The sequence below is a fragment of the Antechinus flavipes genome, chromosome 1 (assembly GCF_016432865.1).
Source record: "Antechinus flavipes isolate AdamAnt ecotype Samford, QLD, Australia chromosome 1, AdamAnt_v2, whole genome shotgun sequence".
NCBI lineage: Eukaryota > Metazoa > Chordata > Mammalia > Dasyuromorphia > Dasyuridae > Antechinus > Antechinus flavipes.
This window is the reverse complement of record NC_067398.1, coordinates 716837572-716908332: the sequence shown is the minus strand read 5'-3', so window position 1 is coordinate 716908332 and position 70761 is coordinate 716837572. Positions and strand designations below refer to the sequence as shown.

The 70761-nt window shown below is 44.8% G+C and overlaps 1 protein-coding gene and 2 long non-coding RNA genes across 4 annotated transcripts in view; 1 reads left to right on the top strand and 2 right to left on the bottom strand.

Moving 5' to 3' along the window:
* Positions 1-3477, bottom strand: part of LOC127545714 (uncharacterized) — a 4348-nt gene extending 871 nt beyond the window's left edge. The window contains exons 1-4 of one of the 2 annotated variants that reach the window (XR_007949797.1): positions 2977-3477; positions 2798-2886; positions 2529-2617; positions 1-2443 (exon numbers count right to left, since the gene is read on the bottom strand). The exon at positions 1-2443 is cut by the window's left edge and continues 871 nt beyond it. This is a non-coding gene — a long non-coding RNA (uncharacterized LOC127545714). The other variant, XR_007949798.1, reaches the window with a different exon arrangement.
* Positions 3478-5678: 2201 nt separating this feature from the next.
* On the bottom strand, positions 5679-10634 carry LOC127545715 (uncharacterized). The gene is made up of 4 exons (XR_007949799.1): positions 10183-10634; positions 9982-10044; positions 6248-6294; positions 5679-5946 (listed from the first exon to the last, which is right to left on the bottom strand). It is a non-coding gene; the product is annotated as an uncharacterized LOC127545715 (long non-coding RNA).
* An 8528-nt stretch (positions 10635-19162) lies between these two features.
* On the top strand, positions 19163-70327 carry PRR14L (proline rich 14 like). Its single transcript, XM_051976285.1, has 9 exons — positions 19163-19177; positions 19489-20016; positions 39755-39836; positions 53532-58569; positions 61965-62039; positions 63168-63336; positions 64158-64264; positions 65762-65833; positions 66488-70327. The coding sequence occupies exons 1-9, from the start codon at positions 19163-19165 to the stop codon at positions 66762-66764; spliced, it is 6363 nt and encodes a 2120-aa protein (XP_051832245.1). The 3' UTR covers positions 66765-70327.
* The last annotated feature ends 434 nt before the right edge of the window (positions 70328-70761 follow it).

Genomic DNA, 70761 nt, shown 5'->3' with positions numbered 1-70761 from the left:
CCAGGGTAATTTTTTTTACAACATTATCCCTTGCACTCGCTTCTGTTCCGATTTTTTCCCCTCCCTCCCTCCATTCCTTCCCCTAGATGGCAAGCAGTCCTATATATGTTAGATATGTTGCAGTATATCCTAGATACAAGATATGTTTGCAGAACCGAACAGTTCTCTTGTTGCACAGGGAGAATTGAACCAAATCAATTCTAATGGAGCAGTAATGAACTGAACCAGCTACACCCTGGGAAAGAACTCTGGGAAATGACTAAGAACCACTACATCGAATTCCCAATCCCTCTATTTTTGTCCACCTGCATTTTGGATTTCCTTCACAGGCTAAGTGTACAATATTTTGGAGTCTGATTCTTTTTGTACAGCAAAGTAATGGTTTGGACACGTATACTTATTTTGTATTTAATTTATACTCTAATATATTTAACATGTATTGGTCATCCTGCCATCTAGGGGAGGAGGTGGGGGGAAGGAGGGGAAAAATTGGAACAAAAGGTTTGGCAATTGTCAATGCTTTAAAAATTACCCATGCATAGAACTTGTAAATAAAAAGCTATTAAAATTTTAAAAATAAATAAATAATAAAAAAGGAAAAAAATATTGTGGCTGGTGGGACAGTGAATGGATTAGGGAGGTGTGGTTGACTCCCTTTTGTTTTTGGACTTTGCAGGGTTGGAACCCATAGGTGCTTCAGGAATTGTCATGTCATTGAAAGCATAGGTGGGAATGGAACCCATAGATTATCCCATCCATTTAAAAGGAACTTTTTTTTTAATACAATTTTTTATTTTCAAATGATTTGATAACATTGACCCTTGCCTAGCCTTGTATTTCAGATCTTCTCTTCCTTCCTCCCACCCCTTCCTCTAGACGTCAGGCAATTCAATAGATCTTAAACATGTGAAAATATATGTTAAATTCAATATGTATAAACATATTGATACAATTCTCTTGCTGTACAAGAGAAATCAGATCAAAAAAAAAGAAAGAAAATGAGTAAGAAAACAAAATGCAAGCGAACAACAACAAAAAAGTGAGAATGTTAGGTTGTGATCCGCACTCACTTTTTTGTAAGAACTCTTTTGGTAGAGCCAAATAAACCAAATCCCTTTAGGGGAGCCATCTGTTTGCCCTGTGGCACATTTTGTATCTTGTAATAAGGCAGTGAGTGGAATGGATTCAAGTCCTGCCTTGGACACTTATTTATTAACTGTGACCCCATCATTTCATCTCTCCAAGCCTGAGTTTTTTCCCATTAAAGGGGAAGATGGGACTCCCATGCCTCTCAGGGCCCTTCCAGCTCCAGGGCTAGAACTCTGATCTGCACCGGGATGTGAAAATGTTTAGAATTTGATTCAATTTGTCCCTAGAAGAAAAAATATATATATATTTTAACCTCTGGAGGAAAAGTCCTGATCTTTATTATACTTGAGTTTTGAAGTTCCAAGTCATCGAAGTTGTTTATTATGATAATTCTTGTCCCAGAGCTGGTGTTTGTAAGGCCCAGTTTTCAATCTTGGGCCTTGGAACATCCCTGAGAGAAGCAGATAGGCAGGGCAGGGCAGGCTATCTCTGTCCTACAGAGGCCCAGAACTGGACGTTGAGAAGCCGGGTCTCGAGGCTAGGAAGGAGGAGGGAAGCAGCAGGTGGCCTTCCAGTCTGGCCATCGGGAGGGTCCCAAGAACCTCAGGACCTCGGAACCTGGCCATTGAGTGGGTCCCAAGAACCCCGGGACCTCGGAACCTGGCCATTGGGTGAGTCCCAAGAACCTCAGGACCTCGGAACCTGGCCATCGGGAGGGTCCCAAGGACCTCAGGACCTCGGAACCTGGCCATCGGGAGGGTCCCAAGGACCTCGGACTTGGAATTCTTCTGCTTGGAAAGACGAGCATCAGTCCTGAGTTCAGGATGTCAAAGATGAAGTCCAGACCCTCCTCCCCTCTGGTCCCTTATAATTCTTCCAGTTCTTCAAGCGCTCCCTCCGACAGCAAGCTCCCCGCCCCCGCCCCCAAGTCGGTGAGGTGCTCTCCGTCTTCCGATGATCTTGCACAGATTTACCCACAAGCTGCTAGAGGATGCCGCCTGGGTGACCTGCCCGAGTCACCAACCTCCCGGGCCATCAGGTGAGTAGCAGAGAAGGTGCGGCCCGCATTGATGAAGGGACTTTCCTCATCTGGGAATTCTCTGTACCTGTAAGATCACACGCCAGTCCTTGTACGTCAGTACAGTCAGGTCGCAGCGGACCTGGTGGAGATGCCGCAGAGGAGATGCGGAAAGAGCCTTGGGATGAGTCAGAGGAGAGCTGGAGAAGGCAGGGTCAGGAAAGCCCACAAACGTTTGTTAAGCACCTACTACGTGCCCGCACTTTGCTGGGCACCAGAGACGGCGTCCAGGAGAGGTTGGGGAGAGTGGGGAAGGAGACAGCATTGATTAAGCACCTACTATGTGCCCGCATTTTGCTGGGCTCGGAGAGGGCATCCAGGAGAGGTTGGGGAGAGTGGGGAAGGAGACAGCATTAAGCACTTACTACGTGCTCGCATTTTGCTGGGCACGGAGGGGGCGTCCAGGAGAGGTTGGGGAGAGTGGGGAAGGAGACAGCATTGATTAAGCTCCTACTACGTGCCCGCACTTTGCTGGGCACCAGAGACGGCGTCCGGGAGAGGTTGGGGAGAGTGGGGAAGGAGACAGCATTGATTAAGCACCTACTACGTGCCCGCACTTTGCTGGGCTCGGTGAGGGTGTCCAGGAGAGGTTGGGGGAGAGTGGGGAAGGAGACAGCATTGATTAAGCACCTACTACGTGCCCGCACTTTGCTGGGCACGGAGAGGGCGTCCAGGAGAGGTTGGGGAGAGTGGGGAAGGAGACAGCATTGATTAAGCACCTACTACGTGCCCGCACTTTGCTGGGCTCGGTGAGGGTGTCCAGGAGAGGTTGGGGGAGAGTGGGGAAGGAGACAGCATTGATTAAGCACCTACTACGTGCCCGCATTTTGCTGGGCTCGGAGGGGGCGTCCAGGAGAGGTTGGGGAGAGTGGGGAAGGAGACAGCATTGATTAAGCACCTACTACGTGCCAGGGACTGCTAAGTACGCTTTGCCACTTGATGACTTTGTGAGGATGTTAGTCAGAGTGCAACGGCTGAAGAAGCAGAAATGAGGTGAAGTGAAGTGAATTGGGCGGAGTGGCAACGCAAGGAGGGGGCGGGGTTGCGCTGCGAATCGCGGGAGCTTCGGAGGGAGGACGCCCATCTCCGGGAACGGTCGGGGGCGGAGCTGCCCAGGCCCGGAGGGCGGAGCGGCGGAACTCGGAAGAGCCCGCGTGGTTGGCGCGGGGCAGGGCGAGTGCGCGTGCGCGGCCAGTCAGCCAGCTGCGGGTCCCGGATGGGGAAGTGCGGGCGACCATAGAGAAGCAGCGACGGCGGCGGCAGCGGCGGCGAGAGCGGCCCGGCCCTCCCTCGCTCCCTCCCTCGCTCGGCTCAGGTAGTAGCTGCAGCCGCGGTAGCGGCGGCTCCGGGATAGGGGAGGGGCCGGGCAGGCGACGGCGGCGGAATGGGGACAAACGCCGTGGGCAGCGCGGGTAGCTCGGGCCCGGGGAGGGGCCCGGCCATGTCGCGATAGGCGCCACCGTGTCGCGACAGGCGGGTGGGAACCTTCCCGCGCGCGCCCTGTTTTGGTGCGCGCGGCCTTTTGCGCCCTCCGCCATCTCCCGATAGAGGCCACTCATGTCGCGACAGACTCCATTCTCTCCTCTTCCCCTTTCGAACGGCCTTTCTAGGACCTGGAGTGAATTGGGTTTGGGAGAAGCCGCCCGGACCCTGGCCTTGGAGCTGGCCGAGGGGATGGGGGGAGCAGGGAGCATTTCAGCGCCCTTCCCCCACAGAGTTGCCCTCTGCCCCCCAAGTGAAGAGGGAGCTTTCCATCCCCATCTCTGGGCCGTCTCCTAGAGACCTCCTAACTCACACCCAGAGCCCCCATCTTCCCTTCGGACCCCCCGATTCTCCTCGCAGCCCGCCCCCCCCCCCCATCGGTGAGGGCTATATTTCCCCACCCCCGTGGAGAGCTGCTCCATGCACACTCCTGGCACCTTCCTAAATCTCCCCAGGGAGGAGTGCCCTCCCCACCCCCTTCTAAATCCCACAAAGAGCTTTCCTCTCCTGCCTCTGAGCTCATTCGTGGACCCCCAAGTGGAGGGAGAGAACCCTTCCGAGATCCCCTCCCCCAAGTTCCCCAGGTGGGGGGAGCTTGCTCACCTCCCACAAAGAGAACCCCCCCCCCCGGCTCTAGATCTCCCCCCAAATCCCAAGCAGAGAAAGCCCCCCTCCCCACTTGGATGGAGACGCCACCTCTTCCCAAAGTTCTCACTTCTCCCAGTCCTCTCAAGTAGACGCAGCCCCTTCTCCTGACCTCCCTGTGGTGTGAAGTGTTCCATCTGGGATAGAATCCTGCTCCCCTGTCCCCAAGTTCTCTTCCCAACCCCTCCAAGGGGAAGGAGCTCTTGTAACTGTTCCCAGCCCCCAACCTAGGGCCCTTAGTGTGTGGGAGGGTGGGGGGTTCCTGTCTTACTGGATGAAGGGAAGGCTGCATTTTCCTCCCTCGCTCCCTGATCCCCCATTCTGAGAGGGGCGAGATCTCGGCAGGCTCCCCTAAAGAGGAAGGAACTGCCTCCTTTTCTTCCCCTGTGGAGACCTCATTCTTTCTTGTCCTTCCCTCCTCGGAGGGAGCTGCCTTCTTTCCCCTCAGCCATACTCGGCCAGAGGAGGTGGTTCCATCCTCGTGTTCCATCGACTTTTCCCTGGGAGGAGGGCTGGATTGGGAGGCAGGGGTGACCTTGGGCATATACCACTTTTTGGGCCTGTTACCTCTTGTGTAAGGTGAGGGGCTTGGCCTAGATAAGCCTCTTCGGCTCAAGTGCAGAATCCTGTGATTCTTTGGATTGAAAAGGCCCCGATTTTTTTAGGCAGCCAAGAAAAAGAGACCTCCCTAAAGGCCTGGGAGAAGGGCCTTATGGCCCATCTCCTGGAGCACAAAACCTCTCTTTTATCTGCTCCAGGGAAGATGGAGCTGTCTCCATGGGGGAAGCTGAAACAAAGCTACCTCCCACCATGTTCCCACTGTGTCCCTACTAGTCCAGTTGCATCCCTTGCACGCCACTACCCTCCCACCCCTGCCTTTTCATTCTTTAGCTCCCCTCCTTCCTGGGGTAAAACAGCGAGGGGGAGATGGCCCATCTCCTTTGGAGATTCCTAGAATATTTCTGGTTGAGAACTTGGCCCTTGTGTCCCCAGCTCCCCTCAGTTGGAGTTTTCCTTCCCAGAGCCGAGAAAGGGGGCTCTTCTCCCAGTTGTTTGAAGCTTTGGGGAATAAAGCCCCTTTCTGGGAGGGGAGATGGCGTGTGAGTCTCTGAGGACATCTAACTCTGAGCGTGCTGCTCAAACTGAGCATGGCAGCCAGTGTTTTTTGGATAACTTCAGAAAACAACCTGAAATGAATGGGATTAGGCCTTTAAAAGACAAACATCCTGGAGTCATTACTCTGTATTGTGTTTTGTGTTGCTTTTTGTCCCCAACTCTCATGTTTTGATGATTTGCGGGAGGATCTCGAGCGCTGACTTTTTTTTAGACGGGTTCCATACTTAAAGACATGCAGTAAAAGCGGATGACGTCTTTATTTTTGGTTTTCCAAGCTTTTAATAGTAACCATCAAAGGGGCTGCTTGTGTTTAAGTAGTCATTATTGATTTTTTTTTTTTACTTCTTCCTCCTACAAACTTATTATCCATGGACTTGTTTTGTGAAAATTTAACATGGGTACATTTTTCCGATACCCACAGAAGGCTTCTTACCCTCCCATTCTTGATCCTGAGTGGGTTGGGGTTCTTAGCTTATTTTACTTAGTATGCTTCTGCAAACCTGGAAATCCTGGTTCTGGCTTTGTCCTATCCTCCCCTAGTAGGAAAGACTTGCCTTTAGAACTTAGGGCCCTTGGATTCTACTCTGATACCTCCTCCCCCCTTCCCCCCCCCAACTGGTAGCAGGAAGTGAAAATCTATATTGACTTGCTCCTGACTGACCCATAGGTCTATACTCTTGATCTCATTTTAGAAAGCCTCCACATCCAGAGCAAAGTGAAGCAGACTTCTTTTCACCTAAAAAATTGGGAAGGAATCTTGGGAATCACAGCAGTCATTGGGAGGGAACTAAATATCCTGGAAAACTTTGCCCTGGAAGGCCCCGAATTTAAGAATACCTTGAAGGGCTCATGTCCTTTGAAGAGCACATTGTTGATTCTTTTAACTGTAAGGCAAAGAAAATAGAAAATAGGATGGGTTTTTTTATTTCAAAGTAAATTGATATCTATCTGTAATTTTCATTTAGAATGAAAATTTGCATAGATAGGATAAGTTATAGTAAATTTATAAAAAATGGCCTCAATTAATGCATCTAATCCTTCTAGGATTTACTGTAGAATTCCTGTAACTGATCTTTGCTTCCAGGGAGGGTCTTTGGGAGGATCTCCTGATGGGGATCCTTTTGGGTTTGCAGATCAGTACTTCCCACAGGTACTGCAAGACTTGTGATCTGCCTAGACTTCCCTTTGATAGTACAACAGCATTAAGAATCCGAAGCCTACTTGAGCTCACACTTCCATAAGTTGAGCTCATTGCCTCTGGCTCATTTAAAATGCTGGCAGCTTTTTGGGAAGGAATCCATATTAGTTTGGCGTTTGAACTACTGACTGGAGGGAGGGGGAAAAAACATGGAAAGGAGAGGGACAGCAGTTTATTGATGGCTGGTCAGAATAGCACTCAGTAAAATTATAAATTTTTCCCTAGATCTGGTTTTTTTTTTTTTTTTTTTAACTTGGGGCCTATTCACTTGGTCTTTTAAATATTTCAGTGTAACTGATTTTCTTCATAATTCTTTGTTTGATTTTGTGCTTTGAAAAACATTCTGAGGAGTCCTCAATATAAGACATTTACGAACCCCTGTTCCACATGTTTTCATACAAGAAGTTACTTTAAACAGGTTGGTTATGAGTCAGGATTCGAGTTCCCCTTTTCACCTCATTTCCTGCTTTGGACCAGAGAGCCAGGTTCGGGCAGGCAGTCCACAGGGTAAGAGTTGGGAGTTTGCTTCTCAGCTCTAATCTGAATTCTTTAAGCACCTGGTTAAAATGGGGTCCTGCCCACAGAGAGCTCCTGTTCTCATTGAACCCTTTCTCGTAGAGTTCTCAAGACTTTGTTTCTTTGCCCAAGATTCCCCCTATGGAACGTTAATTTGCTGATTGTTTTTCATTGTTATCTTTTAGCTCGTTCACTGTTACAGTAGCTATGGGAGGATGTGAATTCTTGCCAGTATTTTAGGGAACAAAGAAGCACACACTTGTAAAATGGCCTGTGTGAGGCAACATTCTTGGCTTGCCAGCTCATCAGATTTGTAACATTTCTTATTGTAGTTTCCAAAGCTAGCATCTGTAAAATGGGGTGATTGCTGTCCTGCCAATATCATGAGTTTGGTGCTAATCCTGAGCGAGGGTGAGCCAACGCCAGCCCGCTGCTTGTTTATCGGATGTGACCCTTGCGCTCTCAGGTGCTGTCCTCTGACCCTGGAGCGCTGTGTAAATCCAAGCTTTCGGTATTACGCTCTCCTCTGAAGTCCATGAAAAGCACTGGCTTCTCAGAAGGTGTGGTCTTGTTAATAGGCTCTGCCAGGGCCTCCTGAGATGGAAGGGCTTGGAGCTCGGTCATCTAGAGACCGGAGCCTCATTGCCATCACCAGAACCTTGGCTCCAAGAGAGTGATTTGTTAATCAAATCCCAGTGACTCTTGTTATGATCAAATAAAAGTGGAGGGAGCCCCAGGGCGGTGAATGACCAGTCTTTGAAGGGTCATTTCACATCTGAGAAAACAGACAAAGATGCTGATTTTTCCCAGATCACATCTGTTAAATGGCCGACACGGGGAAAGATGCAAAGTTTAGATAGAACATGATTGGTGCTTACCCTCCTGGAGTGTTTTGTCTAATAGACTGCACAGAAAACCAACAGTGAGATTGGATTTGTAAAAGCAGTTGGCATAGTATCTGGTATATAGTGGGTGTTCAATAAGTGCTTATTCCCTTCCCATAATACCGAGTAATGCTGGATAAAGAACTTTAAGAAAAGGGCAGTTGGAATACTATGCTGGGGGAAGACGTTGAGAGAATATTGGCTCTAATATATAATATATAAATATAATAACTGCTCACTGCAAATTGTTTTGTGTACTTTAGCTTATTTGAGTCTTTTGGCAACAACTCTAGAGGGACACCCCAAAGATTGACCCCATTTTACAGAAAAGCCTGAGACTTAGGGAGGTTCCAGACAACAAGGCTTGTGGGGTATACAACCTGAGGTTTCTGACTCCAAGACCAGGTTGTAAGAAGCTGCTTTTCCCTCCCCCTTGCTTGCAGCTTGGTGCTTGGGGTGCCGGCTTCTCCAGAACCTTTTCGGTAACAGGTCAGAATAGAAGCCGAGGCCTCGGCAGACCTTGTCTCTGGGGACGAGGGCCTCTTGGGGGCTTGCAATGCATTGAGTCATGCAGGTGTTTATTAAATGCTGTTTGGGGCCCAGCTCTCACCTCGTGAGGTGCTGAGAGTCCCACAGACTAGGATATGTTCCGGCTGTCGGGAGCTCACTCTAGTTAGTGAGTGGGAGCCCCAGTCACCGAGGGTAGTTGGCTTCATACACGGTGTTTGCTGGGTGATCGGGGAGAGTCACAGTGGAATGTCGTTCACATGGGACTTTATTAAGGAATAAATAGAAAGTAAATAGGAAAAATGGGGGAGGGCCAGTGATTGGAAGCGTCTTTCATCTCTCATTGATCTCGGATCATTTTGTACTCCTTAAATGTGCTAGTTTGTAAAGACGCATTGCCTTTGTGGACATGTCTTTTTTTTTTTTTTTTTTTTTTTTCATAATTATAATTTTTTTATTGACAGAGCCCATGCCTGGGTAATTTTTTTTTACAACATTATCCCTTGCACTCGCTTCTGTTCCGACTTTTCCTCTCCCTCCCTTCACCCCCTCCCCTAGATGGCAAGCAGTCCTATACATGTTAAATATGTCACAGTCTATCCTACATACAATATATGTGTGCAGAACCAAACAGTTCTCTTATTGCACAGGGAGAATTGGATTCAGAAGGTAGAAATAACCCGGGAAGAAAAACAAAAATGCAAACAGTACATTCATTTCCCAGTGTTCTTTCTTTGGGTGTAGCTGCTTCTGTCTATCATTGATCAATTGAAACGGAGTTAGATCTCTTTGTCGAAGAAATTTTGTGGACATGTCTTATCACTCCTGCTACGTAATAGGTTCTTTTTGTTTAGATGTGATTTTATATCGGCTAGTATTTTTATTGTTATTTGGTCATTTCAATCACATCTGACTCTCATCCTGTTTGGGTTTTTTTGACAGACACTGGAGCAGTTTGCCATCTCCTTGAGATCATTTTATAGATGGGGAAACTGAGGCAAACAGGGTCAAATGACTTGCTCAAGATCTCTCAACTAATAAGTGTCTGAGGCTGGATTTGAACTCAGGAATGTGAGTCTTCCTGACTCCAGGTATGGAACTCACTCTATCTACTGAGTCACTTAGCTGCCCATAAAGCGTATATACATTGGTATAAGATAACGGGGGAGTGGGAAGCAGGACACTGTCATCTGGGGAGGGTGGGAAAGCTTCCTGTAGAAAACAGTACCTGAGCACCATTAACTTCTGAAGGGAAAGAGTGATTCCTAGAGGAGGAAAGTATTGGAGGCGAAATGCTGGAACTGAGCTAGAGGGGGGTGGTTAGAAGCAATGACAACATGGAAAAGGGCTGTGGCTCTGAGGAATGCGGCCTTGGTCATGGGTCCTATGGACTGGTGTGGGCCACATCTAACCTGTTCTGGGTCCCAAGCCAGGTCTTTGAGAGAAGAGACTGATTTTATCCTCACCTGTAGGGGGCGGGTTCACAGGAGCGGCTGGACTGCATTTGATTGAATTGGAGATATGATAGACTAATGGGAAGGGAACAAACAAATGGGATTTTACAGGGACTGGAAAGTATACAAGGGTAGTTCAGAAGCTACCTGAACTAGAAGTAGAAAGAACATCCGAGGTCATGTCATCCATAACCTTCCCCCCTTCTCCCTTACCTCCATCCCATGGACTAAGTCACTGGATTTCATTAGTAAGATGGGGGAGGGGGTGGGGACTAGACCATCTCTAAAACCCCTCCCAGCCTTGACATCCTCTGTTCTCAGGCTCTCAGCTCTGACCTTCCATGTTCTCAGCCCCTTCCCGGTTCTGACATCCCCTGTTCTCAGGTTCCTCTCACTTCTGATAGCCCATGTTCTAAATCTCTAGCAGTAATGAATCCCCTGTTCTCAGGCCCCTCCCACTCCTGATAGCTCATGTTCTAAATCTCTAGCAGTAATGAATCCCCTGTTCTCAGGCCCCTCTCAATTCTGAAAGTCTGTTGGGGAAATATTCTCCAATTCTGGCTTGGCCAATCACATTCCTTACATTGGACAGTGCAGATAAAGAAATGATCTTCCCCAAGTCATTTTCATGGCATTTTTATGTCATCCCTAAGTTTTCTTAAGCTGTCCACACCAAAAGGCCTTTGTGGAAGATGACATGGTAATAGTGGCAGACGAGAGCTCCAGGTTCGAGGCTGACTTTGGGTATCATTTAAATTCATGGAGTCTCTGTTTACTTTATATTACATTCCCATCCAGTACTCTATGAGGATGTTGAGGAAAAGGTATTGTGTAAACGTTTTTAATACTTTATAAGTGAGTTAGAAACTCTGCATTTATATACTGTCCTTTTTAGAGCAAATTCATTGTGGCTTCTGGGAGGAGTTTATTGGTTATGAATAGGAAGAGAACTCAGAATGGGGAATAAACTTTGACCAAATAACAATAATTCATCAGGGCCCTGGTTTCCTCACTGTAAAATGGAGAAGGGTGGGGGTTGGGCCAGGTGACTTTAAATCCAACTTGAAAATTCTGATTCTGAAGCCCACTTGTTAGTGTCACAGACCGGGGCAGACTCTTTGTTGGCCGGCCACACCGGTTGTAAAGACTTAAGTTTCAGGCTCAGATGGGCAGTGAGATGACATCATAAAGGATGCGTCTCAGGGGCTCTTGTGGGGTGGGAAGGAGAAGGAACCAGAGATGTCCTTGCTATTTCAGGCATTAAAGGAACAACAGATTTTTCTGATATCATTGGGTGATGAAGTGTGCTCCATTTCAGCCAGTTTTCCAGGTAACTGAAACTGATCCCTTTATGTGCCCAAACTATTTTTATCTTACCCATTTTTAAAAGAGAATTGAAAAGAAGGCATTGTACCCTTTTTAACCCCAGGCTTAACATCAGAAAAAACTTTGGCAGTCATCACAGCGGGCCCACAGTGGAATGGGGCTGTCTGGGGCGGGGGCTCCTCCCCACACTGCAAGACCATGAATCTGGAGCACTGAAGGATTCCTGGTTTGGCCTGGGCTCCACTTGCTTCCCTCTAATTTTCCCTTCCAGTTTTGAATCTGTGGTTACATGATTGAATAGGACCCTTTTTTAGCCGCCATATTGGTCTTAAGAACATGGAGTTAAATGGGCTTGGGAGTTCCTCAGAGACTTGGGACTTTTGATCCGGGAGCCTGATGTCCGTGATCGCCGGCTGTGCAGTTGGGCCGTCACCACAGGTTTCTTTGTGTTTTCCGCTTCTTCTCTCTCCGGATATTATTTGTCATCCGACCTGCCTCCAGCAGGGTTACAGCCTCGTAGCCTGAAGTCAATGATTAATCCGGTTAGGATTGCTTATAGTCGCAGCTTAACGTTTAGGTTGTAATGACCAAAGTGGTCGAAGCCCAGTGGGTTCAGGGCCTCTGAGTCTAGGCCCAGCCAGTGCTCTGCCCACTGCACCGAGCCGCGCCAGAAGGCTCCTGGCTGCGCTCCAGGTGCTGGAAACCTGACCTGGATGAACAGTTTCACCATATAGGGGTTAAAGCTTAGAGGCAGCAAGGGAGCGATCAGATGAAGGAACTTTGTAATACATGAGCAGAAAGAGGAGAGGGCAGGCCAAAGGATCCCACACTTAGAGCTAGAGGGCTCTTAATGAGCCTTCTTGGTTTACAGAGAGGGAAATGGAGGCCCAGAAAGGGACGGGACTGGCCCAGGATAAGACCAGGTAGAAAAGAAGTGAGAGTGGGGACAGGAGCCATGGCCAGGATTAGGGGCCCTGCGGAGTAAAGGCCTTCAAGCAAACTCCCTCCCCCCAATTCCTGGAAAAAACCCCAAAAAGAGCCAGAAGCAGAAGAGGTGAGCTTTACCACCCCCCACCAGAGGAAAGGAAGGGGTCTAGCACAGTACATTGCCCTGGTAGGTGGGCAAGGTTTGGGGACAGTGGAGCACTCGGGAGAAGAGGAGGAAGTGCTTGACTTCTCCCTGGTTTCCCTCCTGAGTACAAAGCAACAGCTCTTTCCTTTCCAGTCCCCTTTTCCCTCATCCTTAAGGTAGACATCCATTTTTGGCTCTCCCCATAGTTGGAGGCCTCTTTGTCCTGGCTTACTGCCACCCCTGCTCAGGGAAGGATCCTGAAGGCTTCACAGAGTTGAGAGAGAAGAAATCATGCAGTTTAACAACAGAGAATGAAGTTAAGCAAGATCATAGATCTTGCAGCCCCCTCTATTTTATTTATGTTTTAATTGTATTTTCTTTTTTATTTTATTTTAATAAAAAAAAGGAAAGAAAAACAAAACAAATCCAAAACACATCGTCATATTCTCAGCAAAACATGGGGAGGATTCAGAATTATAACAATGTTGCCAGTTCAAGAAAATATATAAAATAATAGAAAAAATTATATTCAGAGTGTCCATCTTTTCTTTACTTCCTTGTAGGTTATTCTTTTGTTCTCTGAGTACTTCTTTTACTTTTCTTTTTTTTCCTCTTTTCATCTCCCCACTTCCCCTAAGCAGGCTATAGTTAAGCAAGGCTATATTTACATATACATATATAGATATATACATACAGACACACTCCTCCCCCTCTACCCCCAACATATTTTTCTTATTCCTGCTAACACTGCTTTAATTCTGTTCCTTAACTTGCCTTGTCTTCGCCTACCCTTTGCTTTCCCCGCCACCCATGCCTCCTTCATTATTTCTTTATAGATTTTGGAGAGGGCTGTACCCTTCATGGTATATATGTAGTATTGCCTATTTAATCCTTTCCCAATGGGAGTGGGTTTTCAGAATTACCAGCCCTCCTCTCCCCTCTAGTACCTCTGTGTCTATTCTTCCTCTGTACTTCATTTGTATAACATAATTACTCTTTCTGCCTTAACTCTGCCCCAATCTTTGTTTTGAGCTACCGAATTGCCGATGCCAATCTTAAACATATGGCATACGTTTCCATGTAAAAAATAAAATAAAAACAATTTGTCCATGTTGAGTTCCTTGAAATTGATCTTTGACGTTGGCTCTTATATGTTAGATTTTCTATTAAGTTTGGATTTGGTCCTGAAGATATGCAAATTCTTTGAATGCTCCTTTTTTTCATTCACTATCATGGATCATTTTGCTGGCAATGGTATTTTTGGCCACAGGTCTAGTTCTTTTGATTGCCAGTATATATGATTCTAGATCCTGTGGTCTTTTATTGTAGCTGTTGATAAATCCTGTATAATTCTAATTGTACTTCCAGCATCTTTGAGTTGTTTTTTTCTTGTTTCTTGTAAAATTTTCTCCTTGATCAGGGGTTTTTGAAATTTGGCAATAATATTCCTATGTATTTTCCACAAAGGATCTCTTTGAGGTGGTGATGGGTGGATTTTTTTCTATTTCTTACTTTCCCTTTGTGTTCTATCATACACACATTTTCTTGGTTTATTTTTTGCATTATTGTGTTAAGATTTTTTTTTTTTGGTTACAGTTTTCAGATAGTCCAATTATTCTTATATCCTCCTCTTGATCTGTTTTCCTCTTATTCTATTCTATTTTTCATTCTTTATAATCTGTTTTGTTATTTCTTAGTTTCTTAAAGCTTCACTGGCTTCTCCCTGTTCAGTTCTAATTTTCAAAGAGTTATTTTTGTCTTTAAGACTACTTTGTATCTCCTTTTCTAGTTGGTTAACTTTTTTTTTCATAATCTTATTTTTCTTGAGTGGCATTTGTTTATTTCATATTTTTCGTGGTATTATTTGGTTTTTAAATTCTTTTTTGAGTTCTTCTATAAATTCTCTATGGGTTAGTAATTGTTTAACATTACTTTTTGGAGTAGAAGCTTTTTTTACCTCAGTGTCCTCTGAAGATGAACCCCAGTCTCCTCTATTTCCATAGTAACTTTTTATGGAAGTAGGTTCATTCTTTGTCAATTAATTTTTTTAAATGGGAATGTAGCCTCTAGTTTCACCTCAGCTCTCTCATCTAATTGAACCCTAAACCGAGAACTCCATCCTCTTGTAAGTGCTGGTGTTCCTGTGCCATTGTTTCTGCACTCCTGATGTGCTGGTTCCTTCTCTCCATGTCTCTGCAGCATAGCTGGACCTGACGTTCCTGATCAAAGTTGGACTCTCTTCCCCCTCCTCCTTACTTTCCCCTTTTCCCCCACTTCATACCAGTTCTGGAGGTAAAGTTTCTGTGCTGAGGCTCCAGCCAAGCCAAGCTAGCCTCAGGGCTCCCCAATTGGTGTTTCTCCCAAGCTAGCTTGGAAGTATTTACACATAACATGGATTAATCCTTGGCCCATGATGTTTTTTAGGATTTTTCTTGGTTTATGCCAGGACCTCTGTTCTGCCCCAAGTCTTCTTGATTTTTCACCACTTTCTGTTTGTCCTGAGGTGCAAACTTGTTCTGTTTATGGGGGAAATTTAGAAAACTTGAAACTTACTGACCTATTCCAATACCTTCCCAGAATCCTTCACCAGCCCCCTCGCTTTATAGATGCAGAGGTTTAGGTATAGCTTCTGGCCCAATGTTATGCAGGTTGGAAAAGAAGAGAATGGATGGGAAGCTGGGTACAATCTGTAACAAAAAAATAATTGGGTCTCTGAAGACCAAGACCCCCTTCTGTACTGGATCCTGAGGATCATGTACCATAAAACCTGGATTTTGCTGAAGGGATGGTAGACCCTTGACCTGTCAGGATAGAAGGAAAGCCATTTCTGGGGTCCAGGGGAAGGCGTCACTGAGTCTGGATCACTAGTGGCAAGGTCTATCTAGAAACTAACTTAACTGATTTGTTGCTTTATGGCCTCAGAGGTCTCATGTGCTCTGTTGGTCATTTGCTCAGACTGTTTCACAAGTCGTAGGGAAAGAGATGAGGAATCCAGGCAGACACTGTCTAGCAGACTGTGTGTGTCCTTTTCCAGGTTGTAGTGGGAAGGCTGGAAAGGCCGAGTCTGAAGGTGGCTTCATTCTGCCATGACAAGATCCCAGTTCTGCTTGGAGTTCAAAGGCACTAGTTACTGCCACTGTAGCCACTCCCTGGCATTCAGAGTCCACCCTCTTCCTCCTTTCCTCGTATTCCCGGATCTAGCTTTACTCCTTCTACTTGACACACATTTGTGCTAGCTGTCCCTCCCACGTTTTATCCCTCCTCCCTTTTCACTTTCTTCTTAGGGTTCCTGGGCTTCCTTCAGGATTCAGCTCAGATGCCAACTTCTGCAGGAGGTTGGCTGCCTTTTTTAAATAGTATTTTTTTTTTGCATTTACATGTAAAAAACAACTTTTAACATTCATTAAAATGTTAAAAACTATCTCCTCTTAACCTCCTAAAAAGGCAAGAATTTTACATAGGTATGTATGTGTGTGTGTGTGTATATATATATATATATATATATACAGTCATGTAAAACATTTCCATATTAGTCACGTTGTGAAAGAAGAAACAGCAAAAAGAGAAAACTATGAAAGAGATTAAAAAAGTGAAAACAGCCTGTTTTGCTCTGCATTCAGAATCCATCAGCTCTTTCTGGAGGTGGATAGCATTTTCCATTGTGAGTCCTTTGGAATTATCTTGGATCATTATGTTGTTGAGAAGAGACAAGTGATTCATAATTGATCTGGGATGTTAAAATCATTCTTGTGTAGTTTTTTGATGTATTCTTCTTAATTTCTTTGACTTTTAGAAAATATCCTCTCATTTTGTCTTTTATCTTGCCCATTTTTGTCTGAAACATTCTCTTAACATCTATAATTTTCTTAAAGCTATTTCTTGCCTTTCTCATCCTGTTGTTTTCTTTTATTTCTTTACATTGCTCATTTTAGAAAATCTTAACCTCTTCTGTTCTCTGCAAATCTGTATTCCACAAGGCATATCTTTCCCTTCTCTCCCTTTTGCTTTCCCTGCTTTCCTCAGCTCTTCATAAAGCTTCATCAGGCAGCCATTTGACTTCCTTGCCCTTCTTTTCTTTGGGGTGTTTTGTGTTCTCACCTGCCCAGTGTTGCAAACCTCTGTTTGTGGTTCTTTAGGTAGTCTATCTAGTCTTTGTATTTTTGTATCTTAGTCAGTCCAGTAGCTGACTCACGGTCAACACTTAACGCTTGTTGACTGATCATCTAGTCTGATACCCAGCCTCAAACATGAATCCCCTTTACCACATCTCACGTGGTCATCCATATTGAACTGTGCTTGCAATTCTGCTCAGAATCTTCCTTGCTCGTATTGAGTATGGCATTATTTTGTATCAGTATTCTGGCTAGAGCAACAGTGTTGAGGGGAGGCAGAGGGCCTACTTAGCCTTGAATCCTGCCTGTGACACTACCTGTGTGGCCTTGCCCTGGTCCCTTTTAGCTCAACTCTTTGATGCCCTTTCCACTTTTGGACATTCCAGATGTTGCTTAGAGTTGTACCTGGAAGTCCCCGAAGGAAAGCCCGGTCTCCTTCAGGCCAGGCCTCTGTGTCAAGCCCTGGGGTTGGGTGAAGAGCTCACACACACAGGCAGGAGTGAAACAACCACCTTCCCCTCCTCGGCACAGAGCTGACAGGTGCTGCTCTGCTCTGAGGGAGAGTTTTCCTCCCCAGGAGCAGGAGGAAACACAATAGTGATCTAAAACTGAGAGCATTAGCTTATTTTTTTTTTTTTAAACAACTCCCTCTCGCAAAAAAACCCAGAAAGAAGTTTAATATTTCAAACAAGCCAGTCATTTTTATATAGATTCCTGATAATCGTTTGAAAGAGGTTATCTTAGTATCCAAGATATACAGACAAATAATACAATTATTTAAGTTATTTAAGCCAAAAACCATTTCCCAGTAGATAAGTGGGGTCAATGGATAGACCAAACTGTTCTTAAAGGAGCCTTGCAAACTTTTTTCTTTATGAATTTGTATATCTATTTTTTCTTCCTTTTTTTTTTTTTTAATAATAGCTATTTTTCCAAATACAAGTAAAGGTAGTTTTCAACATTCACCTATGCAAAACTTGGTGTTCCAAATTTTTTTCCCTCCTGTGGATAGCAAACAATCCAATATAGGTTAAATGTATATAATTCTTCCAAACATTTCCTTATTTATCATGCTGCACAAGAAAAATCAGATCAAAAAGGAAAAAAACAAACAAACAAGCAAATAAATAAAAACAAAGGTAAAAATACTAGGCTGTGATCCACATTGAGTCCCTATAGTTATGTGTCTCTGCAGGTGGCTCTTTCCATCATGTCTATTGGAATTGCCTTGAATCCCTTCATTGTTGAAAAGAGCCCTGTCCATCAGAACTGATCATTGTATAAATCTTGTTCTATATAAACATTTTTTGGTTCTGCTCACTTCCCTCAGCATCAGTTCCTGTCAGTCTCTCCAGGCTTCTCTGAAATCATCCTGCTGGTCATTTCCTACAGAACAATAATATTCCATAACATTCATATACCATAACTTATTCAGCCAATCCCCACTGATGGGCATCCACTCAGTTTCCAGTTCTTTGCCACTATAAAAAGGGCCGCCGCAAACATTTTTGCATATCTGGGTCATTTCCCCTTTTTTATGATCTGTTTGGGAAGACACTGCTGGATCAAAGGATATTGATGGCTTAAAATTCTGAAATCGTCAACATCCCCTTTTGGTATGATAGTCCTTGATATAGTCATAGGTGGTTTTCATAGAATCACAGAAAATAAGGGCTTGGCAGGGACCAGGGAAGTGTGGTAGAGTAGAGAGGAGGACCTAGGGACCAGTCCTGCCTGTGGACAAGGCACTTTTCCTCAAAGGGCTGCAAGGCTGCAGGTTGTATTGGTAGAGGAAGTTTCCTCATCTCCATAATCGATGACATCAGTTTGGCCAATCAGTAAATCTGTTAACGTTTGCTTTAAAGTCTGAAATTCACTTCATGGCATCTCACTGGAGCTGTGAGATAGGGACTACAGATGAGTATAATCCCCATTTGGCAATTAAGGAGCTAAAGCTCATAGCCGGGACACATCAAAGGGACGGTTTCCATCCAGGTCTTCTTGGTCCTGATAACTGGTTCTGTCTGTGCTGCAAAAGACTCCTCTCCACCATGACCGTGAGGAAGCAGTCCTCTGTTTGTAGCTGTCCGGGGATGGGAGTCCTCCTGCTCCTGTGGAGGCTCATCTGCCGAACACATGCCCAACATCCAGCTGAAAAAGAGCTCTTGGTCACTCACAGTGTTGTTTCTGTGGGCTCAGGCAGAGGGGCTAATCTCCCCAAGTCTCATTTGGCGTGATCTCGGAGGCTTTCCAGTCCTAGCCTTCCTAGGACACGGTGCAGTGCTTGGTTAGGAGGTTGGGGAGTTTGGGATACCTGGGAGGAGATCCAGTCTCAGATGCTCATTAGCTAAGTGATACTGGGAAACTCACCTCTCCTCTCTGAGTCCCGGTTGGCACCTCTCTAAAACAGGGATAATAAAGCATCTGCTTTAAAAGGAATTGGGAAGGGCAGCTAGATGGCACCAGCCCTGAAGTCAGGAGAACTTGAGTTCAAATCTGACCTCAGACACTTAATGCTTCCTAGCTGGGTGACACTTAGCCCCAGTTTCCACAGCAAAAAAAAAAAAAAAAAAAAAAAAGCTATTGGGAGGGTCAGGTGAGACGATACGTGTAAAATGTTTTGTAAATCTTAAGGTGCCATATAAAAGATGCTGCCACATAGAGCACACCCCTGAGCCCCAAGATGGCAGCAGCTGTGGTGAGGGCTAGAATGTAGTCAGAAGGGGAGAGTTCAAATTTTGTGGCCTATGTGAAGGATTCGTGTAACCTTGAACAGGTGCCTTTCAATGGTGAGCCCCTTTTCTGTGTTTGTTGGCTTCCTATTGAAGAAAAGGAGGCGTTTGGCTTGAGCTCTGCCAGCTGCCTTCCTTCATCTCGGAGCTCATGTGGTGCTTACTCTCAGGAAATTCTAAGGCTTGCTAACGATGGTGGCTGTGATTAATGACAACGTGGGAATTTATTATCTTCATCATTTAACTGTTTGGGTCTTAACTTTTTGGTCTGTGCTAGGGTGAACCGTCCGCATCGATAAACTGGACCCCAGCATTCTCGGCCGCCCTCATGCTGTCATCTGGCGTGGAGACGCAGCCCGTCTCTCTCGATGCCTCCATGTCTGCGGGGGCCCAGGAGTTATACGCGGAACTTCCAGTGAGCGTCTCCCCGGAGCTTCCTGCGGAGTTTGAGCCAGGTGTGACTCCAGATGCGAAACCCGAGGCCTCAAGCTCCTTGCTACGGACTTTGCCTTTAGAGCCACAGAGGAGTCATGTGGAAAATTGCTCTCGAGACGCTGACCCCATGGACGGTGGGGAAGAACCGAGATGTTGTGGTCTGGCTGCAGAGTGCCCAGCCAGAGACGTCGAGGCTGCAGGAGTCCTTGAGAAAGAGAGGGCTGTGGGGAGAGGGAAGCAGAAGTCCTTACGCAACCAGGGGAAGCAGGAGGCGGCGGCGAGCGCTGGGAGAGCCCCCCCGGAGAGATTGGCGGAAGGCCAGGAGCAGCCTTCCTCAGCTGCTGCTGCGGGAGCCTGGGGCTTGTGCCAGGTAAGAGACAGCAGGCGGGATTTCTGAACTCCAGGAGTGAGGGAGTGAATGAATGAAAAGCCATTATGAAACATTTACTATGTGTTAAGCACTGGGGAGTAAGGAGACAAGTCTGCTAGTTCCCTGCTGTCCAGGAGTTCGTGGAGCTGAGCTCAGCTGGCGGGCCATGGGGAGGCCTGGGGGCTTCTGGGAGGTCCTCGGGGCAGCGCGCCTGCAGCAGATGGTCTGCAGCATCCCAGTCATATTGCAAATGTCTCCTGCTTCCCAGGGGCTTGTTTATGTTTTGGAAATGTTCTCACATGCCATGTTTCAGAGGACATCCAATGGCCGATTCTTCTGTCATGAGGATCAAACTTGAAGGAGAGAGGGAGGGGTCCTTCAGGCTTTGGTGAGGGCACTTTTGAGGGTAGGCTGTGAGGTAGGATGGCTCAGAAATAACATAATTGTGGGGTTAGGGGAAGTTTTTCTTATTCTTGGTTGTAAGGGCTGGCTCTAGAAGGCAGTGGAAGTGGTGTTCAGTGGTTTCAGTCATGTCTGACTCAGTGCATTTGGAGTTTTCTTGGCAAAGATACGGGGCTGGTTTGCCTATTTTACAGATGAGGGAACTGAGGCCAACAGGATGAAGTGATTTGCCCAGGATCATAGAGCCAGTAAGGGTCCGAGGATGAATGTTCCTGACTGCAGGCCTGGCATGCTATCCACTGTGCCACCCTGCTGCCCAGAAGTGTTGTAAATGAAACAGAAACAAATCCTAGCAACAAAAATACATACATACATATATATATAATTTTTTTTTAAAAGCCCTTTGCTCACAACAAAGAGGTATAATTAGTACAGAAATAGCATCAGAAGCAGAACCTTCAGTCTGTAAAATGAGGTTGGTGATCCTGTTCATGTTCTCCCTCTCTCCCAAGGGCCCTTGTGCCCATCATTACAGAAATGGGGTGCCCCTGGTCCCTAAATCCCCATCCCAGGCTGTGGAAGTGATGGGCGCTGGCCTCAGATCGTCCTTTCAGGAAGCACTGACAGTCCTCCCCCATCTCCCCACTCGCCAGAGCCACGGGTCCTAAGTGTCTACTGATATGCTGGGAACTTTGCCAGGCTTGAGGATCCAGAGATAAAAAGCAGAGACGCGGGCCCTGCTCCCAACGCATCTGTGTTCTGCAGGAGGCAGGGGTGGGAAAGAACAACACGGACCCAGAGAAGTAGTTTGTCTTAAGTAAGGCTTATTGAGAACTTTCTTTTTTGTTTTGCACTAGCATGGTTTTCCCTCTCATTTATCCCCCTCCCTGGGGAACCATCCCATGTAACAAAAAAATGATTTTTTTTTAAGACAAGAACAACAAAAAGAAGGAATATCACACAGCTGATGAATAAATAGCTTGGAAAAGTCTTGGAAAAGCGCTCAGTAGTTGTCTTCTAGGAAATGTGGGGGTGTTCCGGGAAGATCTTCTCCTGATTCAATATTTTACACATATGCCTAAATGCACACAAAGTCAATGGAACATGATGCTGCAGGGAGGACCATTAACTGCCGGGCAGTCTGGGAGGCCCTGGCCCTTTCCTTGAGTCCTAGAGCTGAGATGTTCTGGAGGACAGCCTGGTCTGAGGATGGCACAGAGCGGAAGCCCCTGGTTGTGACTGTTGCCTCCCTGATTTGCAGCCTCCTTTCCCTGTCTCCTCCTCCTGACTTTCAGTTAGCTTTGTTGCTGTGTTCAGTCTGGGCTACCTAGCACTTTTTGGCTAGAAGAGAACAAAACCCTTAGAGACTGCTTCCTCTTTACCAGACACAAAAGGTTAGAAAGAAGACTTGAGGAAGAACAGATGGGGTCTAGAAGAGGCTACTTAGAAGAGTCTGTGGGCTTTTTGATAGGAGATGAGCCCCTAGTGGGGCCAAAGCGTCAGAGGTAGCTCCTACCCCCTAGACATCCAGTTAGGTCCAAGTAGCCATCTTCCTTTCTGGAGGCCTCATGACCGCAGTTGGTCACAGCCGTTGGTGTGGCCTACACAGCAGCTCCTTATTACAAAGGCCTGTTCTGTACCAATCTACAATCAGACTCCGTAGTTTTTTTTCCTGCCCGTGGATAGCATTTTTCATCATGAGACTCTTGGAATTGTCTTGGATCATTGTACTTCTGAGAAGAGCTATGTCACTTATCGATGATTATCATATGATATTGGTGGTGTTGTGTACGGTGTTATCCTGATTCTGCTCACATATTGAACGTTTCAGTAAATTTCAATGTTTATTTTCTGCCACTGCTACCATACACCAAACAGGCACCTTCCCTCTTGAAAAAAAAGAAAAAGAAAGATAGAGTAAACCTTTTTGACAAATATCTATAATCAAGCTAAAAAATTTTCATATGCTCATGAAGCTCAAAAATGGGTCTCTTATTCTGCAGGCCCATCTTAGTAATTATTAGTTCCTGGGATCACGGATGGTCATTGTACTGATCAGAGTTCTTTGTTTATATGAAAAACATGTAAAACATTTCTTCTAAGTCCAAATGTGAATAAAAAGCCAGGAAGATAAAGTAAAAAAATATGCTTCAATCTCTATTTAGAATTCATCAGTTCTCTCTTTGGAGGTGGATAGCATTGCTCATCTCGAGTCCTTTTGAATTTTGGTATTGACTCTTTTATAGTTAATCATCACTACAAAACTGCTGCTACTGTGTTTTTTCCTAGGATCTGCTCACTTCACTTTGTATCAGTTCATAACAAATCTTCCCAGATTTTTCTGAAATCATTCTCTTCGTCCTTTCTTATAGCACAATAGTATTTTTTTTTTTAAATAACTTTTTATTGATAGAACGCATGGCAGGGTAATTTTTTACAGCATTATCCCTTGCGTTCACTTCTGTTGCGATTTTTCCCCTCCCTCCCTCCACCCCTTCCCCCAGATGGCAAGCAGTTCTTTACATGTTGAATGGGTTACAGTATATCCTAGATACAATATATGTGTGCAGAACCGAACAGTTTTCTTGTTGCACAGGGAGAATTGAATTCAGAAGGTAAAAATAACCCGGGAAGAAAAACAAAAATGCAAGCAGTTTATATTCATTTCCCAGTGCTCTTTCTCTGGGTGTAGCTGCTTCTGTCCATCTTTGATTAATTAAAGCTCTCTTTATCAAAGAGATCCACTTCCATCAGAATACATCCTCAAACAGTATTGTTGTCGATGTATATAATGATCTCCTGGTTCTGCTCATTTCACTCAGCATCAGTTCATGTAAGTCTCGCCAGTCCTCTCTGTATTCATCCTGCTGGTCATTCCTCACAGAACAATAATATTCCATAACATTCATATACCACAATTTACTCAACCATTCTCATCCTTTCATTTTCCAACTTCTAGCCACTACAAACAGGGCTGCCACAAACATTTTGGCACATGCAGATATCCCTTTCCTTTCTTTATGATCTCTTTGGGGTATAAGCCCAGTAGTAACACTGCTGGATCAAAGGGTCTGCACAAGTTTGATAACTTTTTTGAGCATAGTTCCATATTGCTCTCCAGAATGGCTGGATGTGTTCACAATTCCACCAACAATGTATCAGTGTCCCTGTTTTCCCACATCCCCTCCAACATTCCGCATTATCTTTCCCTGTCATTCTAGCCAATCTGACAGGTGTGTAGTGGGATCTCAGAGTTGTCTTAATTTGCATTTCTCTGATTAATAATGATTTGGAGCGTATTTTCATATGTCTATAAATAGTTTCAATTTCTTCATCTGAGAATTGTCTGTTCATATCCTTTGACCATTTATCAACTGGAGAATGGTTTGAGCCACAATAGTATTTTAAAACAATCCTGAAACACAGCTTGTTCAACCATTCCCCTATTTCTCTTGGTTTCTAATTCTTTGCCTCCACAAAAAACTGCTATAAATACGATTACAGTGTGGGTCCTTTTTTCCTTCAATCTCTTTGAAATAAGACCTAGTGATATTTCTGAGTCAAAGGACATGCAGTTTTATTGCCCTTTGGATGTAGTTCCAAAGTGTTCTCCAGATTGATTCGCTCCATCAACAGTGCCTTAGTGTCTGTTTTTTCATATCGCTTCCATTTGTCATTTTCCTTTTCTGTGCTGTTAGCCACTTGGATGTATCTGAGGTGGTACTTCAAAGATGTCTTAATTTGCATTTTTCTAATCAGCAACGATTTAGAACATTTTTCTATTATTGATAGCTTTGTTTTCTTCTGAAAATTGCCTGTTTATATCCTTTCATCATTTGTCAATTGGGGAAAGGCTATTTTTCCCCCAAATAAATTGGACTCGGTTATGATACATTTGAAAAATGAGATCCTTATGAGAAAAACTTGCTGTAAATTTTTTTTTCTTCTAATTTCTTATTTTCTTTCTAATTTAGCTGTATTGATTTTATTTGTGCCTGTGATCAAAATTATCCATTTTACTTAGAATAATACTGTGTACCTTATGTTCCATTATAAACTCTTCCTTTACCCTTTGATCTGATAGATAAGTTTTCCATGTTTCCTATGTTACATTTGTTCCAAGGCTCTTTAGAGTCTTTAATGGAAATAAATGCTATATTTTGTCAAAAGCTTTTTCTACATGATTTTTCTTGTTTTTGTTTTTTAAATGGTCAATTATGCTTATCGTTTTCCTGATGTTCAACTAGTCTTGCATTCATGGTAGAAATCCAACCTTGTCTTAGCATGTGATCTTGATAAATTGCTATAATCTTGTTGGTATTTTAAACTTTTGCATCAGAAGTCATTAGGGAAACTAGCCTATAGTCTTCTTCCTTTGTTTTTGCTTTCTCTGGTTTAAATATCAAAATCATATTGATGTCATAGAAAGGACTCCTTTACCCAACTTTCTTTCCTCCTCCAAATAGTTTAGGTAGTTTTGGAATTAGGTGTTCTTTAAATTTGATAGAAATTCATTTGTAAATTTGTCTGGTCCTGAGTTTTGGTGGTTTTCCTTTTTGTTGTTTTTTAAAGATAGGGTTAAGTATTCTATTTCCTCTTTTAATTATATTTTGAAAAATATTTATCCATTTAATTTAGAATGACAGATTAATCACTTTCAGGATTTTTATTTTGGCGTTTTGAAAGTTTTTAATTTGTCATTTCTCATTTTTTTTAGTTACATCCCAATTCATTAACTTATTATTATTAATATTATAATATTATATTTAATATTATTATCATTATATTAATATATATTGTTTATATGTTATTATTATTATATTTAAGGGTTTAGAGATATTTCCCCCCCTCCAAGTGCCACTTTTGTATTCCATAGATTTTGGAGCATTATGTTGTTTTTGACATTCCCTTTAATGAAATTGATCGTTTCTGTGATTTGTTCTTTGACCCACTCTTTCTTTGGGATTTAGTTTTACAGTTAATTTTTAATCTTTGTTTCAAAGGCCCTGTGTTGAATGTAAATTTTGTTGCTTTGTGATCTGAAAAAGGTACATTAAGTATTTCTTCCACATTTGTAAGGTTTTTATGTCTTAATACATGGTTTGGGGGGTTTTGGGGGTATAAAAATTGAGAAAAAGATAGACTTCTTTCTATTTCCATTCTTTTTATCCCAGAGGTCTGTCGTATCTAACTTCTCTAAAATTCTGGTCATCTTCTTAACTTCCTATTTATTTTGTGGTCAGTTTGTCTGGGTATGAGAGAAGTAAATTAAGAATTCCCCACTAGTAGTATATTAATATCTTTTTCTTATTCTAATTCATTTAACTTTAACTTCAACAATTTAGATGCTATGCTGTTTGAATAATGTTTAGTATTGTGATTTCTTTGCCTTTTTGTATCTTTTAGCAAAATGTAGTTTCTCTGATTATCTTTTTAATTGGGTTTATTTTTGCTTTTGACCTTTGCTGAAGCCTAATAGACTCTGTTCCAGCCTCTTATTTTAATTCTGTGTCTTTCTGTTTCGGTGTCTCATTGTAAATAACACCTCGTTGGATTCTGCTTTCCAATCCATTTTGTTCTTCTCTTGTTTTATTGATGTGTTCATCTCATTCATCATTATGCTTGCCAATTGCCTGTTTCCCATGAATCTTCTTTTTAATCTTCTTTCTTACTCTCTCTTTTAACTTTAACCTCCTTTCTGACTTCTGCCTCGCTTAATAAACCCCTCCCTCTTTTCACTTCCTCCCCAACTTTCTCTTAGCAACTTCCTCTCTTACTTCCCTGTTGGATAAGATGAATTTCTCTATCCCATTTTGTGTGTGTATGTGTGTCTGTATATTATATTCTAACCTTTTTGAATCATTTCAGATGAATCAGTGAGTTACAGTGACTGGTTGTTCCCCTCCATTTTCCCTTCCATTGTGAAAAACTGTTCCTTGTACTCCTCTTTTATAGAAAATCATTTTCCCTTTTTCTCAGTACATCTTTTCCATTTTTCTTTTGTGATCATCCTAACATAATAAACATATAGCCATTCCCTCTTAAGTAAATAAATTTCTCACTCGTGTTTACTTTTTCATTTTCTTTTTGTTCTGTTTAAATGTCAAATTTTCTGTTGAGATTTTGGCTTTCATTGGAAATGCTTAGACATCCTCATTTATTAAATGTGCATTTTTTTTCTCTCGTAGGATCACACTCAGTTTGTTGTGAAGGTTATTCTTAGTTGTTAACCATAGCTCCCTTGCTTTCCAGGACATCCTATTCCTTCTTTGCTCCTTTATGGTAGAAGCAGCTAAATCTTTTGTGATCCTGATTGTGATTGAAAGGTTACTTTCTGGCTTCTTGACCAGGGAGCTATGTGGGACTGGTGCTAGACCCCCTCACCCAAATAGGCTCCTCTGAAGCATCTTCAGATACAAATAGGAAGCATTTATTCAGTCCTTGCAAGGAGAGGCCCAAGTACTCCAGCTGAGCAGATCCAGAGCTTCTCAGCTTCCATCTCCCAGCATTGTGCCTGCCCTAGTGAACCAGAAATAGTGATTTTAATTAAATAGCAAAAAAAAGTTCATTGGATGGATTGAAAAGGAAGTAACCTTTAAGCACTGGTTGACAATGCTTCTACTTCCTGTGGGTCACATAACTTCCTGAAGCTTAGTCCCAGGATCTGATCTTTTCTGTCTTACAGATTTCTGAGAATAGGGTTCAATAGACCTCTTACAGGAGGTGTTTAGGGGAGTCTTTGATTTTCTGTTGTGTCCCCTGGCTTAAAATGAATGGGTAGTTTTCCTTTTTAATTTCTTGAAGCATTCTGTCTGTTGGCTCTTTTTAAAGTAATTTTTTAGGTAATTCAATGATTCTTAAATTATCTCAATCTTTTCAAGGTTGGTTTCATTTTTTTCTTTTTATTATTTTGATTTTGTTTTATGGTTTTTTTGATGTTTCAAAGAGTTGTTAGCTTCTTCTTGACCAATTCTAATTTTTAAGAAGTCATTTTCTTATTGTTTGTGCTCTTATCAAACGATTCTTTTTTCATAATTTTCTCCTATTGCTCTTCTCAATATTTCCTTTACTTTTTAAATCAGATTTCAAAAACAAAGATTTTGCCTTTTTTAAAAGCTATTTAAGGAATCCTTTTTGGGCTTGTGTTCAATTTGCATTTTTCCTTTGAAGCTTTGCTTGTAGATGTTTTTAAGCCATTTTCTTCTGTTTTTTCTTTTTTGTTTTTTTGTCTTGCATTTCTATCATCATAGTAGCTTTTTATGGTCAGGTTCTTTTTTGTTGTTGTTGTTGCTTGCTCATTTTTCCAGACTAATTTTTGACTTGGGCCTTGATATTGAGAGTTGGCTTTTAACATATATGGAGGGGGAGGGTTTGAGGGGGAATGACTTTCCTAAGTTTTAGGCTATGTTCTGATATTTTCACTGCCAGGCATAGAGTTTTTGGTGCTTGCAGGGTATTGTGATTTGGTGAGAATCAGCGCCCTTCCGGTGTGCACTCTGATCCTTGCCAGGTAAGTGGCTCCCTCTTAGCCACAACTCCTCAGCATCCTGGAACTGCAACCTTGAACTGGATAATGAACAGTGGAGTTGCCAAATGGCAAGGGTTCTGACGCCTAGTATTACTAAGGGGTTCCCTGTAAGCTCTTTCTAAATTGGTGTTCATTCCCCTTATTGTCTCTAAGTAGTGAGTTCTCCCTGTACCATTCTTGCTGCTATTTACCTCCCAAGTTCTGCAGTAGGTGCTTCTGCTACCGTGTTCCTGACTGATTCCTACCACACTGTCCTCCCAAATTGTCTTGAGCGGGGAAAGTAACTCTTCTTGGCTTTTTCTTGATTATTCCACTTTGAATTCAATTTGACAAACTTTTTAAAAGTTCTTTAGAGAAGATCATTGGAAAAGCTTGGCAGAAATGCTCACTTTACTCCTCTAACTAGGCTCTGGGTCTCCCTCTAGCAAAATTCATTTTCTTTTCCTTTTTTCAAATATTGCCGTTTTTTCCAATTACATGTAAAAAAGTTTTTAACTTCCATTTCGAAACTTCAATTTTGAGTTTGAAATTCTCTTCCTCCTCTCCCTCTTTATTGAGAAGGCAGGCATTTTGATACAGATTACTAACACATGTATAGTCATGCAAAACATTTCCGTATTAGCCATGTTGTAAAAGAAAATATAGACCCTCCTCTTCTCCTGGGGGAAAAAACCAAAACACAAAACCCAATTCCTTCAGAATTGCCTTGTATTATTATATTGCTGAGGATAGCTGTCATTCCTGGTTGATCATCCCTATGATATGTTATATTATACTTTTCCTAATATTGTTTACCAAAAGGTTGTTAAATGAGATTATTTCTTTATCATTAAAGAGTCTTTCATAATTTTGTTGCACAGGTGGGAAAGTATTGTTGGAAAAGAACCTTTAAAAGGGGTGATTTTATTTACTACATTCCTTACTTATTTCACTCAGTTATTTTTAAATGGGTAATCTTCAGTGAAATAGATCGTTTCTTACATGTTGCTCTTTGGCATATTGAGATACTGTTTATTGGTTTAGAAAATCACCAAACTATGTATATTTTTTGGACCTGGGAATCTCCCTATTAAACTTTTTTTTTTTTATTATAATAACTTTTTATTGACAGAACCCATGCCAGGGTAATTTTTTACAACATTATCCCTTGAACTCACTTCTGTTCCGATTTTTCCCTCCCTCCCTCCACCCCCTCCCCCAGATGGTAAGCAGTCCTATATATATTAAATATGTCGCAGTGTACTCAAGATACAATATATGTGTGCAGAACCGAACAGTTCTCTTGTTGCACAGGGAGAATTGGATTCAGAAGATAGAAATAACCCAGGAAGAAAAACAAAAATGCAAACAGTTTACATTCATTTCCCATAGTTCTTTCTTTGGGTGTAGCTGCTTCTGTCCATCCTTGATCAATTGAAACTGAGTTAGGTCTCTTTGTCAAAGAAATCCACTTCCATCAGAATCCATCCTCCTACAGTGTCGTTGTTGAAGTGTATAATGATCTCCTGGTTCTGCTCATTTCACTCAGCATCAGTTCCTGTCAGTCTCTCCAGGCCTCTATTCATCCTGCTGGTCATTTCTTACAGAACAATCATATTCCATAACATTCATATACCACAATTTACCCAGCCATTCTCCATTGATGGGCATCCATTCATTTTCCAGCTTCTAGCCACTACAAACAAGGCTGCCACAAACATTTTGGCACATACAGGTCCCTTTCCCTTCTTTAGTATCTCTTTGGGATATAAGCCCAATAGAAACACTGCTGGATCAAAGGGTATGCACAATTTGATAACTTTTTGGGCATAATTCCAGATTGCTCTCCAGAATGGTTGGATTCATTCACGACTCCACCAACAATGCATCAGTGTCCCCGTTTTCCCGCATCCCCTCCAACATTCATCATTATTTTTTCCTGTCATCTTAGCCAATCTGACAGGTGTGTAGTGGTATCTCAGAGTTGTCTTAATTTGCATTTCTCTGATCAATAGTGATTTGGAACACTTTCATATGAGTGGTAATAGTTTCAATTTCATCCTCTGAAAATTGTCTGTTCATATCCTTTGACCACTTATTAATTGGAGAATGGCTTGGTTTCTTATAAATTAGAGTCAGTTCTCTATATATTTTGGAAATGAGGCCTTTATCAGAACCTTTAACTGTGAAGATGTTTTCCCAGTTTGTTGCTTCCCTTCTAATCTTGTTTGCATTCGTTCTGTTTGTACAAAGGCTTTTTAATTTGATATAATCAAAGTTTTCTATTTTGTGATCAGTAATGGTCTCTAGTTCATCTTTGGTCACAAATTTCTTCCTCCTCCACAAGTCTGAGAGATAAACTATCCTATGTTCCTCTAATTGATTTATAATCTTGTTCTTTATGCCTAAATCATGGACCCATTTTGATCTTATCTTGGTATACAGTGTTAAGTGTGGGTCCATGTCCCTATTAAACTCAAGAGGTCAAAGAGAAGAAAGGGTACAAAAATATACATTTTGTTGAAGGAAGGACTTGAAACAAAGTGAATGGCTGGCCCTCAATTGCAGAATGACTGAACACATTCTAGGACATGACTGTAATAGGATGTTATTGTGGCATAAGAAATTATCAATGTAAAGAATTCAGAGAAACTTGGGAAAACTTAGATGAATAGATGCATTTTTTCTTTTCTTTTTTTTAAAATTATAATAACTTTTTATTGACAGAACCCATGCCAGGATAATTTTTTACAACATTATCCCTTGCATTCACTTCTGTTCTGATTTTTCCCCTCCCTCCCTCCACCCCCTCCCCTAGATGGCAAGCAGTCCTATATATGTTAAATATATATGTGTAAATGACTTTACCCACTAATCAGTCAGAAAAAAAATATTGATTTAAGGAAAACAGATAATGAATCACCTTTTGGCATAGATATAATATACTGGAATGGTCACACAATATATGACCCATGTGATGATTTATTTTGCTACTATTCTCCTTTTGGTATAAGAACAATTTTCTTCAATAGTATTTTATTTTTTCAAAAACATGTAAAGATAGTCTTCAACATTCTGGACTTTGTAGTCCAAATTTTTCTTCCTCCTTCCTTTATCTCTCCCCTCCCCAAGACAGCAAGCAATCAGATTTAGGTTAAATATTTGCATTTTTCCTTATTTGACATGTTGTGCAGACAAACAGGAGGGAAAAAAGCACAAGAAAGAAAAAGCAAACGAACAAACAAGCTTCAGACTCTATAGTTATCTCTTTGGATGCAGATGGCAATTTCCATCCCAAGGCTATTGAATCGCCCACCGAATTGATGAGAAAGGGTCAAATCCATCACAGCTGATTATAAAGTTGTGGTTTGTGCATATGGTGTTCTTTTGGTTCTGCTCATTTCACTCAGCATCAGTCCATCTAAGTCTTTTCAGGTTTTTCTGAAATCAGGCTCCTAATTTCTTATAGAAGAATAATATTCTGTTGCATAATTTATTTAGCCATTCTCCAACTGATGGGCATCCACTCAATTTCCAGTTTTTTGTCACCCCAAAAAGGGCTATTATAAACATTTTTGCACATGTGGGTCTTTTTCTCACTTTAATGGTTTCTTTGGGATATACATCCAGTAGAGACACTATTGGGTCAAAGAAGATGCAAAGTTTGATAGCCTTTTGGCCATAGTTCCAAATTGCTAATCCAAGACTTTTTAGGAGAGGTGAGTAGGTTAGTGGGAATATGATCAGAGTCAATAAACATTAAGAATAATAAATAAAAAGAGTAATAACCAATACTGATACTGTTTACTATGTTCCTGGCATTGTTATCACATTTGATTCTCCCAACTTCCCTGAGAGGTAAAAGCTATTATCCCCATTTTACAGATGAGGAAAGTAAGGTAAATAAAGTTGAAGGATCCCATAGCTCGTAAGTGAGACTGAATTTGAGTCTTCCCAACTCAAGCCAGATGCTTTACTTTGAGTCAGGTACTGTACTAAGTGTATTGGGAAGAGAGAGAAAGCCCATTCACAATTCACATAAAGAGAAGCTGAAAATGAGGGAGGGATAAACTCTGTGCAGGGAGATGGTTAAGTTTTATAACTGGGCTGAGAAATGATAAGGGGATAAGGGGGAGCTCTTGGGACCCTCGGAGGTGGAGGAGCTGGAAGCTACTCCCTGATGTCTCCCCTTCATAGTCTTTAACAGGGCCGAAGGTACTCGGGAGTTGCGGGGTTGCTATCGTCTTTCAGAAAGATGAGCTTCAGGAGGTCAGCTGGGTGGGAGATGGTGGGGTGATTGATGCCAGAGAGGGTACGAGTTTCTGCGAACCAGGTTGGTGCTGAGGTGTGAGTTTCAGAATTGACTGAGAGAGATCTGAAAAAAGGAAAATGTAAGAACAAAACAGAAATGTTCTCCAGGGAATTGGGGTAAACGTGGCAGTGATGTCTTATTCAATTTAATGCACACTTTTCCAAAAGACTGTAGATTACCCAAGTTCCTGGTTTCTTCTCCAGTCCCCTCTCTTTCCTTTGTATGTTGGATTATCTGGGTTTGTGAATGAATAAGTTAATAATAAAAGGAAAAGTTAAAGACTAGCCTTGAATACATTTCACTGGACATTTTTACAAGGCTGCCTATTCTCTATTAACTAATATCTCTTCTGTAGATGGGAAGAGAGGAGTGTGTGTGGTGGGGGTGGTTGATGATGATATCTTACTCACTTTTAGGATGGGAAGGGGGGGTGGGTTAGTTATTATGAGGTCAGAGCATCCAGATCTAGTGCTGCAATGGACTTTGGGAGGCCATTGAGTCCAACATCTTGTGATTTTCCAGAGAGGGAGACTGACATCCAGACGGTCCAGCTTCAGTGACTTGCTCATTGTCCGTCAAAGAGCATCTGTGTGCCAGGCCTGGATATGCCATTACAGTGACTGAGGCAGCTTCACTGTGCAAAAGGAGCTTCCCTACTGATGGGGAGGTAAAAAGAAATAGAGAAAAGTTCTGTTTGGGGTCCTTTGAGGTGGGAGGGCAGAACCGGAGGAGCAGGAAAGGTTTGACTCTGAAGATCGTGTTTGAGCTAAATATTGAAGGACAGTGGGGGGTGGTCAGGACAGAGGCACAGAGGCTGTAGAGGAAGAACTGTGGGTGAGGGGCAGATTATCTAGCCATGGGAGAGTCATAGGCAGTGAGGCTGTAAATGTAGATTTGGGATCGTGTTGTGAGCCTTTGGAAAGATGGAGCCAGGGAATTTGTTGTTCTTAGAGCCATAAAGTGCTATTTGAGTTGGTAGAGTAGGGGAGTGGAAAATGGGCTGATTTGGACATGTGTCCTTATAGGCACACTGTGTCTAATCTTACCTATTAATGACTGCTCCTGCTGCTATTGCTACTAACTACTATATCCACATTTTGCTAGAGGACCTGTGCTATTTTCTTCCTGTCCCATAGAATCTTTTTTTTCAACATATACATAATATGTGTATATTTATAAATATATCTACATACAAACATATATATGATTATACATTTCTATCTATCAATGACTTTTTCTTTTTTATTACAAGATATACGCATGGGTGATTTTTCAGCATTGACAATTGCAAATCCTTTTGTTCCAACTTTTCCCCTCCTTCCCCCCACCCCCTTCCCCAGATGGCAGGTAGACCAATACATGTTAAATATGTTAAAGACAATATAAGTATACATGTCCAGACCTTTATTTTGCTGTACAAAAAGAATCGGACTCTGAAATATTATACAGTTAGCCTGTGAAGGAAGTCCAAAATGCAGGCGGACAAAAATAGAGGGATTGGGAATTCTATGTAGTGGTTCATAGTCACCTCCCAGAGTTCTTTCTCTGGGTGTAGCCAGTTCAGTTCATTACTGCTCTATTGGAACCGATTTGGTTCATCCCATTGTTGAAGAGGGCCACGTTCATCAGAATTGATCATCATATAATCTTGTTGTTGAAGTATATAATGATCTTCTGGTCCTGCTCATTTCACTCAGCATCAGTTCATATAAGTCTCTCCAGGCTGTCCCATAGAATCTTAAGTTGTGATCATCAGTATTAATATAGTCATTTTTTATTTCTATAAGAAGGGAATCCAACATCTCTATAGATAGGGAAGTAAACGAGATAGAGTATTCAGAAGTGATTTGCACTTAAGAAGGGATGTAAAGACTTAAGATTTTGAAATAAGTTCATTGCTTTCCAAAAATTATTGGGAAAACTGGAAATCTTTATGGAAGAAACTGGGTATAGACCAGTATCTTACACCTTTTACAAGATCAGATCAAAATTGACACATGGCCTAAATATAAAAAGATTTTATCAGAAAATTAGAAGATTGTGGAACAGATTAGTTAGAATGTATACATGAATCTGCAAAGGCAGGTGTAAAATGAATCATTTTGATTACATTAAATTAAAAGGGTTTCATGCAAATAAAACATAGTAAGGATTAAAAGGAAGGCAGAAAATTAAGGAAACAGTTTTATGAACAGTTGATCAAATAAAGGTCGCAGATCTCAAATATATAAAGAAATTTGGCAATTATATAAGAATACAAGTCATTTCCCAGTTGATAAATGGTCAAAGGATATGAATTTTCCAGTGCAGAAATCAAAACAATTTATAGTCATATAAAAATATGCTTTAAATACATTATTAATTAGAGAAATACACCTACCAGATTGGCTAAAATTCTAGCAGGAGAAAATATGTTGGAAGGGACGTGAGAAAAATTAGGATACCAATTCACTGTTGACGGAATTATGAACTGATCCACCTATTTTAGAGAACAGTTTGGAATTATGCCCAACAATTTAATAAATTATCTGTGTGTACCCTTTGACCTAACATGACTGAGCCTATTTCTGAAGGTGATTAGGGAAAAAGGAAAAGAACTGACATGTTCTAAAGTGTTTCTAGCGGCTCTCTTTGTGGTGGCAAAGAACTGGAAATTGCAGGGAGGCCCACTCGTTGGAGAATGGCTAAACCAGTTGTGGTATTGTTGTGGTCGTTTGTCAGACACAAACAGGATATCAGGGAGGCGATGCCATGACCTGCGGGTGAATTGGATTTGAGGGGGGAAGCGGTGCAAAGTCACCAGCTTCACTTCCTCCTCCAGAGCTGTCTGGGTCCAGTGGCCAGAATTAGATCAGGACCACTAAAGATGGCCCTGGATGCAGTGGGAGACGGTGGCCTTTTTAAGCTAAGTTGTGGATTGTGATGGAATACTGTGCTGTAAGAGATGAGGAGCTGGCTGGTTTTATAAAAACAGACTTGCATGAAATAATGAAGAGTAAAATGAGCAAAAGCAAGGGAACATTGTGTACAGTGAGAGCAACATTGTTTTAAGGATGACTTTGAACGAATAACTTATTTTGTCTACTATAAATGCAAATACAAATTAACTCTAAAGAACATATGAAGGAAGATGCTATCTGCATTCAGAGAAAGAACTGATAAATAGGAGTTTGTATGGAATAGTTATATCTGTATCTCTATATAGTTCTATTTGTCTCCAATAGTAGCCATCTTGGGGGAAGGGGAGAAAAATGTACATGATGATTTTGTTGTATATTTGAATGGAATAGCAAGAGGTAGATAAAAGATTTACAGTTTCACATGCAATCCTCTTTTTTATTATATTATTATGGAAATGCTTGTTTTATTCCATAAATTAAAAAATAAAAAAGGGATGGGAAAGAGAACATCAAGGAATATGGATGTTCTTATTCTATCCCTCAATCCTTGACCTCCTCTGCCCATTTCTTAGCCTCTTCCTTTTAGGGTTTTAATAATTCTTCTATTTTCTTTATCATATCTATTTCGGAGAGATTTGTGAGGTTGTGGGAGATGGGAATAAATGTATGGCTATTTGGTTGCTCATGGAACCATCCATATATTTTTAGGGGTTTGTCCCCTGTTCCTGGAACACTCTGACATCCCTTCAACTTCCAGTTCTTTGCCACCATAAAGAGAGCTGCTAGAAACATTTTGGAACATGAGTTCTTTTCATTTTCCTTGATCACCTTGGGAGATGGATCTACTGGTGGATTGTTGAAGGTGACAGGTAACACTTGGAATAGCAGTCCGGGAAGAAGGGGCAAGCTCCATGTTGCCCCCGGAAAGCTTTGGGCTTGCTGGTATAGTAGGACTAATGCTAAATAGGAGAGCCCGCTCTCTCCCGGCCTTTTCTCTTCCTCCCTGGTTACAGCATGGCTCATTCAGTGGACAGAGCCCCTTCTTCCCATTGGCAGTGGCCTGAGGACCCTGTCACCTCCTGAGGCAACCTGCGCTTCTTTTTGTTACACCTTAAATTCTCAGGAAGTTCATCCTGGCATCAGGCATCTGTTTGGTCCCTTCTAACCACTGTGCCTTATAGATTCCCTGTGGGCATAATCTCTTTTCTGTATGATAATCCTCCAAGTACTTCTCTCATGTTCCTCCTTTCCCTGTTCTTTTCCCCTTGCTTTTTTCCCATCCCTACTTCTTCAACCAGTCCTCATATGATGTGCCTCGAGGCTCACCTCCATCCTGTCAGCCTCCTTTTGGAGGCTCTCCAGTTCGTGGCTGGTGATGTTCAGCTCTGGCCCCAGGGCCACAGATGGGGCGTGCTCTGCAGAGCTTCTCCTGCCTTAGCTTTTGGCTGCCATGTTACCCTCCTTCACTCTTCAAGCTTGCAGCCCACTTACCCCTCCCCCCTCAAACATTTTCAGACCCACCACCCCTTACAATCTTTTTATTCCTATTAAATTTCATCTTATGGATTCAGCTTAATGTTTTAGCCTTTCAAGCTCTTTTTGGATCGTGACTCCCATTTTCTTTGGTGTTAGTTCTTTCTCCTAGCTTGATATGTCATCTGAACGTTTTTGTCATCTGTATCCTTATCCAAGGTGTCCAAAAATGTTCCACATGACCCAGCCCTTCAGGGAGACCTGGCTGCAAACAGGTGGAACCATTGTTGAATCTAGCCATAAACCAGCTCTGAATGTATCTGAATTAAAGCGCCATCTAGTCCAGGCCTTTTCATGTTTTCTAAGCTGATGGTAAGAGGTACCTTGCTTAATTTAGTAAAATCTAGGGAAACTCTATTCACGGCATCTCCTGCCCAGCCCAGAGCTTCTTAAACTCTGTCCACTTGAGGTCCCATTTTGTCCAAGACATTTGTACATGTCCCCATCTTGAATCTGATCCGAGGAGTTTCTGACAGCATTTGTGTGTGCACAGTGCAAGTGCACGTCTTGTATGTTGAGAACCCAGGCTGCAGTGAAGTCACAAGATGTCACATGTGAAAGTGCTTCCAGAAGCACCTCGGGGGCATTGCGCATTTGATTTTGAGTTCCCTTTTGATCATTGTGTTCAAAAAACCTCTTGCCACATTTTTCATGCTCCCCTGTGGAATTACTACCCACAGTTTAAGAAACTTGCCCTAGTAGAGCGATCCTGTCAGAAAGGGAAGTGAGATTTGTTCAGTATTTGGGGCTGAGACCTGTTGGGTGGGATTCTCTAGAGAAATGAGCAACTGGGAAGTGAGGAAGTTGGGGGAACATCACTTTGTCTTGTATTCCCCTTGTGTGAAGGTAGGAGTTAGGGAGTCAGAAGGGACTGGGATGGGGAGTGTCCCAGAAGTCGGCAGAGCCAAGATATCAGAACTTTGGTTGGTGGGTTGATGTAGCTTGAAAACCTCAAAGGAGAAATTAGTGAGGCAGGAGGCTGGCGAGAAGTTGCAAGGGCTACAGGGAGGTACAAAGATTGAAGAAATGGTGGCCATGGCTGGCGAAGGTGGCCAGGTTCCACTATCAGGAGAGCCGGAAGGGGTACGTGCCAGAGGGAAGCAAACACCACAAGGAGCATGATGAGAGGGGTAGGAGGGCACTGCCTGGAGGTGGGAGAAAGAGGAGTGGCCCATGGACCATGGGGGGGGGGGGCAGTGACAGCCTTAGCACTTGGTGACAGACTGGCAACTGGGGATTCCAAATCCCTGTCTGCAGAGAAGCGGGATGGTAGAAATGGTAGATGTGGATGGCCAATAGTTCAGATGCCTTGATATCATAATTAAGATTTCACTGACAGGGTACAAGGCAGCTCAGATGAGGGGAACACTGGGGGAGCCGATTGAATGCAGGTGGAAACGGCCAGGAGATCGACAGAGGGAGCAAGAAGGAGAGGCATTTCTTGGTTCCCTGCAGGCAGCAATGGGACAGGAGACCAGTGCGCAGTGGAATGCCATCTTTTCTCCTTTCCCTGTGGGTGGCTGGTGATAGGTAGGATCTCCTATAAGGAGGAAGAAATGGCCAACCTAGGATGTAATGGCGCCTGTCTCTGCCAGCCTGGGAACCCATTCCTTTCTCTCTTCTCCATGCAGGGAGAAAGAGGCCAGCCTAGGATTTGGGCACAGACTGGCAGAGTGCTGGCCTCTGCATTTAGCGAATGGTCAGTCTGATCTCCTTATCAGTGACACGGCAGACCTAGAGGTGCTCAGCTAAGGCCTCCTAGAATCAGAGACAAGTGTAAATGGGAGTTCGGCATTGAACTGGGGAATGCAGAGGGAGGTCATGTGTGGAGACCAAGACTTTCTTTCTGTGGTGTGTGTGTGTGTGTGTGTGTGTGTGTGTGTGTGTGTGTGTGTAGCTGGGAACTGTAATTTCTTGCTCAGAGGAGAGACATTTCTTACAGCACTAGTATTTTCTGAATACAAATGAGTAATATAATCGTTGTAAAGTGGCTTTTATGCCAAGATTTAAATTAAAATAGATTCTTTCAGAAATGTGCAAAAGAAGATCTAATTCAGAAGATAGACAAAAGGAAGAAACTTCCCTGTCCAAGAGGAGTCTATTGTTCATGAGAGTCCTTAGCCACGAGTGTGGGCACTCCCTGGAGTGAGCTTGACATGATCCATCTGGCAGCCGCCTCCGGCCCCTGCCCCTCCTCATTTCTGCCATTCCCGTCTCCATGTTACAAGGATCCCCACGGCATTCTGCGGCACGCCCTCCTTCCCCAGCCCTCACTGTCCCCACTTTGCCTTTCCCATTAATGATGCTGATAACTGGCCTTACAGTAGCCACTTAGTGCTCAGTAGGTATTGCCTCCGTGGAGCCGGAACTGCCCAGCGGTACAACATACAGCACCCCTGTTTTACTTGTAAGGAAACGGAGGCTCAGCTTGAAGGGTTTGTTGGCTCCTGCTCCCATGCCCTATGGGATATGTAGGATTTGAACCCTTGTCTGAAGTTCAGCACCCTGTTGACCATGCCGGGGTACTCCTCTTTTGTCCGGTCTGAGTGGGAGCTGGAAGTTGTGATTAATGAAGCCCCGTGAGAGTTCAGGTTTCTTTAGCACCCAGGGTTTCCAGAGGACTTGCTTCTTGCCAGACCGAGTGGTTGGAGCGAGTCTCATCCTTCTCTATTACCGGTGAGATCTCTCTGATCTCTTCCAGCTCCAAAACAGATGACTCAATTTCTACAGTTTTCAAAAGAATGAGCTCCCAGCATCCCTTTCTCTGGTGCTGGGTTTGCCTGACCTCCCTGAAGGAGGGGCTTGACTTTCCAGTCAGAAACTTGGGACCACATACTACTTGTTTTGGTATTAATCAAACCGCCGTGGAATATAAACCAGCTTCCTGTGGTTCCAAAAGCACTTTTTGGGTGCCTGTCTTTTTCCTGTATTGTTTTTGGAAAATAAAGTGGATTGTTGTCTCTATAACTGAAAATGACGTTGTCCCCTCAGGGTGAGATGCCCTTCCCAGTGGTGGGGGTGGGCCGGGAAGGGTGTGGGGGGAGCCTTCCAGGCCCAGCTGATTCATTGACCCTCTTTGTCCAGGTGGTCCTTGGGAAGCGGCTGGATCAAGATCTGAGCTGGAGCAAGTCTGAGGATGAGCCTGAGGATGAGCCGCATCACACAGGTAGGGATGGAGTCCCCTGAGATTTCTCCCCTCTGTAGTTCTCCCTCCCCCAGGCCTCATCTTTTTTTTCACTATTGTGATGAAGAAAGGGGCTTTATTGGAACTCAGTGTTCTTTGAAAAACCAACAAATGGCTTTTCTGTTTTATTCCTGTACTTTTCCTTTACAAAAATCAACTTCATTTCATATTCCAAATTCTCCCTTCCCCTCCTTCACCCATTGTGAAAGGAAGAATAATAAAGCCCATTATAAGTACGTAGAGACCTGAAAAATATTTCTGCATTAGCCGCATGTTCCCCTGCTCCCCTCTCCCAAAAAAGGAAAAGAAAGAAATAGAAGAGAGCCCGCTTCAGTCTGCACTTGAGGGCCGCCACGTCTCTGTCTGCAGGTAGGTAGCATGGTTCATCCTTAGTCTTTTGGAATTGTGGGTCACTGTGTTGATCAAAGTTATCAGATCTCTACAGTATTGCAGCCACTGTCAGTGTTCTTCATTCTGCGTCAGTTCATGCAAGTTTTCCCAGGATCCTCGGAAACCTTCCGCTTCATCCTTTGTAGGACAGTAGTATTCCATCCCATTCATAAGCCATATCTCGTTCAGCCATTCTACCTCTGGTGGGCACGCTGCCCTCAGTGCCCACGTCTCCCTTCCCGTTTCCTCACCTCATGTGAAGAGGATGCACTAACTCATATGGGGCTGTTGTGGGGTGAGGTCTGTTACCCCTAGGGCACACTTAGTATGCCATGAGTACTCCCTCTCCAGCCTGGGCAGAGGATTGGAGGAGTTGCTGGGATCAGGGATGGCCTGTTCCTCCGTGATTTAGCCATCGCTGGGTCCCAGATGGGAATCTTTTCTTGTACTCGGCTGGCAGAGCGGGGTGGCCTCGGGTCACCTGGGACTAAAGCAGCACCTCCATACTGAGGCCTTCTCGCTTGCTGGAAATCCCGGGTCGGTATCCATGGGAGCCCGTACCTTGCCTGGTGCATAGTGGGCCCTTAATAAAGGAGTGCTGATTGGATCAGATGAACTTGACTTTTTAATCAGAACTGTTTCTCTGGAGGAGCTACAGAGCATCCCGGAGTCCTCCGGCAGGCTCTTGCTAGGACTCAGATCCCTGGGCTTCCTGCTGGTGATCTGTTTAGGAATGGAGTCCCTCAGGGATGTCTTCCTTCTGGGCGTCCCTGATCGTTGTGTGACGCCGCCTTGAGGAGGGACCGTCTCTGCTCAGCTTGCCTGGTGAAGGCAGTAGACAAGAGGACTTATTTGTAAAACTTGAAGGGATTTTGAGCTTTACGATGAGGCTCGTGAGCTAGATGCCCTTAGACTCCTTCCAGACCTGGCTCTAAAGGCACCCGCCCGATGCTCCCGGGTTCTCGCTGTGCCTGCTTTGTTCAGGTACGTATGCACGGAGAACAAACGGATTCTAGCCCCCGTTTTCAGGGGGCCTTTGGTGCTCCCTGGCCTTGGATTGAGCTGCTGCTGACTTGGCCTTTTTCCTGGGAGGAGCTTTAGTCAGGGCCTGCCTCTGAAGTGGCCGGTCCCAAAGGGCTCTTCCCCCCAGGGTCACTGCCTCCTGTCCCCAAGCTTTCATTTTTGGGGTGGATTTAGCCCATCTATGGGCTTTGCGTTTTCTGAAACACTTTCCTGCACTGTCTTTGAAATGCTGTAAAAGGGAAGCTTTTATCAGAGTTTGTTGGGAAGGATGACTGGAGGAAGGGGGTGGGACTGGGGTGGAGAGTCCCACAGAAGGAGAGTCTCTGTAGCGGAGGAGGCCCCTGGCCCCTGGTCACACAGCTTAGCTTGGAGCTGGCAGTTGGAACCAGCCATTCCTGACTGCAGATGTGGTGCTCTCTCTATGAGAGGTCCCAGGCAATCCAGTGGGCTCTCTCCCCTTGTCTAAACATTTGACTTAACATGACCAGCTTCAGTTCTCTTGGTCCCTGGTCACATTTCTAAGCAAAGCTAAGGGATCAGTACCCAAAGTCGAGAACCAGACGAGAATTCGTGGGGGATAGAGGTGTCCCCCCCTTTCCCCCCAGAAGGTGAGACAATATGCCAGTAAAGGGGAAATGCCTGTGGAGGCCTCCTGTTCCCTTCCTGCACATTCTGCATCCCGGCCCTCACACTGGATCTCTAGCTGCCCATGACCTACTCCTTTGATCTCGCTCTGGTGATCTCTCTTCCTAACTGTCCCTACTGTGCTATTACACCTATTTTATAAATGAGGAAACTGAGGCACCAAGAGATCTGCCTTACGCATGCTACATGCTCTAGCCCTTAAGAAGTACTGTTTTGAATTGAAGTGACCTGCTGGTAGTCTCCACTAGTGACAAGAGCCAGGTGAGGCTCCCTGTTCTCCTTTCTCCCCTTCCACCCCAGTCCCCCAGGCTGGCCCTACCAGACTCCCCCATGCCTCCAGAGCCCATGGTTGATTTCCCTCTTGGTCTGGATTTCACAGTAACTTTGCTGCTTCCTCCCAGAGGCAGCAGAATGGGGAGGGGGAGAGGGAAGGCAGACCACATTTGTGGAGATTGTCTGGAGGCGTGTCCGTGGCCACCTCGGCATCCAGAGCTGCCCGTATCCATGTCCCGAGCAGCGCTGCTCAGAGATGGGGAGCATGACCAGGGACCAGCCTGCCTGACTGTGCCCATGGCAGAGCTTGAGTAGAGTCTTGTGGGATCTAGTCTGAGAAGGTGCTTAGTTTGTCCTATGATGACATCTTCTCTTTGTGTTTAAAATAGTTTTCATTAAAACTGGACTCCAGTTCAGAAGGAAGTTTGAACTCGCCCATCCAGCTCCTTTTCCAGAGAAGGAAACTGAGTCCAGTGAGTTCAGGTCACCCAGATAGTGAGTGTTAAGTTTTGACGCCAAGGGCCTGTCCTTCCCACCACGTCCCCAGGTTTACAGGGTCCATTTACAAGGGTTTGGGGGCTGCCGGAAGCCCAGTGTCACTGGGGCCGGTGGGCGGGCGAGAGGAAGGTGCTTGTGGGTCTGATGGGATGGAGAAATGTCCCATGGTTATGGATGGATGTTCTGCAAAAACGTGCTCAGTTTGGCTCATGCAGAGTGTGTTCTGATGCCGAATAAAGCCACGCTGCCATACTATTCCGATGCTTGGTTTTGTTTATTTCTCTTCTCCCGTAGACTTCTCATATTGTGCGAACTCCACCGCAAACCCACGCCCTTCTGAGGATTTGTTAGTTTGGGTTCCTGTGTGGTCTTTCTGTAGAGGCTGTTTCCAAATTCAGGTCTTCCAGCATATCCACATTTTAATTTCTTTTGGATGAGGTTTAGAAAGCAGATCAATACATATTACCCAAAAGTTTCCACGTGGTAAATGTGTTAAATCAGTCTCTCTGTTCATTTGTGGAACCCCAAGAACCATAGTTAGATGCCACCTTTAAGGGATGGACTCTGGTACTGGAAAGAATCCTTTATTTGCCCCTCCACTCCCCCCAGTTGGTCAAACCTCCAAGCAACCTGGAAGGACAGAGGCCTCCCTAACAACTGGCTGGTGTTTTTTTGTTGTTGTTGTTGTTCTTGTTTAAAATATGGAGATCTTATTGAATGGGGTGTAAAAGAGGATTTGGGGATTAATGGGGAGAGGTGTGTGTGTGTGTCTAGAGAAATAGAAAAAGGGCAGAGGTGCAGTGGGGGAGAGTCTTACGTTCCCCTGGCTGCCAGCCTCCATGCATCCTGTGCTGATTACAATCCTTTCAGGCCTTTGCATCCTGATCAAATGCTATCTTCATTGGAGCCTGCTCACCTGGGTCTCTGCAGGCCCTTTGAGACTGCCCCAGGGAGGGGCTGCTCCTCAGGAACTGGTTTGTTGGCCCTATGACCACTCCTTAGACCCTTTTACCTCCCAGAAGTCTTCACTGGCAGAGATGTGCACACCAGGTCTTTTTTGTGTTGCTCAAGTCCCTGCCTCAGAGAGCCATGTTGTGGGAAATACTGAGAATTTTAAAAAAGATTTAAATTCCCTTTTATTCTGAACTAAATAATTATTAACAAAAACGAACACGTGTGTGGAGTTTATCTATGTATGTATATCTATGTATATACGCAGGACAGAATTCTGTGTGAGACCATGAGTTGGTTTATATGCAGCTTGTTTTTCTTTTTTAAAAAAATATAATAGTGTAATAATGAAGTTGCTAAGTCAAACCCTTTGGGTTTGGGAAACTTCTTTTCTTCTGTTTATTTTTTAATGCCTTATTACTGCTTTTTTCTCATCTCTAACACATGGCCCTGACTCGTAACCCTCCTGCCCCTGAGAGGTCTCTCTTACAACAAATAAACAGTCAAGCACAGTAATCTGGCTTATTGACTCTACCTGACATCATGGCTCTCATTCTGCCCCTCGAGGCCAGCCTCGTTACCAGGGGACCCGTTGTCCCAGCCCCGACCTGGGCTGCTGTTGTCTTGTTTCCGGACCTAGCTCATCTGGGATAATCTACCGGTGGGCCTCCCACTAAATACCCCTGCTGTGTTCCTTCTCCTTTGTCCACATTGTTCATATCCATGTGTCCTTGGCTCAGCCAGCCTTTTGGGATACTAATGGGAGAGGGGAAAAGTAAACAAAAGAAGAGAAAACCTTTGGAGTCTTTCCAAAGCTGTGGATCAAGACAGGAGCTGAGATGGTACCTTTATAAAAGGACTTCTCTCCATAACAGTCCTAGGAGGAAAGGAGCAATGTCCCCATTTTGCAGGTGAGTGGACCGAGACTTTGAAAGCTGTGGTTTTCCCATGCACCCACATCCACTCAGCTCAGGACCCCAAAACAGGCCTCTGGCCTCTAGGACAGAACGTTCTTCTTCCTCCCTCGTGAATACCTTTGGATGTGTGTGAGTTAGACCCTGTGGTACCCCCCCAGAGCATGTTATTATTCTGGGCAGAAAACCATTTCACAAAACAGCTGCTAAGTCTTTGACAAATTCCATGTAATTCCACAAGTATTTATGAAAAAACAGGCTCTGGATAGTGGATTGTGCTGGGGGGGGGGGGGGGGCAGGCCCTGACCTGGGATCACATGGCTTTGGGTACCTCCTCACCAGGGCAGGCCGACACCTCCCCTGGAATTGAAGGATTTGTCTCAAGCACTGAGTGGTGACACAGCCAGCAACGGTAATGACCCTGGCATTTGGTAGGGACACTGCTGAGAGCTTTGTAGGTATTGTCTGTCTGAGTCTCACAACAACCTTTAGAGGTAGGTGCAGTTATTGTCCTCCAAACTGCAGAGTATTGATGTTCTCGGGACCAGCCAGCTAATGGCTGTTTGAGGCTGGATTTGAACCTTGGTCTTTGCAATTCCAGGCCAGCTGCTCTGTGCCCTGGTGTCCCTGGACAGCCTCGCGGCACCGGACAGCCTCAGCCTCGGAGTCACCGAAGAGGACGGCCTGTGCTTTCTGCCGTGGTACAGCCTAGTTGGGCCAAGATGGATGCAAAGAGCGTGGTCCATGACCTCTGGAGACCTGGAAGGGGAGGAGGGAGGCACCCACAACCCCACCCAGGGCGCGCTGACCCCTTTGCTTCCAATAAAGCTGATGGTGAGGGGAGAAACTTTCTACCAGTCAATCAGTTTCTCCTGGTTGCCACTTGGGCTTTGTTGACCAACTACCAGCAGACGGGGAGTCGGTATGTGGGGCTTCCAGGTCAGGCCGGGCACAGGAGCTGCCTCATGATCCATTCCCAATTTTTTTTTTTTATAAATTAGACCTGATTGTATTTCTTTTTTTATTTCGTTTTGTTTGTGTTCCAGAAGTATTAAGGTTCGTGGAAAGGTATGGCCATGTTTTATACTATGTGACTATAGAGAGTCTTTCCCCTTTCTCAGTCACTTCCATATAAAACTACCTTGTGCATCCAGCTTTTCTATCAAACTCTCATGATGACAGCATCCATATAATGATTCTAAAAAGATGAAATTCGGTGTGGAGAGGTCAATGACAAAAAGAAGGATCATCCACATAAGGATTCTAAGAAAATAAAGTTCACTGTGGAGAGGTCTATGACAAAAAGAAAGGCTCTATATGCCCAAAAAAGTATTGTACCAACCCACCTTGACTTAACAGAGATGTAAAAACAAATCATGGGGCAGGATGAAGAAATTGTAGTATACAAACGTAAAGGACTATTGCTAGTAAGAAATGACCAGTATGATGAAGACTGAAAAGTTTGGGAAGATTGAACCTTTAGAAAGGAAAGTCAGTACAGTCAGCAGTGTCAGTGGGCAAGAGCAAAACAAAAAAAAGTGAAACAATGCTGGGTGATTATGATGACCCACTTGGGCCCCAGAAAAAAATGTGGAAATGCCCTTGATTTCCATTCCATTGCAATGCCAAATGTATTACATCCTTTGCAGAAGGATGTGGAATGTTGCATATGGTGGTAGGATTGGGTGACATGTTAAAGACTTTTTTTTTCTTTTTTAATGAGAAAAGATTTGGGTTGTTGGGGAGGGATGTGTATTAGAAATGATAAAGGCGATATTAAAAGATCGATCACTTTTAACACATCTGGCAGGTAAATTGAAAATCAATTCAGAAAAAGATTGGATGACCACTTGTTCAATATAGGATTTATTGACCAAGATTAACAACAACACTCTTGAAATCACTTAAAAGTGTGCTGTTTCTCAGTTATCAGAAATTTTTTGCAGTGCGGGGTCACAAATCAGAAAATTGTGAGATAAACAACACATTAAAGCTTCCTTGAACCCATATACTCTAGGTTCCTTCCAGGTTTTGAGCATGAACATCTGAAACCAAATAACAAGCCCCAGGCTCAGTCATTGAAACTTCCAAAAGTAATAAAGAGCAATATAAACACAGATAATGGTATTGTCAAGTCAGCAAGCATTTATTGAGTACTAATTGTGTGCCAAGCACTCTGCTAAGTGCTAAGGATTCAAAGAAAGGCAAAAAAGCCTCTCAAGGAACTCCCTATCAGGAGAGACTTTAGGATGTTCAAGATACACGTGGGGTCAGTTTATTCTGGTTTGGATAGTGTGTGGATATATTCAGAGAAAGGGCCTAGCACTGGGTGACAAAACTTGGAAGGGCTAAATGTTGGAGAGCTGGCTGGCAAGGGACAGACAGTGTGATGATGAGGCCTGAGGAAGCATCACTTCCCAGAGGCAACTTGAGTTATAGAAATATTGTTTAAACTTGGATTTGCTTTTTGTTCATTTTTGTCTGTTGAGAGATTAGACTTTCCTGAAATCTCTGCCACCTCCTAGGTCAAGAAGCGCCATGTCCCTGTTGGCTGTGCAGCCAGTGTTAAACCTGGATGAGACCCCTAAGTTGGCATTTGGGGCAAATAAATGGAGGATAGTCACTCTTCCTTTTGTTTTATCTTGTTTTAATGGTGCCTTCCGTTTTGATGGTTCCCTCCTTTCTAGATAACGCTGCTCCAAAAGTCTGAATGTAAACTTTTCTCCCTCAGTCTGAACTCCTTTAACTTTGACATTTCCCAGCTGAGAATTAAGATTTTTTGAGTTTGCCCCTACATATAAACCCATATCCCATCATTACTTTGGGGCAGCTAGGGAACTCAGTGGATAGAGAGCTGTCATGGAATCAAGAAGACTCTATTCAAATTCATCTAGCTTTGGGATGCTGGGTTTCTTAATCTGTTTGCCTGTTTGTTCATTTGTAAAATGGGGATCATAATGGCACCGAACACCCAGGGTGGTTTTGAGGATGTAGTGAGAATATAAAGTGTTTAATAGGGATGCCTAACACACAGGAAGCTTTATATCAATATTCACTTCCTGTAGTAATCACCATCATCCTTAGTTTAGCTGCCTTTCTCTGGAACTTCTCTGGGTCCATTTCCCTTTCTGAACATGCCTCATAGTTGACTGAATTTGGTTGTGGCAGCTTATGGACCCAACCTCGAGTCATTTCCTACCTTTAACTGATGGTGTAGTTTTATTTTCCATTTTATATCAAACCAAACCAAGTGTGAAGGAAATCCATATTTGACATTTTTCCTTGTACAGAAACTGCCTGTTTATTCCTACCTTTTGTTTCCCAGAACCTAAGCTGTTTTTTTTATTCAAACAACAGTTCTGCCCAATTCCAGGGTGAGTTAATTCAGGGAGGAAAAATAATCTTACTTACGTAACCCTGTCAGAGGTTTTATGAAAGTCTGAACAATGCCAGCTGGCTCCTCCTTAGCCATTATTTGGTTTTTTTTTCCTTAAAGGATTCTAGTTTATTAAACAAAAGTGATTTCCCGTTATAGAAAGAACATTGCCTCCTTTCTTTATCCAAGTTATTCCTGCTTAAGTATTGAGTGATCTTATCCTTTATTATAATTGCAACCAGCTAGCCAGGTAGAGATCAAATTCACTTTTGTGCGGGCCCAGGTGCTCTTCTAGCATAGATGAAATCCGTTCTCTGATAAGATTTCCATAATTCACATTCCTACAGGCCTTTAAGGCATGTGATAATCACACTTGTGCAAGAGCCTTCAGTGGAGGCTGACCTAGGGTATTGGAAGCCATAGGGTCTGTGTCATAAGGGTCAGCTGAAGAATCAGTACAAGATAACTTTTAAGTATTGCTCCATTTGGCCCTGAAAATCAGCAAGTGGGAGAGAGGCAGATTGAGGCCTTATGATAGGAAGAATATCCTGACCGTGGTGGCTGGGTCCAGATGGCATGGGGAGCTTCAGGAAGTGTTGGGCCCCCTCTCCTAGAGATAGAGGCTGGATTGCCACTTGCCAAGGAGGGTAAATTTACCAGAGTTGGTTTCTTGAGTTGGATGAAATGGCCGCTAAGGTCCCTACCAACTGTTAACTTCCATGATGTGGATTCCAGTGTTTCTTCCCCAGATCTTGGTAAGAAAAGTGTCACTTGAGTAACATCCTCATTTTATGGCTAAAGAAATAGACTCCCCAAAGAGAAGGGGCTTGTTCCGATTCCTAGAGCCTGTGAGAAAGGGTCAAGATTCCAATGTGATGACCCCACGACCAGAGTTTGTTCCACCACAGCCCAGTGCTCTGAGGAGTGGGAATGTCCATGTAACCAGGCTCCCCGTCTAACCTTGATTTGCTTGGTAGTCAGTTCTCATCTTGTAAGTCTCGACATTCTCTTCAAGTGTGGCCTATCACTCTCGTGGCTCCGCTCTGCCGGTGACATCAATGAGGGCCTGGATGGCAAACCACTCCAGAATCCTTGCCAAGAAAACTCCACACTTGGTCAAGAAGTCTTCTTTTTGAGGGCTTTTATTGACATTTCCATTTCCATATCCCTTTGCCTAGTCCCAAACCAGGACAGATGGTAGAAGGGCATATTTTTCTGGGGTTGAAGTAGGTTGAAAGGACAATCTCAGGGTTTTCTGCAGATTGTTTACTTCAAATGAACTTTCTATATTTCTTCCTAATGTTTGCATTTCATCTTATTTTGTGCTTTTTACAGCTTTATTTTTACACCGGTCCTGTCCCAGTTACAATGTCAATGTGCCTTCTGTTTTTCTTGAGGTAGTTGGGGTTAAGCAACTTGCTCAGGATCACACAGCTAGCAAATGTGTCTAAGCCTGGATTTGAACTCGGGTCCTCCTGAGTGCTGGAGCTCTATCCACTGTGCCATCTAGCTACATCTAGTACAGAAGTACTTTTAAATTAGTCAACAAACATTGATAAAAACCTACTCTGCCTTAAGCACCAGACTAAATGCTTTGGAGACAAAGAAGGGCACAGATGTGATTCCTGGTGTCCAGGACATTCAAATGAGGGTAGAGTGCATGTCAGTAGTTGTAGATATTTTTCCACTCATGACTCTTTTTCATCAAAGCAATGTTTACACAACTTGTGGTATAGATATATAAATCAGGTATACATATAAAATATTTACTCATAATCATCATTTCACAATCTCAAAATTCATTTGGGGGGTGGGTCTTAAACCACAAAGCAGAATTGAATTTGTGCATCTCATGTTTCTCCTGAGCTACAGAGGCCATCCCAAATGTTCATGGGGACTATTTGTGTGTGACCTGTGGCCAGGCATCCTAAGTTTTTATTGGGTTGCTTGGCCACAGTCAGACACCATAACTTGACTCTAACATGGTGATGTCGTTTTGGTGCTCTTCAAGAACGAAGGACAATCACCAACCAACCAAGAAATTGGGGTATATATACGAGAGAGAGACTGAGGGAGGGGGAGAAAGAACATACAAAATAGACTGACATATGGCCCATACCGTTGAGCCCTCCTTGGTCTGTGTCAAATGCAGGGAGGGTAGTGCCAGTTTCTCCAATCAGGAATGGGTTTCTGCCTTGATAGAATGGAGTTCCTGTTTCTTTACATTGTCTCAGCCAGTCTACATTTATGACTTTTTAAAAATTTTAGTCTGTTTTCCTCTGCATCAGTTGTATCTCTGAATTCAATATATTGTTTCTTCTGATGTATTATTCCATTAGGGAGATTTACCACATATACCCCAACCAGTGGGCACCCATTTTGTTTCTTGTTTCTTACTCCACGGAACAAAGATGGTATAACATGTTTTGGCAAACACCAGCCTTTGTTTCTGGCTAAGATATCTTTGGGGTTTTTCTCTAATGACATGATCCGTGTTTTGTATCTTGTTTCTCTTTTATAAAAATAAGGACTCAAATGATAAATTGATTTTCCTTCTCCTTGGGATTTTTTTTTTTCAGGTTTTCAGCTTTTGTTGTTCTAACATTACATACGTTTGCTAATCTATCCCTCATCTTCTCTCTCCTGGAAAAATGATCTCTTATGACAAAGAAAAAGAGAAAAACAATATTCAGTGAAACAGACCCACACTGTTCTACAACCATAGGTCTCCTCTTCCTCCTCCTCTGCACCCCTGAGAAGGAAGGGAGGGAATTGGCGACTTCTCTCCAGGACCTTAAGTTTCATCGTGTTGCTGTCCTCTGTAGGAGACATCTTAGGGCTACTCAGAAGGACTCCATACCAGACCTATGCCGACTGTGGTTGGGAGGTTGCCTGGTGTATTTGAATGGGAGCTCCCTAAGGGCAAGAACTGTTGGATTTTGGTCTTTGTATCGTCACACTTTCCACCATGAAAGAGTGGGATTGAATTGGACGGGGAGTCAGACAGCTGAGCATTCTCTGAGACCCAGTTTCTTTATGTGAAAGCCAAAGACTTTAGCCAGATACTCTCCAATCCCTCTCCCAGCACTGATTCAGTCTTAAGCCCCTCAGTGTTGTCATTTGACCAAGCTTTCCCACAGCCTGAGGCTAACTGTCACAATTGTCACTTGGCTATTTCTGCCGTGGCATGTCCTAGTATCGTAAATAGGATCTCCTAGAATCTCCTATAGAATGTCCCTAGCCCTGCCTGACTTTGTAGTCCTGGTAGGCTCCTTTATTATACTCAGTTCCCTGATCTAGAAAACAGGACTAATGACAAGGAGCTGCCTCACAGGACTGGGGGATCAAGTGACCTCTGTCCTCCTTATCATCATCCATGTCCCAGCAGATCCACACCTGAATCTTTGTGTATTAGTCCATCCATTTTAATTTTCTATCATCTGTACACGGATGGGTTTGACCAAAACTATCATTGGTAGGGACCCTGGCTCGCCTGTCATCTCTCCCACCTGTCAGTCGTTTTGATCTTCAGGTCTCTTAATTAAAACCTTCATCCCTGTAAGTACTTCATCCATATGGTAACACCCCCAGTGTAGATTCTGCTCCCTTGGTACCTCAGTAGATGGGCTCTCCCAGGGCTGTGGTCAAAGGTATTCATCTCCCATGGAGCAGCCTTTGGAAGTTGTGCATCTCTAGACCTGTATGGTCTGCTCAGAAGGTTCCCATCGGCATGCTGTGGTGGGAAGAGCCTCAGAGCTGGTCCCGGTTTAACCTTGGGCAAGCCCCGGCTCTCGGGCTGTCGGCCTAGATGTCCTACCAGCTCCGAGTCCATGTCACATTGAGGTATCAGAAAGAGAGTCGGGAGTCAAACCTCTGAATATGCTCCAGGCCTCTGAATATCTCTGATGTTATTGGTATGGAAGCCCCTTCCCCCAACACAGACCCCAAGCCCTTCACAGCTGCTGTGACCCAAAGATTCACCACCATGTGGCCAGATTTGGGTCAGAGCTAAGAGTCAGAGGCTAATTCTGCACATCTTTGATGTTTGCATGAGCTGTCACTTGAACATTATGCGTAGACTTAAGGTGTATTATCACCTCAAATGCTACTAAAATTTCTCTTTACTTAGAGAGTCTTCTTTATACAAACAAGAAGGGATTGGATTTGCATAGATCAGAAATTCAATCCATTAGCATTTATTCACTGTCTACCTTGTGTCAGCACTGTATTTCTAAGTACAAACACAGGCTGAAGTAATCCTTGCCTAGGCCCTGGAGGTAAATTAAAATCTAAGCAAGATGGAAAGAGCAGGGAATTTGATGAAAAGTTGAGTTTTTTTATTTTTTGAAAAAATAACTTTATTAATCTTCTGGAAGAGTCAGCTTTGAAAACACTAGTTCAGAGACAAGGGCCCAGATTCAGATTGTTGCGGAATAAATCGGTTATGTCCAATTGATCGTGCATCCACTTATGTGTGAGGCACTGTGATAACTCCAGAGGGATATAAATAAATAAGACCTTCCAGGAGTTCCCGTTCTAACTGTATCAAACTACTTCTCAACATTTTACTGAACCTCATAGCCTGGTTGCCCTGCTCTTGATAAATGCACTGTAGCTTGGGCATGTGTTCTCTAAACTGAACCCAGTACTCCGGGTGTGTCTAGTGGAGCTGTGACCTTCTTTAAAACTCTTGTGATTTAATCTGTTCAAAGGTAACATCAATCATAGAGAAAGGATGAGAGGGCTTCCTTTTCAGGGAGGCGGTGCTAGCCTTGGTAACGAGGAATCTGTGTGATGGGTAATATGTGATACTCGGTCCATCACTTCCCTGGGTGAGTGACTTAATGAATAATCTTTGGAGAAAGCTGCTCACTAGACTTGTTTCTTCCAGTTTCTACTTTGGTTCTAGGGCTTAACAGTTTGTAGCCTCAGCAGCCATCTCCACTTGATGGATGCTTCTTGGCCTGTCAAGAACAGAACTCTAGAACCCTGCAGCATAATCTGAAACTAGAAAGGACCTCTAAGATTATCTAGTTCTGATTTTTAAAATGAGGAAACTAGGCCCAGAGAAGTTGAGTGATTTGCCCCATCTGATCAATAACAAACATTTGGGTTTTTTTGTGTACCTTTTGTGTACCTCTCTGAGGATACAAAAACTGAAATGAAATAGTCTTTGCCCTCAAGGAGCATACATTCAACTGGGTGGATACAACATGAGCACAGATATATTCAAAATCATTTCCACATGAATGTGTTACTAACTTGCAAATAAATCAGGCTTCGTGGACGAGGTGGTACCTTCTTTTAAATGATGCTTTAAAAGAGGCAGAGGTGAGGAAGGACTGCATTCTAGCCATGAGAGACCGCTTATTCCAAGGCACAGAGGCGGAACAGCTAACAGGCCAGTTTTTAACGGGAAAGACTGGAAGGGTCACACAGGTATCAAGTGGCAGAGGCGGGATTTGTACCCAGGTCTCCTGACTCTGGATCCAGCACTCTTCTCCTGCCCCACAATAAGGGTTTGTTAATAAAATTAAAGCAAAAGGATTGGGGCATTTTTTATTAAATGGCATGTCATACTGATTTGGGTTCATTTCTCTTGTGCAGAAGAAAACCAAGGAAACGTACAGGTTACAACTGAAACTCTGCCAAAACCTACTGAAGAAGGACAAGGTATGAAGGTCAATGGGACTAAGATGATTAGTAATGCAGAACACAGGAATAACAAAGTGAGTAAAAGTCTCCCACCTGGGTGCATCGACTGCCCAGATGTAGACAAAATCATGACCAGTTGTGAGGTTTCAGAAACCAGCACCGTAGTGTCCCTAGAACCTTTAACCTCTGTGAAGCCTGGATTGACAAAAGCGCCTTCAACAGAAAAAGAATGTGAAACATCCAGCGTTTGCCCATCACCAGAGGGCAGTGCCAGCCTCCCGTTGTCTAGTGGAGAAGTTCCATCAGGATTGGGCCTTGACCACGAAGCCACCGACAATCATCAACACAACTGTGGGTGGGATGTTAAAAATCCTTCCGAGACCAGCATTCCTCAGGTGAAGAGCAAGAAAGATGGCGTTCTTTCTTTGGAAGCAGACCCCCAAGAGGCACCTTTCCCATTGAGCTTAGCTTGTGTGGGGTCTGGGAGTATTTCCACGGAAGAATGTGGCTCTGGAGATGTGCTCCAGAGGACAGAAAAAGTCTTCTGGACCAGAGAGGTCCCGAGAAAAGAAGGCTCCGCTTCTAGACTAGCGGAGGAAGAACAACTTCAGAGTGTCCAGAGCAAAAGTCGAGAAATACTACCTGTTAATTCAACGCCAGAAGGAGAAGAAAGCAGCACATCTCCTTTGAAATGTGCCAGGGATGAAAGAGGATGTGTCCGTGGTAATGGCTGCTGTGTACCCAGCCCCAGTCAGAGCTCTCGAAGTCTCCAGCAAGAGAACTCTCATTCTCCCTCAGAAGGAGATCCTGTGAAAGTTCCTTCAGAAAGTCAAGAAAATGTCAACAGATGTGAAGGCAAGAGGGTAACTTGTCCTTGCGACCTACACCACGATGAAGACACTCTAGAGGAAAGTGACGACTTGGTGATGCAGAAGGAAGAATCAGAAAAGACCGTCTATGGAAACCCAAGCGTATTTGACAGGAACGTTGACTCTTTGGTTGGCAGCCAGACAGGCCCAGGAAGCACCACTGAGAAAAGAGACCTCACTGCTTGTTCTGTGCCAGATGAACCACCCAAGCCTGTAAGAAAAGTCTCAGAGGCCAATAAAGTTCTTCCCCAGTTCCAGATGGACAAAAAATGTGACCTTGCTAACCAGCCTGAGGCGAAAGAAACTCTGGGTTTCTTAAAGAGGGGTGTTATTCCATTTGTAGATGGACAGAGAAGTGCTTCTTATGAGCAGAAGGAATTTGTTTCACACCCTGCGGAGTCCAGTGAGGACAAAGAGGAGCTTTTATGTGAATTATCTGGAAAGAAGTCTTTCGATGCTCGTGACCACAGTGAAGCAAGGGATTGCCAAGAATTGTCTTTAGGTGATAATGCAGAAGAAGTCTGCAAGGGAATAAACGAGGTTTCTCCGCAACAGGCTAACTCCATTTTGGAGGATGGAGACAAGGTCATTGCTAGCCAGCAAACCATTCTGACTCACATGAGCAATGTGAAGGATGCCTTCCGCCCAGGTGCCACCACCTGCCGTGCCTCTTCCCAGAATCATGACGTCTGTGCTAAGGCAGTAAACTTTAAAAGAGTGCCAAAAAACACAGTTGGGGGAACTCTAGAGGCGATGTCAGCAGTATCCATGTTATCTAAAGAGGCAGAGCGTGAAAGTGCTCAATCCCAGGGATGTCACAGCTGCCTCCGGAGAGCTGAAAACGCCCCAGAAGAGGACGTAAGTGCAGAGGGTGTTGCCTACAAGTCCACTGCAACCTCCTCAGAAGCTGAGAATCGCTCTGTATTGACCTCTGAAGACACATTGGTGCCCAGTGATCCTCACTGTCCAGGAACAGAAAGTAGCCCGGCCGAAACTATCCTCGATGTGAGACATCCCTCGGGGGAAAGTGAACTTTCTAAAGAAGAAACTGAAGATAGTTTTCAAGAAGGCAAGATCAGGAATGAAGCGGCTTCCTGTTCGTTAGTCAGCAGAGCCTTAAGCAAAAGCACACTTGCCTTGAGCCATGTTAAGCCTGGAAATTTCATAGCAAAGTCAGCTCGAAAAGGAAAGAAACTGGGAACACAGAGTAAGGAGACTGCATTACCTGGTGAAGCCCAAACCTCTGAGGTTAGTGTTTTAGAAAGTAAGCTGTCCTCAAACATTCCAAATCCTGCAGAACCGAAGGACCTGTGTTGCAGCTCAGATGTGAAGGGTATAAACCAAGCAGATGGGACAAATAAAGGCCTTAAACGCCAGAGTGACCTTAACAATCCAGTTGAATGCTGGAGTGAAAGTGAATCGTCTACAAGCAGGCATCATGCTGTGGGGATCTCTGATGTCCAAAACACAGACAGTCATAAGAGTGAAGAGATTTCAAAACCTAACAAAGGGTTGCGCTCCAGTCGCAAAGAACTGCTAATTAAGGACTCGAGTACTGTCCAGCCATCTTGTGGTCTTCCAAAGAAAAATGTTTCTAATACCTCCCTCGATAATGAAGAATCGACCGTGTGCAGAGCCGCCCCAGCTCATCTTCGTAACAAGCTTGGAGAAGAGGTGTTAGAAATGAAAGAATCTGGTGCAGCTAGGAGTCACAGAAGGCAAGAAGAGCTGTCCCGGCTTCAGACAGATGAGCCTTTGAGTAGGGACCAGCCTCAGGGAGAAGTACGAGTTCCATTTCAAAGACTGATAGATGAGGACTCTGTTGTATCAGGTGCTTCCAATTCCTTTAATATGAGACCTCTGAAAATCTTAGCTTCTTGTACAGGGACACCATCGGGAGACCAGAGTCATGGCGGTCTTGGTAATGCCGTGAGCTGGGAGGGCAAGAAGCTGGGTCAAGCGGCACGAGACAATGAAGCACATGGGCCCAAGAACTCCTCGGCCCGTGGGAAGGGATCTGTTACCAAACATGAGCCAGATGCAAAGTTATCAGATACCACGAATGGAAGAGTTATTGAAGGAATACTTCCAGGGGAGACACAAGGAACAACTGGAGGGCCACAAATGAATTCTGTGTTTGATGAGAAAGATTCCTTAGAAGTTTCTTCCAGAGAGCATGATCTTGGTGAAAAAGCTAAAACAGAACATCTTCCTGTGTCAGCAGATGTCAAAGTCCTCCCAGAAATTTTAAAGAATAGCACATTGAAGACTAAAGGGAAGAAGAGAGCACCCGAGAGAAGCCTTAACTTTGATACAGGAGGCAAGAGAGATACAGCAGGAACATTCCAGCCAAAGCTGGTCTCCTCTATGACAACTTCATCTGTTGAACTGAATCTCGAAAATAAAATGAACAGAAGAGAGATAGAAGAACAGCAAAGGACCTTAAATAATTTAAAAGTCAGAGAGGAATCTGAAGGGGAAATGTCGAGAGAAGAAGGTGGTGAAAAGAGTTCAGATGCTCAGAGATCGTGTTTTAAACGGAAGAGGATGTGTGGCGGGAGTGGAACAGAGAAAGCTCACGCTGTCCAGGGCTACAGGTGTCTTAAAGGAGGGCGAGAAGGGACGCAGCCAAAGAAAAGAGGAACCTTTTCCCAGAAGGAAGCTTCACTGAACGCCAAGCCATTTATCGGGCCAACAACGGGCCTGTCATCACGAGACTCGGCGAGTCAAAACCACCTTCAGGAATACGCACGTGAGCAGAGTCCTTTGAAGGATATAGGAGCTGAGGTGACCGAGGAGGAATGTCTTCCTCAAACTTTTCTAAAGATGGATAATTCAGAGTCGAGTTTCCCCACTTTCACTAGGACACCACAAGACATTAGTGGTTCTGGATGGGAGAAAACATACGGTACCTTTGCGATTCTCCCATGGCAAGGACAATCTCTTCCATCATTAAAGAAGGAGCTAAACATCCCTTGCCATGAGCCCAACGAGACTGGAAGAAACACGAATGATGTCCAGGCGTGGGTTCCTCTAAAGAATGCTTCAGAAACCATCTCGGGCAAAGAACACGGAGTCCTCCGCTGGTCTTCTGCTGTCCCTCCATTCTCTGCTTTGAGGGCCGATCACACGCCCCAGCTGAAAGCCCCGAGACGCCTTGTGCTGAACAGCACGAGGCTTGAGAAACCTACCAAAGAGTTGGCCTTGCTAAGCAAGCTGTCCGTTCTGGCCAGGAAGCTGCTGACCGCGTCCACGGCGACCCAAGAGTTACGACGTCAGCCATCAACTGCCCAGCTTCTTCCGGTGGCTGAGACCTACAAACGGCTCAGGTTTAAAAAGCTCCAGGATGAATCTCCCCACAACATGACGCAGCTTAACCTACGCCTCGGTGATTATGGGTGCAACAAGACACTTGATGGTCATCAGCCTTTGGCACTTTATCCCCTCGAAGCTCTCAGAGCAAGCTTCTTAGACTTGATGAACAAAATGCCATCATTGCAATTCAATGCGCAAATCTTCCCAATATCCTTTCACATGAACCTGGACTCAGAGCTCACAAGTGATTCTACAAGAATTTTTTCTGAGCATTGTTCCCCTCCTGAGAGTGCCCCAGCAGGGGATCCCATGCACCCGCCTCAGCCTCCAAAGTGGACCGTGTCCTTCCTTATGTCCCAGGGTTCTTCAGGGACAGCCACATTCAGGGAAGATGCAGGGCTCGGTTGTGAGCTGCGCTCCCATGCTGCCCTGCAGACCCTGTCCCCCGGGCAAGCCCCTGGAAGCAATGCTATCACGAAGGTCAGAGCCGGTTGCTCTGTCCTTGGCCTTCATACAGTTTTAGCACTTTCTTCCCCTGGATGTTATAGGATCTGGACGAGAAGGAGGAGCTTATCCAGTCATTTGCCTACCATCCAGAGGCTCTTCATGACTCAGTTTACACAGGGCTTCAAAGGGTTAAGGCTTCAAGCATCTCTATCCAACAGTCTCTTCCCTTCTCTGCCCCACTCAGTGGGCAGGGTACTGTCCATATGGAGCCAGCATGGTCCTTCTGCCTGCCCCTTCGAAATCACTACTCTCCATTCCAAACACAGCAAGTGGCCGCCAACTCTGGGCATCAGGAACAGGTAATGTCCACGTCTGTCGGCTTTTTTTTTTTTTTTTTAATTTTTTTTATTTTTTGCAAATGTTCAGTGTATATTCCCTGCCATTGGGCAAAGGAGATGGGGACTGAGTTTGAGTGGGAAGCACAGGATTCTTTTCAGGCCTTTTCCTTCTGCCTTCCTCTTCTGCTAACTGGCCACCTCTGCAGAGAAAGGCCAGTAAGTCTTGTCTAGACTTCTGTTATCACAAGGGTTCTTTTCTTTTTTTAAATTTCATTTCCTGGATTCTCTTCACTCTTGAAACTCATTTCTTTCTCTTTTTTCCCCTCCATATTTTTTCAAACTTCTTGGCCAAACTCAACATGAACATATATACTCCTGATAATGTATCGCTGAGAGGTTAATAGTAATAATAAGAAGAACTAAATAATAAAGTGACATCCTGTGATCATTTTCATCTGAACCCCATCAGAAAAGATGATACAATGATAGTTACATTAAAGCACTTTCCAGTTTGCCCCACGCTTCCAAAAATGTGATCTCTACTATAGCAACTTTCTCCAGAGATCTCAGAGCATTCATTATCCAAGCATGATGGAATTTAGCTCGTGACCCTTTTCCAGCTGGTTTGAAGGATTCGCTGCACAGCATCAGAGCTGTCGTGGCCTGGAAACACCTTATTCAGCTGGGCCTTCAGAGGCCAGCACTTCTCTCCCCAACAGTTGGGAATAGCTTCGTCGTTTGTGAAAGCTAAGAGACGAAGAGATGGAATGCTGCCTTCTGCTCTCACTCGTGACTGGCCTGACTTTGCACCTTCCGATTCCTAAAGAAAGACTGGATGCTGAAGCACAAGAAATTAGTGAATATCTCCTTCCTACGTACCCACCATTTTCTGGGGACTGCAATAGAATGGAAGCTCATCAAGGGCAGAGGCAGATTATTTGATGTTTTTGTTCTCCCAGTGCATTGCACGTAGTAGATAGACGCTTAATGTTTTTTGAAGTTAAATGAATTATTGTAGGCAGACACTTTCTCACTTAAGAAACTTGTTCATAAATAGACATCCCATCCTTCTCCCCCCAAAAAACAAAACCTTATAAAAAAAAATCTGAGGAGCCAAGGCTAATTTAATGTCCCTCAGTCAGGTTTTGTCTTGTGCTTCCAGAATATTTTGCTAGTCCTGACAGGTTTCAGGGCTTATCAGAAAAACAGAATTTTGGAAATGTAAACAAAAACCCAGAAGTAGCACCCAAGAAGCTCTGGGTTTTTTTCCTTAAAGATTTTGAAAATGGGGCAGTGGCTGATATAAGAAGTACCAGCTGAGATCCTTGGGTCAAGCCCTGGTGGCCTGTGCCCTGACCTTTTGGGAACAAATCACATTGAGGAATGACAGAAGCCCTGCTGTCAGAGTGGCCCCAACCTCTCACACAGTTGCCCTCTTGTGCACAGAGCATGAGCCATTAATTCTGTTAGACTCTTAGAAAAGTCTCAGAGTTGAGTTTGGTTCAACACTTGATCATTTCACCATATGATGAATGGAACGAACCTCTTCCATATGATTTTTCTCTCCCATATCGACACCCTCATTCCCGTTTGTCATCTCTGTCTGTTTCTCTTTCTTGTTTCTTGATTTCTCTGCCTCTGTCTCTGATTCTTAAAGAGTTATGATATGCAGATGTTTGGGGGCTTTTTTCACAGGGAGGGACAGAGGGAGAAAGAGGCTGTTCTGCCACAGTGACACCTGTGAGGACACGGGAGCTTTTCCTTAGTTTGAGATCCTTCCCAGTCATTAAGGGTTCCCATCCTGCCATGTGCTTTTCGAGAAGGTCCCTCACAATTCCTTGCCAGGGCTGAGAGATCATTTCCTAAGCCAAGTGTGGAACTCATGTTTCCACTTGTGGCCTTCAGAAGGCGTTTCTTTTTCATTGTAACTAGTAGTAAATATCCGCCAAAGGATTTCATGCCTTCCTTCAGCAGGGCATGAGAATACTGACTATCGCAATCTTTTAATGCAGCGGTATGGAGAGCTTTGGGCAGCCAAAGCTTCCATTTATCATAATATACATGTGTCTCATGTTGTTACATTTTCGAAAACCTCCTTTGAGCCTTGGCATCCCCTTGTGAGACAGGACAGACAGATCCAATCACCACCTTAAAGATGCGATCAGGGTTCGAAGTGAGACGAGAAGAATAACTAACTGGCTTACCCAGGGCAACACGAGCTGTCCTTAGGTCAGGATCATATACTTGGGCCTATCACAGCATTGTCACACCAGCCATGGGACTGATGTTCGCTAGCCTGACAATTTTCGGGTGGACAGAGACTTTCATACCTTTTTCTGTCAATGTCTGGGATTGCTTTTCCCCATGGATTAGAGAAACTGTTCAGAGCAGTGAGGAGACTTAGAGAAGAAACACAAACTTGTCGTTTTATGGACCAGGCGGAGAAGAGATTCAACCTGTCTATGCAAAGACAGGGTCAGGTCCTGGGAGGGTCCAGCCAGTCACCTTCACATTTCACATCCTGCTATATGAATGGCTTCAGCAGCAGCAACTCAGGGTTACCCGAGGAACTTGAATTGACAGAATGTTCGCCTCCTAACCCTTCAGAATCTCTTAGTTCTTAGTGCTTGAGGAACTTAGTGTTGAGGAAATTGTTTTTAGGCAACCTTAAATGCCTCAATAATGAAATTATTCCATTTCATTTCAATTTTCAATAATGAAAGTAGCATTCTGGAGGTCGTAAATATTGATATTTTCTCCAAAAAGGATAATGGACTCATTCTACTGGGAGAGCTTTACTGCCTTCCCAAATCAGAGAGCAGAGTGTTTATGGTGAGTTGCTAAAACTAGCCACTTAATCATTAAGGTAACAGCCTGTTGGCGGTTGCTATCCCACTTCTGTTCCACGGATCCCTGCTCCAGAAACCAGTCTTGGTTTCCCCTGCCCTCCGTGAGGTAGATGAAAGCATCCTGAGCAAGTTGTCCACGTCCCAGAGCAGCACTGGGTGTCCATGAAATTGGGCAGTCATCACGTATGCGTGACATCTTTGGACATCTTTTCTTTCCTTGAGTCACATTTTAATAAGCCGTGTTCTCTTAGAAGCAGTGGATGGTCTGTTTCCAAGCGCTCCCCTCACACTCACGCTCATCTCACTCCCTTCCTTTCGTCCTTAGAAATCTTTTCTCTTTAAACTCTATGATGTAAGCCATGACTACCAGCCCATCCAAGTTACCCGATACTCTTCTGGTTAGGAGGATTATGGTGGGGTTTTTGTTTTCTTTTTTTAAGATGCCAGACTTTTTTTCTTCAGGAATCCTGAATTAGAATTAAAACCACCCCAGGGATCGCACTTTTTTACTCTCTAGTTGCTTGTCCTTAACGTGCTTGCTTTTATCCTTTTTCTCCTTCACACCAGCCATGCCATCCTACCACACGTGCCTCTGTTGGGCATGGAAGCCACCCCTGTTAAGACCAGAGACAGTCCAACTAGGTAAGCTTCGTACCGGCTGTTGTATACCATTCACCGTGATGGGGCCTCTTGGACCCCAGTGGGGGCTGAATTACCCAGAGGGAAAGAGGCAAATCAAGGATGAATTTAGATCATTTAAAACATTAACTGAAGAAGTCTCCGGAAGCACTGGGTGTCCCTTCTAATGTGTTGATATGAATGGGGTCTCACTCACCTTCTTTATCAGAGAAGTATATCTTTTGACCATGGTGTTCCAGTGTGTTCCATAATCTTTCTTTTATTACATAAAATATTTCCAACCACGAGTCCTTTCTCCTCCTCTAAAAGCTGGAATGAACTTGGAAGTCGTGTACATTCTAGCCAGGTGGGAGCCATGTGGAGAAGCCAGAAGAAAGTCACAGATGTGACTTTGTTCTCTGCCTCTGACCCCTCCCAAACCTCCCATTCCTTTGGTAAAATGGGATTGATAAGCACTTGTGCTTTCTAGCTCACAGAATGGTTAAGGAGAAAGCATTTTGTATGAACGTTTTAATACTTTTAATATTTTTTATTTTGCCCAGTTACGTGTAAAAGAGTTGTTACCATTTATTTTGAAATCGTTGAGTTCCAGATTCTCTCCCTCCCTCTCCCCAACCTCCATTGAGAAAGCACATGTGAAGTTATGTAAACCTTTCCGTAAAAGTCATATTGCGAAAGAAAACCTAGATTTCTGCCACCAAAAAACCAACTAGAAAAAACCTCCAGGGGAAAAAAAAAGTTAAACGTATATCCCAGTCTGTATTCAGCTACAATCGGTTCTTTCTCTGGGTATGGATAACAAGAGGAAAGCATTTTGTAGACATTTGCCAGAGATGGCATTAATATCCTGGGCTATTTACTGGCATCCAGCTTGTAGAAGGCTCCTTTAGGGAACAAAAAGGAATTTTGGCTCACGTGTTATTTCTGAAAGGGGGTGGCCTAGAACAGCATCGTTTCATCTTGGCTTCAGGCCTGCTTTCCATTTCCAGTGGGCTAGAACGGGGTTGGCAAACTACCTCTTGGCTCAGGGATCCTCTAAAAACAAATAACTATAAATCGCTGACCCTCTCGGGATGAACCAAGAAATGGTCAGCTCTAATGCTTCCTTCTTTCTCCTTTCCGTTATCTCAGGTCGGGATCTCCAGTCTCTGCTTTGGCACCAAAGTCCTGCTTAGCCTTTGAGCCAGTGGTCAGTGTGCTCCGGCTTTCCACCTCTGACTACCAGATTCCTGCTTTGAAAGAGCTTAGGAGAGTCCCCCCTGTGTGCTCCAATCAGCACAGCAGTACCACCCAGAAAGAGGTAAAATTATGGGCCCCTTCTCACGTGGGAACCTTGTTCTGCTGGGCCTCCGAGGCCGGAGCCAAGAATGGCAGGAGATGGTCTGCCCTAGAAGTGGTGGATCTCCCTCCTTTGCAGGGGAGGGACACTGTGGGCGGAGCTGGGCTGGATTGGAGTGGGCTCAGGTCCCTTTGAGTGCCTGAATTCTGCACTCTGATCTCGAAGAGGGCCGCGACCATCAGTGGAGAGATTCCTTATTAGTCATGGCCTGGGCACCCTGAGTCTTCCTTATGCTTCTCCTGGGCCCTGCTTAGAGCTGCCAGTCTTGGTCTTCCTCCCACAGTCTCACTTGGCACTCGCTCCGGACTCTTCTCTGAGTGTTTTGTGATCGGCCAAATTGTAAAACCGAATAAGCGCATGACTTGCATATGTCCAGAGCCCCTGTTGTGGTTCACTGCCCTGGCCACCTCTCCCAGAGCGCACATCCCCATCCCTGGGCCACTTCTGATCCTTTCTCAGCTTCACTGTGCCCTTGTGTTCTCATACATTTCTCAGAATAAGGTGGGAACCCAGGTGGGCAGGAGAGCACAAACAATGGGATGTGCGTGAAGAATTTACATTTTCTAGATTTCACAATTGAATTGTGTGATTGTTTCCCAGGCCTATAAATTAGGGGTGACGGGCCCAGTGACAACCTTGCTCTTAGGAAACAAATTGTCCATTGATCCCAGTAATTCAGAAAACCAATGAGGTGATATTGGGAGCAAGTACAAAGCTGCTTTATGAGTTTTTTGGGGTTTGTACTATTTTTTTCTTTACGGGTTTCTTCCCTCTGTCAATAGAGTGAACCAGAGAAGCGGCCAACAAAAGTCTCCCAGATTAGAATCCGGAAAACCATTCCTAGGCCAGACCCCAACCTCACCCCAATGGGCCTGCCTCGACCCAAAAGGTGAGTTCTTCCTCTGCAGTAAAGAAATCCTGCAACTTTGCAGCATCCAAGACTTTGATTCTTGACTATGTGATCCTTTAATTTGGGGTCACCTCAGCCTATTCTTTGGAAGGGGCTGCTGACTTTCTGGTTTGTGGAGTAGGAAGAACCGTCAAAAGGGAACTGAGATGTGACCATCTATGAGAATGATGAGAGAAATCATCCCATCCTTCAGGGCTTGGGCCCTCATTCTGGGAAATAGCAGAACTTGAAGAATTTTCGTTGGCTTTTTGCTTCTAGTGTGGGTGTAGTTTGACAGACATTGCCCTCTGTGTTTTGACCCAGCAAACCCCTTTTTTCAGTCAAATCCTTCAATCATGTCAAAGGCCCAAATCAATGGGCCTTTCTGTTGTTAAGTAAAGAGAGCAGTTTCTTTCTTTCTTTTTTTTTAATAGCTTTTTATTTACAAGTTCTATGCATGGGTAATTTTACAGCATTGACAAATGTTGTTTTGTTCCAATTTTTCCCCTCCTCCCCACCCCTCCCCTAGATGGCAAGTTGACCAATATATGTTAAATATGTTAAAGTATAAATTAAATAAAATATATGTATACATGTCCAAACCGTCATTTTGCTGTACAAAAAGCATCGGAGTTTGAGATAGTGTATCATTAACCTGTGATGGAAATCCAAAATGCAGGCGGACAAAAATAGAGGGATTGGGAATTCTGTGTAGTAGTTCTTAGTCATCTCCCAGAGTTCTTTCCCTGGGTGAAGCTGGTTCGGTTCATTCCTGCTCCATTGGAACTGATTTGGTTCATCTCATTGTTGAAGAGGGCCACGTCCATCAGAATTGGTCATCATATAGTGTTGGTGTTGAAGTATAGAATGATCTCCTGGCCCTGGAGAGCAGTTTCTTAACTGATCATTTGGAAATGATTTTCCTGGGACACCTATGTAACCTTTGTCATGAACAACCAGGGTGAGAAGAGCTGGTCATCTTGTTGCAGTTGTGTAGGAGGGGGGGCTATTCTGAGCAGGGGACTGGCCCCAACAAGCTGGTGGGCAGCACACTGTGGCCTCGTCTGTGATTCCTCCCCCTCCTGGAGGAGGAGAACAGAATCTGGTCACTCAAAGCAGCCTCTCGGTCTACCCAGGGAACTCTGGGCCCCCTTCCTGATGTTTTGGGAACAGCCAGTTTCTGCCCTCACTTATCCTCGGGTTCTCTTTTAGTGGACACAGGTGCCCTCGATGCCCTGTTTCCAAGGAGCCGAGTCTTCATGAGAGGTCTCCCGTTGTATGGGCAGAGAACACTTGGCCAAAAATAGGAATCCTTGGGTTCTAGGCCTCTGCCTCTTACACTGCCTGTGGGAACTGGGAGCACCAGCACTCGCCCACTCCATAGAATGCCTTTGAGGATTAGATTAGCTACCGCTCGTCCAAGGGCTTCAAAAGTGGCTCCAGCCCTGAGCGAGCTCAGGACGAGGATACAAGGGACTCATGTTCTCTCCTTTTCAGGCTGAAGAAGAAGGAATTCAGTTTGGAAGAAATCTACACCAACAAAAATTACAAGTCCCCTCCTGCGTCCAGGTATGTCCCCCGTGCCATCTCTCGGTGGCCCTGGCCGATGTGGTCATGGGAAATGTGGGTGCATGGGCCAAAGGGATCGGTCCCAATATCAGAGGGGGGCCGGAGCCTCTTTGCACGTCCATACTAGACAGACATGAAAATACAGGCCAGGGCTGGCGCTGAATGACTTCCTGGGACCAGGGGCGCTCCAGCACCGGCTGCTGAGAAATGGAGTCGGCTTGGGGCTTGTCTCCCCGTTGTCCCGGCTACAGAGAGTCTTCATTATCCCAACAGTAGAAGTAATGGCCTAGTAGCTAAGACTAAAAACCAGGAGATTAGCACACGAGAGAGGGCTCTCCAAACCCTTATACCTTGGAAAGCCGGGATAGCAGGACGTGGCCCCAGGCTGTGAAGCCTGCAGTGGGAGGGTGGCTGCAGGGCCAGGCCTGGGCTTAGCTTTGGGACAGACACCCTACAGTCGGCCAGAGGGGCTGCCCCGGGATGGGGGAGAGGTGCTCTTCCTGGGGATGCCGGAGGACTCTTCGCTGTATTCATTTTAGAGAGGAGTTCTGGGGGGTCGGGTTCGAGGAGCCAGCCCTGGCCCCTGAGGATCCTCCCAGGCAGAGCCTCTGCGTGTACAGGCCTAATGGCCCCGTTTTGATCTCCCAATCCCAGGTGTTTAGAGACCATCTTTGAAGAGCCCAAAGAGAGAAACGGGGCGCTCATTTCTGTCAGTCAGCAGAAGAGAAAGCGGGTCCTGGAGTTCCAGGATTTCACCGTCCCCCGGAAGAGGAAGAATCGTGGTAAGATCAAGGTGACGGGCAGCTTCACCAGGGCAAAAAAAGCTGCCCTGCAGAGCCAAGAGCTCGACGCCCTTTTGATCCAGAAGCTAATGGACCTGGAGACTTTCCTTGCCAAGGAGGGAGAAGACGAGCCGGCTTCAGGCTGCTGAGGGGTCGAGTCCATGGAGGAATCTGGGGACCACTGGGGGCCGTTCTCTTGGACCTCCTCGGTGAGGAGAATCTCGTGGCGATTCTCGGTCATTTAAACCACTCAGCCCGCGTGAGGGATCCCTGGTGAACAAGCTCCGTCGAGGCGCCGACATCTCTGCTCTGCTGCTGAGGAAGGCTCGCCTGCCCTCCCCGGCGAGGGCCCGTGCCCTCCCCGGCGAGGGCCCGTGCCCTCCGCAGCCTTGGCGCGCCCCCGGGCCAGCGGCCCACCTGTGATAACACTAGGATCCCCAGGACCCACCCACCTCATTTTGCACGTCCCTGTGGACTTTCTCCATTGTTTACAGCGGTGCTAGTCGCAGAAGCTGAATCACCTTGTTCTTGGGACCCCCGACTCGCGGGAGGAGCTGGGGAGTGGTTCGTCCTGAGGTTGTTCTTAAATCCTGGGAATGAGTCTGCTTAGCCCTGGGTTCTGTGTGAGTGGCCTCCCCCGCCCCGCCCGCCGGTGCCCCGGCCACTGGCACCCGAGGAGCCCAACAAGGCACCATTCCAAGTCAGTTGCACTTTTCAATGTTGTGGTGTTTCCTCTTTTTATTATTATTGTTGTCATTGTTGTTATTATTATTATTATTATTATTATTATTGCTGCATGTTGGGGAGCCTTTAAATGTGATTTTTGTTTTTGTTTTTATTTTTTAACATGTGGAGGAGAAAGGCATTTATCTTTTAAGCAGAGACTGTTGGCTATGCCATGTGGGTCTGACCCAGTCCCTCACCGGGCGGTGCGAGCCCCGGCCCCTCCCTCCCTCCCTCTCTTGGGCCGCTCCTCCCCCACATGCAGGGCTGGCCAGCCCGGAGAGGAGGGGCCCCGCGGCCGCTTCCCACCCTCCAAGTGAGCGGACTTTGTGGGCAAAGAGCCGGTTTTTCTCCAGGTAGTTTTTAATGTACTGGGACGAGATGGGATTTTACTTTGTTTTATGGTCAAAACATGATGGTGGATGATGCTGGACTTACTCCCTGGGGCTGGCTGGGTTCAAAGGCTTATTCCCTAAGTCTCTATATGTATGAAAAACCGCCTGCTTCGGGGCGGAGAGGGCGCGTCCACGCCTCCTTGCTGGAAGTTGCCTGGAGAAGCCCGCCCCAGCGAGGGCCCGCGCTCTGGTCACTGTGTTTGTGACCTGTACTTGAAGCTTTATGAAGAGAGAGGGAGAGAGAGAGGGGTTGCAGCTGCTGTAGAGCGAAGCCGCCTTCATTCCCGGAGCCCTTCTCCTCGGGATCCGCTTGGTCCCCTCCCCCTCTGCTCTCTGCGTTTCTTTTTCTTGTAAGCAGGTCTTCCTTTGTAGAGAGCTGGGCCTCCCTGCCAGGGATCAGGGTGCTCCTCTTCCTCCAGGTCCCTGGCACCTCTTCCATTCTTCCAGGCCTCTCTGCCGGGTACCCTCCGGGGCACACAAGACCCACCTGTTGCGTCGCGTGTTCCCCCTTGGGATTAACTTACTCGAGTTGGGTGGAGGCCTTTGGCCTCTGCCCTTCCGCAGTCCGGCTGTCTGCGCCCGCCTGAGAGAGCGTGGGCTTTTTCCCTTGGAAGTTCCTGGCCTAGACAAAGGGACCCAGAGCGTCCGCTATAGACGGATGGGACCAGAACCCTTGCCCTCCAGATTGGACCAACTCGGTATCGTCCGTGGCTGCAGCGGGCCCAGGCCACATCCTAGAGGCCTGCAGCCTTCAGACCTGCCTGGGACAGAGGGTTCCTCCCTCTCTGTGCACTACCCTGGAGGAATAGTGTGTGCTCTTCACAGCCTCTTTTCGGGGCGCCCCTTCCCCCCCAACCTAGCTGTCTTGTTCCAGAGGGACCATTTTGTCAGATCCGTTGGCGGTATCGGGAGATTGGGTCCCGTGACAGTCGGTGGACCAGGAGGCAGACGCTGCCGCAGTGTCTGTAATAATGTCATTTCAGCTTTAGCGCAGCCACAAGTGGGACTCAGAAAGGCCAGGTGACCAGGGATTGATGAAGTTCTGGCAGCACTGTGGAGGGCGAAGGGAGCCCCTATAGTGAGCCCCAGCGGCCCTTGTTATTTCTCAAGTCAGCTGACTTGTCCCGTAGCTTTCCTTCCACCCCCCAGTTTTAATGAGGCCAGAAAGGCTTCTTTTTAGAGACCTTTGCCATTCCCTCCAAGTCTCTTATCGGGCTTCCAGTCACTCACAGGGAGTTGTCGGATGTGGGGGCCTAGAACTCGGTAGCCACGTCTGTCGTCATGTCTACAGGCTTTTCATGACACTTGCAGCCCCCCTGGCAGGGACCAGGTTCTGGCCCAGCTGGCCTGGATCACCTCAGGGGCGAGCGTGTTTCCTGGGTGGGACGGGGGAAGAAATCTCAGGTCTGAGCAGCGTTCTGCTTGTTGCTGACCCTTTCGTGGCTGACTTCCCTCTTCCTACCGCTTCTCTCCCCCTTCCCTCCCTTTCTAGTCTCATTTCTCTGTTCATGTGAAAGTACCTCATTCAAACCGATCATGTCTGTGTTGTCTTACTAAGGGGGAGGGGGGTGCAGTGAAGAGACATGTAGCATTTGCCTTACTCGGAGCCCAATGAGCTCAGAAACTCATGCTGTGAATCCCAAAACATGATGCTCCCCTTCCCCCCAGCTGTGAAAATCATGACACTTGGTCACACTTTTGCCTGAAGGGCACGCTGGAGCTGGAGCCAACTTCGAAGAACGGGGGCATCTGTTCTTCTGCCCCGGCTGTGGGCTGCTCGGTAGGAGGGTTCTGGGATGGGGGCTCTAGAGCCGCCCTCTCAGTCTCCAGACAAAGATTTGATCTTCTTTCATTAAACACTATGTATATTAAGATCAACCTTTAGGCAATGATGCTTTTCTCTTGTCACTTTGAGGCAGGGGAATGATAGGCAGTTATTTTTATTTTGTTTTGTTTTTCCTTTAATGCCTGTGGGAAAATATTTTTTAAATTTCTTCTGGTGTCTGTGAAAGGACCTAGGATGTACCACATTGTGGGTGGCTTTATCCAAAGCATTACAAAGAATTGGCAGAAGTGTCCCTTCCTACGGATCTTCTCAGGAAAGGACCCTCCCTGCCAAAGGAACTGAAATCCTCACGTCCAGGCACTGGACAGGGGAGAAGGCTTCAGCCGACGGAAATCAGAGTTTAATATTCCATTGAGCCACAAACCCAGCCCCAGACGTTTTCTGGGTATCCTGGTGGGTGGGGTGGGGCGGGGCGGGGTGGGGGTTGGGGGAGGGTGGAAGAATAATGATGGTCAAAATTGTTACTTCAGCATTTTCACAAGCCACCTCGTGCTGCATTTGACTTCTGGGAGACGTTTCAGCACCCTTGGTGCTGGACAGGGCCAGTAGCTGCCTGAATAAAGTGTTTCTATCTTATCATGAGAAATAGTTCGGTGAAATTTGTACATTTTTGGTAATCTCAATCATGCCCCTTGAAGTTTCATTTGTTTGGTAGTTTGTGAATCTGAAATTCCCACTGTTATATGTGTTAATTTATGAAAATAAAAAAAATTAAAAACCTTTTTTTTTTTTGAAAAAGTTTCAAAAATTCTCAAGTCTCTGTGATTCTTTCTTGTGGCTACGGCATCGATGGGAATAACATGTTACCCTGGGGAAGGAGAGAGAACATGCACGTTCCGGTGAATGGCACCTTCTGTATCGGAAATGGCATAGGTGCCGTCCCTGTGGGCTTCCATCTGTCACTGAAAATTTTCATTGACCTCTTGTGAAAGTTCCCTCCGGGCCTGGGATAGCAGACATTCCTTTCCTTCTCACTGGGGTGACATACGTTAAGCTTTAAGTCTTCAGACACTGCTCAAAGAATTCTGAACAAGTCTGATTAATAGGATGGGTGAGTTTTGGACCGGACTGCCCGGCCCCTGCCCTTCTCAGTGTTTGTCCTCTCAGTTACCTCCTACCGATTACATGTGTTTATGCCTTAGCTTCCCGCATCAAAAACAAACTGTTGAGTTTGGGGACTTT

What these genes read in the sequence shown, in the direction of transcription:
- PRR14L (XM_051976285.1), top strand. An exon ending in GGCCTGCCTCGACCCAAAAG is followed by an intron (nt 64,265 to 65,761) that starts GTGAGTTCTTCC and finishes TCTCCTTTTCAG; the next exon opens with GCTGAAGAAGAAGGAATTCA. An exon ending in AAGTCCCCTCCTGCGTCCAG is followed by an intron (nt 65,834 to 66,487) that starts GTATGTCCCCCG and finishes TCCCAATCCCAG; the next exon opens with GTGTTTAGAGACCATCTTTG.